Here is a 72089-nt window from a genome sequence, read left to right on the forward strand (position 1 = left end):
TAGTTGATAGTATCTTTCGAAAGAAACCATAGCACGAGACTTTCCTGGAGCTGAACTTCATCAATGTATTGATTAGCACAAAATTTATATATATTTTCCCTTTTAAAGAGGAGCTCTGGCCAGCAGTTGAAGATGAACTTACACTTCAAGAAAGTCAAAGCCAACATAAAAATGACATTGAGAAGCGCTGTTAATCCAAATAAAGCTGCAACTGATAACCAGTAAAAGGAGCTATCAAAGTTCAATCCACGACTTTCTAGAGTTTCTTGTCCAGCGCTTGTGTTTCCGGACTTAACCTATAAGCAAAATTAAACAAGTTAAGAACCAATATATGACTTTTGCCTAATGAATGAATCATTGATGGGGGCTCCAATGGATCAGAATTACTAAAGATAAGAAGCAGACAAAAATGAAAATCACATTGGTTCTTTGCATGCTAACACTAGTTTCTCTTGTTCTCAGCTTCTGGCCAAGGCCAAACAAAGATTTAAGATGATGACAATATGCCAAATCCTTTGGTTCATCCATATTCATAATGCATCAAAGTGCCCACTGCAACCACTGCAATTTATTGAGTAGTGAGTTTTACCTTTTCCCACCGAGGAGCAAGAAGTTCATTCAATGCCATGCCTATCTCCCCATATGATACAGGATTTAGCCAAAAACCCCAGTTTAACCAAGAAGGCATAGATGCTGCAACCATATAAGGTGCAAAAATTGTAAAGAAAAGCACTTGGCATTTATCTAAGCAAATGAATTTCAAATCAGATGGTGGAGAGCAGCTAATGACATTACGTTGTGTCACGATGAAGCCACCGAAGGATGACATAATCACTAGTGCAAGAGTGCCAGCGGTTGTAGAAGCAACTATAGTTTGGGACACCGAGGAAATTAAACGGAACATGGACATTCCTGCTACGTGCAGACCAAAGCTTACAAGGAACTGCCGAAAGAACCTAATAGGAGCATATATAATATACTTCAGATGAGATACACAAACACACACACATATATCAATCACAATCAAAACTTCTAAAAATTTAGTACTTTGAAGAGTGAACTGTTAGACTTGATTTCATCCATATGTTTTCCCTAACCAACTTAAAGCTATTTTATAAAGTTACATTTTAGAGTCCATGCCAGTAAGGTTTATAGATCCTATGTGAATTGAAACATGTATTGCTCTATTCATGCCTGTATGTCTCCAATATTACAAAATCAGATTAATCCTTATCTTTTCATCTGCATTAGTATTCATTTTTTTTGTAATGTACCCCTTCTGAATTGATGCATATACTAGTAAGTACTAATAGTCATGTCTAAGGGATAATTAAGCCACTCATGTATAATAAGTAACATACATTTGACACTTCAACTTAATCCCCAAAAACATAGAACTAAAGTTTCCATATGTGCAGATCTTACCTTCCAACCTCAGGGCTGTAACCAATGGTATAATAAGTGAGAGAGATCAATAAAAATGACTCTAAGAATGAAAGCGGGATTTTTAGGATTGCTGCAGGAATTGCATAAGCCCACGCAGGATAGAAGCATAACTCTCGCTGTTTGTAGAAAACTTCGAGTCTCGATACGGTTAAGCTCAATTCTGGAAATGCATCAACAATGATTAACATGAGAGTAAAAAATAGAGCACCCAAATAATAATTCGCATGGATGATGTCAACAGCCATTCGAGTGCGTAGGAAAACAGTCATAGTCATTGATGCACCCATGAGAAGCTGCAGAGAAAAATAATCCAACAATAATGCTCTCAGCTATAAAGGCTAAATATGAAAGTTGATCAGATGATGAAACGCGATGTCAATTACCTGTAAAGTCTTGAACACATACAGAAACGAGTTCCTCTTCATCAAAAGGAATTCCCTCCTTGAGCAAGCCTTAAACAGTTCCCATTTACTTAGCGAGTACCTTTTAAAGGAAAGAGAATCTCTGCGGCTTTGAGTCTTTTCAAGTGGATCCGAGAGCTCCTTCTCTAAACTTACGCCGGTTTTACATTCTTTGAACTTTTGGATGAATTGATTAACAGAAACATATCTGTAAGGCTGTTCCTTATGGTACCAGTACTGTGCTTGATCTTTTCTTGAGATTACCTGGAGCAGATAAAAAAGTATAATCATTTAAGAGACCGATGAGGACATGGAGACAATGACGTTCACAAGTATGAGCCTCACAATCACAGGTATACCTCCTGAATGAAGTCAGCAATTCCTTTTCTTTCCAGGCACCTAAACCCGCAATTCTTGAAGAATTTGCGAATATAAGTGCGAGGGCCATGATACACAACTTTCCCTTCTGCCATCAGAATAACATCATCGAAGAGATCAAAGATCTCTGGTGCAGGTTGAAGAAGAGATATCAATGCAGTAGCATCAGTATGATGCACCAAATGCTGAATGCAGGAAACAACCTGGAAACTAGTAGAACTATCAAGGCCATTCGATATTTCGTCCATGAATAAAACTTTTGTTGGACCTACAATCATCTCCCCTGCACTTAAAAGAAAATCCAGTCCTATTCAACCCAATCCCTAGACGTTTTAAGTTTATTGCACTACATTCTGCTAACCAAATGACACATATTAGCAAGTCTACCCTCAAACATACACTACCTGTAGTCAATCTCTTCTTTTCACCACCTGAGATACCTCTTCTTATGGCATCACCAACCATTGTGTCAGCACAGTTGTCAAGTCCAAGAATCTGAAAAAAAAAACATGAGTTCATGTTTCGAGAAGGTATTCTTCCCTGTAAAAGAAAACCAGTGATTACCTTCAGAATATAATCTGTTTGAAGGGTACTTTCCGTACCTTCAACTGATATTGCCTGAAAGGAACGATAATAGTTTAGTCCATATAACATTGTGCAAAAGAACGGACGTTATGCATCATATATAAAAGTTATCTGTATTCTATGTGCATGTCTTATATCAAAATGGAAGAGCACTTTGATTAATTCGAGCACTGAAAATAAAATAGAAAGCTGAACAGAAACCTTCATGTAAGCATCTACATCAGGATCCGGAACTATCCCTGCCTGCTTCTCTCTTTGGCTGACTTCCTTAATGATTTCTTTATAAGCACACAAAAGATTAGGAAATACCAAAGAAAAGGAAGTAGCTTAATATCAAAATCAACATATAAATTGAGCACTTACCAGCTCTGCTTCCTACACCCTGAAAGCGTGCAGAAAAAGCAAGTGTCTCCCTTACTGTCATCTCTGGAGTATGCAGATCATATTGGCTAACATAAGTTGACGTTTTCCGAGGATTAAACTCATCAAGTCCATAACCATTGTAAGTTATTTCCCCTGAAACCTTTTGCAGAAGGAAAAAGATAATAAGCATGCCATAGCTTAGCAATTACTAAATCAAGCAGCACTAGGTTGTGGAATGCAGCTTCATATGGTGTTATTATAAACTTGTACTTTGACCCAAAACAGCATCAATGGTTGTGTTAACATTGAAACATTTCGGGAGAAATATATTTCGAATTAGTTAACAATGTCACCTCGAGAGTTTGGCTTAATTTCCCAGCAAGTGCCAGCAAAAATGTAGTTTTGCCACATCCTGGAGGGCCAAGCAATAAAGTCATCCTAGATGGAACCATATCCAAACAGAAGTTTAGTCAACCTAGTCCCCAATATGTATATAAATATAGAAGGTTTTATTCTCTTCTCTTGTTTAACGTAGAAGTATTTCCATTGGTGTACCTTCCGGGTTTTATGATGCCGTTGACATCTTTTAGGATGCTTATCTTGGCCTCTTGTTTTGAACCTAATAAATTAGATATACCCTGTCACAAAGGTAGAAACTAGAAAACATTACTAAATTAATCACCAAGTAGCAAACTGAAAACAAATACATACAAGAAATACTGTCATATTTGAGAAAAGACAAGTGAAATACCCAAGGTTTGATCATAACTTACAACTTAAGTATATTATGAATGAATGCATGAGCCATCTCAGCTCAAGATTTACTTATAGAATTACAAAAGTGATATCAACAAAATGGTGATCTACTCGCTGGTACTTACAGAAAAGACGCCTTTGGTGGCATTCCAGAGTGTGGGAAGAGGTTTGCCATGAACCACCTGGCACTCGGCTTGGACACTTAGATTTTTATACCTCACTTCCACAGAAGGCAACTGTACTCCAGCCCTGTAAAATTTAAAACATGCTCTTAACACGAACGGATTAGAGAATGCATCAATGCTGCTATACATGATGAGAGTGAGAGTTACCTGTCAATTCTGTGCCTAAGTTTTTCCAACAAACTCAGGTTATCATTTTGAACATGTTTTATGAGCTTGTCTATGAAACAATGCCGCTCATCAGGTCCAAGTTTGGTGACATTAACAAGTCGTTTTCTTCCAACTTTGTCATCGAAAAGAGCCGTAGTAATGCGTTCAAACAATGGTAGTCTCTCAACTGCAGCCCATTGGGACTCGTATTCATCATCATCATCATCATAACAATAATCATCATCATCATCATCATCATCATCATCAAAAGAAGTCAGAGTACGTAAAGTCTGCACCTCCTCAGTTGAGACACTCCTTCCAATATTTGATAACTGGATTCTCACGGATTCCATCTCATCTGAACCATCCTGTTGGGCCATCATACTGTATTGGGATGATGAACCAAAGGGTTGAAAACATGCAGAGTTAAGATGCTGTGAGAGGTAAATATGTAGCAGGGAAACGTGGAAAGTAAACGATACGTTAAATTCAAAGACAGTTAAAGCCAAAGCGAAGCGATGCGCCTTATGAAAATGGAGTCGAAAGGGTAGAAACAAACAATAAATAAACAAGCATATTACAAGCATAACTCGAGGTGACATTAATTAATGGGCTATTTTTAGTTGTATTGTTTTGGAACCTTGTAAGGAGGACGAACAATGAACAAATCAATGTATTATTATATTTGATTAAATACTATGTTAAAATATGCTACAGTATCTCCTATTTTGTTTCAAGAATCTATTTTTAATTAAAAATACAAATCTTATTGTTAACATTCTTTCATTAAATTCAGGTTTTTATTACATGAGTAATTTTTTTTATTTCAAAATATTACACCAATAAATTTTTTAAAAAAATTAACTGAAATTAATAATTGAATTTAAATTTTGACTAAATTCAAAAAAATACTTAACAATTTTAATTTTTTTGCTTCAAATGAGAGATTAGGGTAATTTAGATAGCACGGTGATGATTGTGGCAAAGCTCTATGTTTATGTATACATTTGAGTATTTGGCTCTACTCCTCAATGGTTGGGTGCTTGACATTTAACCTTGAAAAGGTTCGAAAGCTTGTAAGCAAAATAAATCAACGAAAACATGTTTTTATAACTTAATATTACAAAGTCATTTGGATTATTAGATTGTAAACTACACAATTTCGATTGAGAAAAATTTGAATTCCTATAACCTAATCTCTAGCTATACCACTCCATTCCAACAATTTATTAGCTTATCCAAAAAATATCATTTTCATTTTTCGATTTTTTTAGTCTTTAAATTTACGTTTTTTGTTAAATCACTTCAAAATGAATAAAAAATTTATTTTTTTTAACTTCGCTGATGTAGCATACATATGGATGTGGATGACACGTCGACATTTAATTAATTTTTTTAAAATTTTAAAATTTTTAAAAATATAAGAACTATTTTTTAAAAATTAAAAATCATTAAAATTATTAAAAATTATAAAAATATTTTTTAAATTTAAAAAATTAAATAATTGCTTACATGTCATCCACATGGCAATTCATGTATATGCCACATCATCATAGTTAATAAACCTCAACTTTTTTATTCATTTTAGGGTGATTTAACAAAAAAATGTAAGTTCAAGGGCTAAAAGAGACGAAAAATTAAATGAATAACTTAAATGACATTTTCTTTATAAAGCGGAAAGGCCAAATAAGTCATTATACCTTGTTATATATTTATAATATTAGATTTCTACTTTACCCTTAGATGTATGCACTTAAAGTCCAACCTACGTTAATTATTTTAGTTGTCTTTTCTTCGTATTGTTAGTATAGATAGATTGGTTCAATTAGGTGAAATTCATTTCATTGAGAGATTTAAGAGTATATGGAATAAGCTTGTCGACTTGGGTATAAGCCCTCTATTTTCACTTTGTTTTGCTTTCCAATCCTTCTTATTATTAATGAATCTATTTTTATTTTTAAAAAAAGTATGTTGGTCATATACAATGCTTAATCAAACTGGACTCGAATTAGAATTGTCAAACAGTGGCATACAAATTGGAATTATCCTTTTCAATTACCTGCAAGTTTCAAAAGTTTGCTGCCACCAGCAAGTGCACCTCAATGGATTCTAATCTCAAACTTCACACATGGAGTATTGGTATTTACTCTGGTATCTGCTTTGCAAAGCACACTTCTTTATATGTGAGGTTTTAGGATTGAATCAATTGAGGCATGACAAAATCTTGATATCTACTTCGTAAAGTAGATTCTTTTGTATGTGAGATTTTAGGTTTGAATTTATTGAGATGCACCTGTACATTGCAAAATCTTAAAGAGTTCTGTGAGTGCCTAAAAGGTTTCATATTGTGTATGAAGTGTCTCAAGTTTTGTTAACCTCACACGCAAAAGGTTCTTTACAAAATGCACTTCTTTGTACAAAAGATTCTAGGTTTGAACAGAGGACAATTTCTGATAGAGTATCACAACATAACCCGAAGGGTCAGGTTGTGATAGAAAGTATGGTTCGGTCGTGGGTCGTGACAGAGAGTGCAAATAAATATTAGATGAATCTATTCCATCACAATAACCTGATAAAAACCATCTATCTATAGCCTTTTGGATTCCAGAACCCATAAATTCTAATCACTCACAAAAGTAGATAACCGATGAAGACCCTCTTCCCACTGTCAATAAAAAGAAGAAATTACATCTTTGAAATTCCACTGGCATCTTTAGGTAACTGAACTATTCCCCTACATTCAACAACTTTGTACATAAAATGAAGTACCCGCAAGCTTCCATCCAAACATCAATGAACCCCCAAAGATATCAGTCACAGCAAATCTAAGAGGATAGGCAGTGATCAACCATCCATTCTAGAAAGCAAATGCAGCAGCTGATCTATCAGTGACTCGATTCATTAAGATCGCAAGCGCATTCAAGGAAAAGCTATGCTTCTCCGATTCGGTTGTGGGAGAAATACAGCAGCACTGTCATTGGTTTCACTCAAATGTTCTACTGAGATGGTAGACAACCATTATTAAGCAACTCCTGTTGTAGTTGCTCCAAATAGTAGATCTTGTCATTCATGCCTTCCTTTCTGTACGCATCCACCATGATGGAGAAGGTTAACTCATTAGGTGGGCATTGCTTGTCTTTCATTCGATTAAAAACTCTCTCCATTTCCATCAAATCCTCTGCCTTTGCACAAGCAAATATTACAGCATTGTAAAATGAGGTATTTTCAGGTATCTCAAACTTGGCAGCCAACTGAGCGGTGCTAATAACTTTATGAAAGAGACCAGCATTAGCATAGCCATTGATAAGGCAGCAAAAGGTCTTGGTGTCTGCCTTCATCCCTTCAGCACGCATTTGATCAAACGTGTATTCCATGTGTTTCACATCCCCGACATCAGCAAATGCCTCAATGACATTGTTGTAAGTAGAGGTTGTCCACGGAAATTGAAGCTTCCGCATGTATTCCATCACGGATGACATCTTATCATACATTCTTTTCTTCCCATAAGCACCGATCAAGATATTGAAAGAGCGTGTTTCCGGCTCAATGCCAAAATTTCGGAATTTCTCATACCATCTCTCCATCATATCAATCTGCCCTTTGTTACCAAACACACTGAGGATGGTGTTCATTGTCCACACATCAGGTTTGCATGCTGAGCTCTCCAACATGCCAGATAGGACTTTCTCCATCTGATCAAACTTCCCCGCCTTACCATATCCACTTAACACTATGTTCTGGGTAACTGTATTCGGAGTTATCAACCGCTCATCCATTTCCTCATACAGAGACTCAACCAAGTCGAATCGCGAGGCATCAACACACGCCTTAATCAAGGTACTGTAGGTGAAGACATCAGGCTGACAACGAGGAAGTGTTTTCATTTGGTTAAGCGTTGAGAAAGCATCGTCAATGAGATTGTTTCGACAATAAGCAGCGAGCAATGCCGTGTAAAGCTCTGGAGTTGGTTCACATCCTTCTTCAACCATTTCATCGAACAGCTGGCGGGCATGGTGGGGTTGCCCGGATTTCCCAAGAAGAACAAGTAGTTTCATGTACGTGCCTTCTTTTGGTTGATAAAAGGGTTGTTCCCTAAGCATCTCAAATACCTGAATATTAAAAATTGGCTACCTTATCATCAGAATAAAGAATCCCACGACTGCTAAAAGGAGAGGAGAAGTAGAGAGTGAACCTGGAGAGCTTGAAGCCACTGCTTCTTTAGGATGCAATCGGACAAGGTTTCGGTGACGGTGGAGACCCAGGCCTTGGCGGCGTTCTTGCGGTCGAGTTTCTTCTTGAGATTCTTGAGGGGGGTTTTCTTGGAAGACCCAGGAATGGAATGGTGCGACAGGCCAGGGTACTCTCCTTCCTTCCAGTGCCTCTTCTTATCGGAAACAGCACCGGCGACGGCAGATGGAACAATGAAGGAGTTTGGGGGATGGGGCTTGGACTTGGGCATGGGTTCTGGGCGTAGCAGAGCAGAGGAGAGCAGAGAAGAAGAGAAGGAAAGGGACATTGAGGATGCCATAGGATTAAAGTGTGGATCTTTGGGAGCAATTCAACTAACAAGCAGCAGTTGAGCTTGAGTTCTCTCTCTATTGCCGCTGTTTAGTATAGGAAAGGATAATAATAAAATAGTCCAGGAATATGGTAAAATTATATTGTGGCCCCCTTTCATTCAAAAATAATAAAATAGTCCTTATATGTTTAAAAAGAAAATTATTTTTTATTAAAAAATCTCATACAAACTGGCGAAATAATCAAATAACTCCACATAGCATGTCACATATACCTTATGTTAATATATATTGACTGATTTAGAACAATACAAATAGATGAAATTTTTAAGAGGATCGATTTGCTATTTAATTTAACGCACGAGGCTTAATTTGTCTATTTCTTTAGTAGAGAAAGTAAAATACAATTTAAATTTTAGTATAAAGAGCTTCATAATACTTTTACCACAGAGATATTTTAAAAAATAAAATTAGTATTAATATTATTTTATAAAAATTTAAGTCTTCCATTTGTAAAGGTTGAGTTCTTGGAGTTTTAAATATTCGACTCCCACATATGTGTAATTGCATAGGTATGGGACTATGGTTCTAAATTGTTTTCCCTTTATCTATTTATATGTTGTAATGATATTATTTTATTTTAAAAATTAAGAGAAAAAAGTGATAAAATAATTAGAACTAAAGTCACAAAAGAGAAAATCGTTTGGGTCTAATTTGTTTTTATGGGTAAATTAATGAAATATGTTGATTTTTTTTAATATTTAAGTAAATAGGTTGTCTTTTTTTTATATATTTATCGGTTATGTTCTTTTTGGAGAGAAAAATGAAAATAAGTTTTCACTTTGTTAAATTTTTTTTTTACAGTTGGAAATTAAAAATTTATAAATTTATTTTTGTTTGTGTTTGAGACAGATATAGTCATAGTTTTAAATTGTGTTGGTGACCTAAACATTTCACCTTCCATATGAGGATGGAGTCATCACTTGAGAAGTCGATATTGCATTGCAACTCAAGGTCCCAATCGGCGTTGATTATACGGTCACGATTTGAAGTGTATCTAGGACTTCAAATTTACAAAAGTTATACTGTCAAGGGATGAAGTATAACTGGGGCCTCAATTAACAGTGTTTATGCGGGCACCGAAACGAATAAAACCCATACAGAAGTCTAAGATCATAGTCATATCGAAAAGCACAGCAAGCAGGGTACCGGTTGTTTGTTGACAACATGTGCTTTTTGCTATGAGCTCTAATTCTCAAGTTAGTGGTTTTGTTTAGAGATAATGAATAAAGGTTGGAGATAATGAACAGTAAATCTATCCAAAGACCTTTTTATGTTTACCTCTTGCGTGATAATCTTCTCAATCTTGGAGCTTGAGATGCCTCAGAATTGATTCGTCCTTCTGCTTCGTTTGTTTGCTCTTTTAATCCCGTTATGATCGTCTTAATCATTTGCAACATTAAAATTCTTTTGCTCTCTCACCATTCCACGACTCCCTTTTATCTTCTTCATACTAAACATGTATTAAATTTAATACCCTTTATGAGTATGACATAATAATAACATAACATATTACCAAGAATGTGCTCCAATTGAGTGGTCATCCACAAGGCCGTGGTGGCCATGTTATCTGCAGGTACTTCAATTCTATACTCCTCAATCCCTCACCACTCTCTCTGCTTTTCTGTTCTTTTTTTGCTTTACAATTTCCTTTTCCACTTTGGGTATTCCATATTCATATAAAGAAACAACGAAAAAGATTTGAGAAAAGTAGTACCACAAACCAAATAAAATAAGAATGTTAACTAAATAACTATTGTCTCCGACGAAAGTAATCGAGAGAGTTTTCGTCGATCATTATCAGGTCAAGACTAGCTCCAATGGTGGAGTTGGAAAATTTTTTTTGGTGGCTAAAATTAAATTGTATATTTTTATGATAATAAAAATATAATTTTATCATTTTAATAGCCTAAATCTTTATAATTTTTAAAGAAATAAATCAAAATTTTATCATTTTTAGGGGACCAAAATGTAATTTTACTATTATTAATTTAAAATTTTATAAATTATAAAGAACCTAAATTAAAATTTTACCATTTTAAGAGGCCAGGTCTCTACTGAACTCCGCTACTCACTAACTTGTAATAAACACTATATTAATGTTCTTGTCCTATAAATAAAATTAGTTTAATTCCATCACAAGTCCACAAAACTATTGTCTAGATTTTAAGTTAGTTACTAAATTTCAAATCTTTCTAATTGAAATTTTAAAATATTAGTATTAAGGTTAATATTTGGTACATTAATAGTGTATTTTTTTATATATTTCACAAGTAGTTTTAAAAATTTGTTGTTGTCGAAACCTTTTTTTGAAATCGACTTTTTATTTTAAAAACGAAAATGGAGTCGCCACTAATCTTTTTTAATTAGATGTGATCGGATCACATCAAGGCTTTGTCATTTTAATAAAATGTTAGATTTATTAAAATTACTTTCGGTCTACAAAAATTCAAGAAATGGGTTCAGGAGTCGGTTACGTATGAGGAAGAATTAGCACCCTCATAACGCCCAAAGTTGGTATCAAATTGATTACTTGATGTCTTAGTGTCGAAAGTTGAAAATTCGAAAAGTAATTAAAATACGATCCCTCTTTGCATGATGTTTTTTTTAATTAAAATCACTTAGTTAAATTAAAACTTACGCAAAAGACCTTCTTATCTCAAGATAACCAAAACGAAAATGTCGTGTCCCGTAAGTTAAGGCACACATCTCAAATCCTCGAAAATAAAATTGCTTATTATTTAATTGTTATTTAAATCTCGTGTGTTTTTAGTTTTAAAAAGGATGTTTAGTTATTTAGATTTAAAGAGAAAGTCGAACCTTGTAAGTTAGGGCTGTAACACCCCTTACCCGAGACCGTTTCCGGAGTCGAGCACGAGGCATTACTTAGCTTATCTTACCAATTCGGAGCATAAAAACTAGGTTTGAAAATTTATTTCATTATTCGCAGCAAATCTGTCCAATCGCGCAGCAGTTACTAAATTAATTATAACTTGAGCTACAGAACTCGAAATTTAATTCCGTAAATTTTCCCTGAAACTAGACTCATATATATACTCACCATAAAATTTTTAGAATTTTTGGTTCAGCAAATTAGTACAGTTTATTAGTTAAAGTCTCCCCTGTTTCACCACCTGACTGCCCCGACCTCTAGTCACTAAAAATAAGTTTTCTCACTGTAGGATTTTCATATGAAATTCTTACTTGTTTCTACAGAAAATAGACTCATTAATGAATCTAAGCATGTAAATTTCAACTCATAACCATTTTTTTTACAATTTGCAATTATTTTCTAAACTCAGAACAGGGGACTCCAAAAACAGTTCTGACCCTATCTTACTAAAATTCACATATCTTAAAATATAAATTTCCTTTTTCTACACCGTTATTTTTCCATGAAAATAGACTCAACAAGCTTTAATTCCATATATCATTCACCCTCTAATTCATTTTATACTATCTTGGGTGATTTTTCAAATTCACGTCACTGTGCTGCCTGAATTCTGTTTCTTTGCAAAATTTTATCCTTTCATGATTTCCATGCATAATTTATCACCTAATCTTTCATAACAAAAAACACCTTCATCCTTAACCATTTTAATAACCATACATCATCAAATACTTACACATCACTCATTAGCAAAATCATCATTACAAACATACAAAATAACTAAATCCCTATACATGCCATAACTTAAACGTGTTTCGATATAAAATACCGAGCAGTTGTAGTTGATAGTGTGGACGATCTCCGACTTCTTTAGGATCCTTGAAGTAGCTTTGCAATACTATAAGAGAAAGAGAAATAAAAGAAGTAAGCATAAAGCTTAGTAAGTTTACTAGCAAATAAATAACAATATTTAACTTAAATAATTAAACTCAATGTCTATATCTCTAGTTTACTCTTTAGTTAATCTTATACTAGTTCTCTTACTTGTTTACTTAGAATACTTGTGTGCATAACTTACTCAATCCTTGCTGCATCGTTGAACATCAATTGATAGTATAATAAGTTCTTAAGTCTTACAACTTACCTGAGCTTGCCATTTATGCTTTAAACTGAACTTTCATGAACATGATTCGTTTACAAGCCCGTTGAGCTACATTGGAATAATAAGGATACTCGGGTCTCTTCTGATAATAACATGCCAAAGCCATGTCCCAGACATGGTCTTACATGGGATGTTCTCGTGATGGTGCCCATGCCATGTCCCAGACATGGTCTTATAGGGGACCTCTCATCTCGGTGCCAACGCCATGTCCCAGACATGGTCTTACATGGGACCTCTCGTCTCGGTGCCCATGCCATGTCCCAGACATGGTCTTACAGGGGACCTCTCATGATCTTAAGGATGCCAATGCCATGTCCCAGACATGGTCTTACATGGGATCTCTTTACCCAAATGTCATGACATTCGTATCCAGTACCATCCTTATGTATCAACGGGACTTTTAAATTTTAATTTTCTATCATTTCATGCTTGGATCATCATCAAATAAATTCATAAAATAAATTCATAATTGCTGGAAATTAACAGCATTAATAATAAATATTGAAATATTGCATTTATTTACCGTAAACTTACCTCGGTACCAATTATAGCCAAATTCACCAACTTAGTCTTCAACTTTATTCTTCCCTTTGTCTAACCTCGAGTTTCGTACTTCTTGATCTAAAATAGTAAATTTAACTTATTTAATAATCACATTCATCAAAACAGCCCTCGACTCTAACTTTTTCAAAATTACAATTTTGCCCCTAAACTTTTACATAATTACATTTTTGCCCCAAGGCTCGGAAATTAAACTTCATCTCTTATTCTTATGTTTTATAACATTCTGAACATTTTTCCCTTCTATGGCAACATCAAATTCCCACTCTAACATGTACTTATGAACATTAGGTATTTTTACCGATTATGTCGTTTTACTCGTTTTCACTTAAAATCGCTTAGCAAAAGTTGTTTAACATAATTTCTAGCTTCATATTCTATCATAAAACATCAAAATAAACACTTTTCACCTATGGGTATTTTTCCAAATATAAACCCTAGGTTAAATTATTGCTAAAATAAGCTAAATTAAGCTACCGGGATCTCAAAAACGTAAAGAACATTAAAAACGGGGCTTGGAATCACTTACTATGGAGCTTGGAAGCTTGAAAACCCTAACTATGGCTTCCCCCCTTGCTGATTTCGTTCATATGAAGAAGCTGATGATTTTTGCCATCTTTTTCCCTTTTAATTCATTTTAATTACTAGATTACCAAATTGCCCCTAACTTAAAAATTTTCTATTTCACTTATCTCATGTCCATTTTTGTCTACCAAGTTACCAATGGTATAATTACCATATAAGTACCTCCAATTTAAAGTTTCATAACAATTGGACACCTCTAACATGTAGAACTCAACTTTTGCACTTTTTACAATTTAGTCCTTTTGACTAAATTGAGTGCCCAAACGTCGAAATTTTCGAACGAAATTTTCAAAAAATCATTTTGTGAAATTGTAGACCATATAAATATAAGAAAAATAAAATTTTTCTCATCAGATTTGTGGTCCCGAAACCACTGTTCCGATAACCTCAAATTTGGGCCATTACAAGGGCACAACTTCTCGAACCTCTAAATAAAGAACGTTGCCTAAGTTTTAAAATTTTCCTTTTTATGCATCGAGTAAAGATGAATATAACATTTAAAGCGATGTGCATTTAATTTATTTGGGCATAGTATGAAAATGGACAAATATATTTAAACATGATACATGAGATGGAGATAGCAAAATAATATAAAATAACCATATAGATAAAACATCTATATTAGAATGATAAATAATAAATAAATAAATACCATAATAATAATGTAACTATAATAATAAAAATAGCAATAGCAATAGTCATATCACTATCATAATACCAAAGTAAATAAATAAATAAAAATATGTAATAACCACCTAAAAATGCCCTAAAAGGAATATAAACAACATAAATTTTAAATGTTAAAATAAAAAAATAGTAATTAAAGGGATAAAATTAAATAAATGAATGATTAAATTGAAATTTAAATGGAATTTAAAGTATGAATTATATAAAATAAATAAAGCAAAATAAGGGACTAAAATAGAACATGCTAAAAGGAATAGAGACCAAATGGGTAATTATTTCAAACCCAGTACACGTGCTATTTCCAGGAGTGACTAATGGTCAGAGGACCAAAATGAAAATAAAATAAAATTAATGGTAAATTTAAAAGAGAAAAGAAAATTTTAAATCAGGACTATATCAAAACATGCTCAAAAGCGGGAGGACCTGGGCAACAATTATCCCATCCCTTTAAAAACACACGGATCTAAAGGATTTCGGGTCGGGCATTCGGTTTGTGTCTTAAAACGATGCCGTTTTGGGGCCTCTAGAACTTGGCCAAAACGACGTCGTATCATGGTCCCTATATATATATAAAATTTAAAATCATTTCTAAGCTTAGTTTAAAAAAAAAACTTTAAAACCCCTCTTTTTTTTTCTCTCGTCCCTTCCTTATTCGGCCTTGGTTCCGGCGAGTCTCCGCCGTGGCCACCAATCATCAGCAGCGAAGACCGCCGCCTCCGGTGGCCAAACACCCCAAAAACTTCCCTTTTTTATCCTTATTTTTTGGGGAAAATCAGATCTTGGGTCAAAATCCCTAGAATCCAGTCAATACTCAACAACAAAAAAGGAGACTTTTTGGCTTTTATCCCTTTTCGGCGCGGCCGTAGGTGAATCCTGAGGGATTCGGCAGCCTTTGAGGCCAAAAAAACCACCGACAATGGCGGCACAGGTGAAAGCTTAAATCTTTTGTATTTTTTTATATATATGCTTCGAAATAAAAAAAATGAAAATACCTTCTTCTTTTTAAGCACTTGTAGTTTTTTTGCTTTCTTGTATTCTATTTTTGATTCTCTGTCCATAAAAATACCATCTATTCCTTAGGCTTTTATAGCCGATTACATATATATAAACATTTCTTTTCCTTTTCTCTATTTCTGCTATCTCTGTCCTCTATCTCGTTTCTTTTGATTTTTTTTTTGCATGTATTCGTGGCAAGGTCAACGGCGCTGGGGAGCCACGCCTTGCCATTTCGGTGAAAGGAGGAGGAAAGGCCCCGGGCGGCGCATTCACTGATGTGGCGAGGGAGTGGCGTCAAATCTGCTAGGGTTTCTGTTAGTGTTTTTTGGGTTTTGGACTTGGGTTGATGTAGTATTGGGCTTTTAGGGTTTTGTTAGATTGGGTAATATATTTGGGCCTCGATTTGGGCTTAGTATGATGGACTGGACTTTTGTTATTATTATTTTGTTTTGTTTATTGGATCGGACGAATTTGGACCTTTACAACTGTCTCTTTTTTTTTTACAAATATTTTACTATACCCTTCCACTTGTCAACTTTTTAGTCCACTTATAAAGTCTAAAAACTTCACTGCAGAATACCAATTAGGTCTCTTCTAAATCTCGGTGTCAATTTTAGGCATTAACTTTCAATTCAAACTTGAAGTATAACATATTTAAAAAACATTGACGAAGCTGTAAACACATATATACCCATGACGTGTAAAAAAAAGTATAAATAAAATTTAGAAGGATTATTTTTTAATTTGATTTATATGTTTTAAATATGCAATAAGTTTATACGCATTTATAATTTGATTTATATGTTTTAAATATGTTCCAAGCCATATTTGAACGTCCATTTAATATTCGAGCTAATTTAGATTGACAGAAGAACTTGATGTAAACAATCTTTAAGACTCAATTAAAACACTTTAAAGCTTAAGAATTAATTTAGAATCAAGCCATAACTTAAGGATATTTTATGGAATTAACCCTTAAAAAGTTATAAACGGTTCAAAAAGGTTTTTTTTGTTTGTGTTAGAGATTGACCTGATTAAGCAAGTAACAAGTAAAAATAGCAAAAGAAATTGAGAAATTGAACACACAAATTTAACGTGGAAAAACTCATCCAACGAGGATAAAAAACCACGGGCAAAGATAATTTTACTATAATGACAAAAGAAACGAAGAGTACAAAAAGATAGAGATAAAAACTAAACCCCGAAAACCCGAAAATAAAGAACTCTCAAAACGTAAATACAAAATTCTCTAAATGTGTTATGAGTTTTAATATCTAATGGTTATATTTTCTAAGGTTGTAAAATTTATAAGCTAAATTCATATGTCAAATAAAAATAAAATAATCTAAACTAATCAGTGTTTGATTGAAATAAATAAACAGAGTTTAACTAGAAGATTATTTCTTAAATTTGACTGAAATATGAGTCATACTTAACAAATCTCCACCTTGACTCATATTTCTACAACGCCATCTTTGCCAAAACCCGCCACGAGCCTATCTTGAACTATGCAGGAAATTAACCGAGTCAAATCTGTGCTTAGAAACTGGAAGACTTCTAGCCTTTGACTTGTACACTGCCAAATCAAAACTAAACCGGGTCTGATTTTCATGAACACAGTGCCCTAACTTTTCAAAACTTGGAACCAAAATAGAACCTCTCTTCAACGAAACGATCATACATTTTTCCCTTCTATGACCAAGTTGTCTCTGCTCCAAACGAGTTGGCTTTGACTCTATAACGGACGAGGGACATCCGATTTCACCAGTCACTGTAGAACCTTTCAGAATATAAAGACTGCCAGTTCTTTTACTTTTTAACAAAGCAGGAGCTCCACAAGATACTTTAATGCCGCTCGACTCGATGTTGATTTTGCATCCTTTCAAGTCTAAAATACTTAAGGAGATGAGATTCTTTCGTAAATTAGGTACATACCTGACATCTAAGAGTGTCTTAATCGTCCCATGTGTATCCTAATTTTAACAGTACCAATACTAATTACCTTACTAGATGAATCGTTTCCCATGCGCACAACTCCACCTTCAACCGAACTGTATGTGAAGAACCATTCTTTATTGGGACACATGTGGAATGAACATCCCGAATCTAGGATCCACTCGGACGTGAGCTTGTAGTTTTCGCTCGTTGACACTAACAAGAAATAATCACCGCTTTCATCGGCCAAATTAGCATCAGCTACATCTTCCTCGTTACTCTCAGCAACTCTTTTATTTCGCAGTTTATAGCAATCTGCTTTGATGTGACATAACTTTTTAAAATAGCGACACCTTTTGTCTCGTTTCTTTGATGCTATCAAAATAGAAGCTTGCGTATCTGCCTTACTATCCAAATGAAGCTCATTGTCGAGTTTGTCTCTATTCAACAAATGACCTTTCACATCTTCGAACTAGAGTTTATCTCTGCCATAAATCAGGGTCTCCCTGAAAGACTTGTATGAAGGGGGTAAAGAGCACAATAATAGTATAGCTTGATCTTTATCATCAATATGAGCCTCAACGTTCTTTAAATCATTTAAAAGAGTAATGAATTGACTGATGTGATCTCTAATAAGCTCACCTTCGTTCATGCGAAACGTAAATAGATGTTGTTTCAACACTAAACGATTAGCTAGAGACTTAGTCGCATAAAGAGTTTCTAACATTTTCCATAAGGTGGATGAGGTCTTCTCCATCAATACCTCCTGTAATACCGTATTTGCGAGGCATAACTGGATTGCAGACAAAGCCTTTTCATCAAGCTCTTCTCATTCTGTTTTATTTAGATTCTCAGGCTTTTTCCTGGTAACAACTTTTTTCAAACCGGATTGAACTAGAATTGCCATCATCCGGGCTTGCCACAGATTGAAATTTGTCTCACCATCGAACTTCTCAATTTCAAACCTTATTACTGTCATATCTGAATGGGTTGATTTATGAAAATTAAACTAACTCTGATACCACTTGTTAGAGATTGACCCGATTAAGTAAGGAATAAGTAAAAATAGCAAAAGAAATTGAGAAATTGAACACACAAATTTAATGTGGAAAAACTCCTCCAAAGAGGATAAAAAACTACGAAAAAAGATAATTTTACTATAATGGCAAAAGAAACGAAGAGTACAAAAAGATAGAGATAAAAACTAAACCCTGAAAACCTGAAAGCAAAGAACTCTCAAAACGTAAACACAAAATTCTCTAAATGTGTTATGAGTTCTAATATCTAATGGGTGCATTTTCTTAGGTTGTAAAAGAGCCTATTTATAGGCCAAATTCATATGTCAAATAATAATAAAGCAATCTAAACTAATCAGTGTTTGATTGAAATAATTAAACAGAATTTAACTAGAAGATTATTTCTCAAATTTGACTTGAAAGACGGTTTAGTAACAATAAATGATGTTAACATGGAATCACAAATTAACGTTCATATACTTAAAAAAGTGCCAAAAAAATCATAATTACTTGAATTAATAAATATTTCCTTATATTATCAAATATTAATGGTTTTTTTATTGATATTTAATCTCTTTACAACAATAATAGATAATGGACCCTTAAAAAACCGGCTTTGCGAACTAATATGCAGATATATATATATATGTATATATGCACTTTTCTCGTCTCCAATATATATATGCATGCATTTTTTTTGTTAATCGAAATAACCAAAAAAAAGAAAAAACAAAAAGAAGATAAATTGATTGAGCCATCATTTTACCAAAGGAATAGAGGTTTTCAGTTTTCAGCAGGGTCTGATAATTGCCCTTTTTTTGTTTTGTGTTTGATGCTTTAAAATCACAGTTAAAATTCTGGGGAAAGAATATACTATGATGGTCATGGGTTTTCAATGGCGTCTGCAATCGTAAAACCCAGTTTTCCATGGCTTTTTCCTTTTGTCATTTTCTTTTCTCTGTCTCTCTCTCTCTTTCGGTTTTAGTAATTATATTAGACGTTACATTATTGTCCAACTAAAATTCAGTTAGTGTTAAGGCTTCTCCTTGTTTTGGGTGTTGTTTTTGTTTCTCTTATTTATTTGGATAATCTTGAGCATTTTCCCTAGTAAAAGTTTCTGGCACTTGCATGGTGGGTTTCCTGGATGAATTATAATCGTTACAGCTAGGGGAGGTGGTGTGATGGCGGCCAAGAAGGCGTGTGAGTCTTTTTCCAAGAGCTTAATTGAGGATGTGCATAAATGGGGTTGCATGAAGCAGACAGGGGTGAGCTTGAGGCACATGATGGAGTTTGGGTCCAAACCCACTGACCGGAACTTGTTGATTTCGGGTCAGTTCCTCCACAAGGAGCTCCCCATTAGGATTGCTCGTAGAGCCATTGAGCTTGATACCCTCCCTTATGGCCTTTCTGAAAAGCCTGCTACTTTGAAGGTCTCTTCTTTTTCTTCTTCTTTCTCCTTTATTAAATTTCCATGTCTTGGATGGCTTGTTGCTTCACTTTTTTGGCCAAAAAAAAGGATCTTCAATCTTCAACTTCCACTTAGCCTTTAAATACCTGATTTTGCATAGTGGTTAGTAGATCTTAACCTTCAATTTCATGATTAGTAGTAATTCCTTCTTACTCTATTGTGTAGATTCTTCTTCATGTGGTCTGCCTTGTGATTTCAAGTTATTTGTTGCTCTTTCCTTACATTTTGATGCATGCAGTCCCTGCTGAGTTTTTTAGGGCCTCTAAATCTAATATAGACATAGAATTTCACTTAAAAATCCAAGAAATTGTTTGCTTTTTTCATAAAATTTTACCTATTGTGTCAATTTCAGTCCTTAATGGTTTAGCTTTGGAAATGGGGAGAGATATAACTTATTTACTTGAACTTGTGATTCATAGGTCCGAGACTGGTACTTGGATTCCTTCCGTGACCTAAGGTCTTTCCCTGAGATCAAAGATATAAATGATGAGAAGGAATTTACACAAATGATCAAGGCTATCAAGGTGCGACACAACAACGTCGTCCCTACAATGGCTTTGGGGGTTCAACAGTTGAAGAAAGGAATGGATCCCAAGATTGTTTATGAGGATCTTGATGAGATTCATCAGTTTCTCGATCGGTTTTACTTGTCACGGATCGGAATCCGCATGCTTATTGGTTAGTTTCGACTTCATTAGTTTTGGTGTGATGAATCTGTTGTTTTCTTGATGCAACACTTGCTGCTAAATGTTTTCCATTACCACATTTGCAACTGTATATTCAAGCTCGGTCTAAACACTCTGCATGGTTTAAATTTTGGTGAAACCAGGGCAGCACGTCAAGTTGCATAAACCGAATCCTTCTCCACATGTTGTGGGTTATATACATACAAAAATGTCTCCAGTGGAGGTGGCAAAAAATGCTAGCGAGGCTGCACGTGCTATTTGTTTGCGCGAATATGGGAGTGCACCTGATATTAACATCTACGGCGATCCTAGTTTTACATTCCCGTAAGTTGCTTTATCTCACGTTTGTCACATTTGATCCATTTAGTTTCCATCCTGGAGCCATTCTTTATCTTTAGTTCAGTCATACGTATGGTTAACCAATGATCTTGTGCTTCCCGTCCTGCATATTATCTGTTTTCTTGCGTGACAGTTACGTTCCAACACACTTGCAACTTATGGTATTCGAGTTGGTAAAAAATTCCCTGCGTGCTGTCCAAGAGCGCTTTATGTATTCGGATAAAGTTGCACCACCTGTTCGAATAATAGTTGCCGAGGGAATCGAGGATGTAACTATAAAGGTAGTTTTATCATGCTTAATGTTTGTCCATACAATTTTCATTTAAATATGCAATTTCACTTGTTGTCTAACAACACTAATTGGTCTAACTGGCAATCCAGATCTCAGATGAGGGGGGTGGCATAAAAAGAAGTGGTCTTCCCAAAATTTTCACTTACCTTTATAGCACTGCCAAAAACCCCTTGGATGAGTATACAGATCTTGGGACAGATGATAGAATAACAATGGCAGGATACGGTTATGGAATACCTATAAGCCGCTTGTACGCAAAGTATTTCGGAGGGGATCTTCAAGTTATCTCCATGGAAGGATATGGTGAGTGCATTTGCTACGATTTGATTGCTTAACAATCGAATGTTGATAGACAGTCATACTGTTTTGCTTTGTAAGCAAGCATATTTGGTTGAAATCATATGTATCTTTGCATATACATGAACATATAGTTGCATTATATATTGTTTAGGTGGCACTGGCACTGGCATCTCAAGGTAGATTTTAAGTAGAAAGCAACAGCCAAAAGGATTGTTCATATTATAGAAGCAGATAACTAACATATCTTTTGGGTTGTGATTGACAGGGACTGATGCATATCTTCATTTGTCTCGCTTGGGAGACTCACAAGAGCCATTGCCATGATTCTCTTTCTCTACTTGGTCTGCACCGCCAGGAGGGAAATATAGCGATGAACAAGGGGGCGGGGGGGGGATTTTAATGTATCAAAGTGTTTGTATTAAAATAAATATTGTATAATCCAAGTACAATCACCTCACCTCCTGCATAGTTTTCTTATTTCCAGCTGGTGGAACATTGTTTTCAATGTCGAAACATGGAACCAAATAGTGTTTTTCAAGGCCAACAGTCTTGATTCAAACATGTAACTTGGTATGCTTCGATGCTATCCAGCATCTACGAAACAAATGACTTTAAGAAGTAAAGAGATTGAGGTCATACCTTTTCAGTTGCAATTGCAAAGGGAGTCCACTATGGCTCATGGGAGTGCCATGGGACATTGGTCAAAGGCCCAAGGAGAAAAAGCAAAATGAAACATGCTCTTTTATTATTACCACTCATGCAAGGAAAAACATAATTTAACAACAAATTCAATAAAAGAATCGGTCTTTCCATTTCTTTTTAACGTGAAATGTACCTTATCGTCACTGTAATATTCTAGCAGATATGCCTAATTTGGAAGGACTAAAATAATAGAAGTGCAAATGAAGAAAAAGGGGGAAATACGGTTCAATGCTTCCTTTACTCTATTTTTCCTCATCAGAAAAGCAAAATTCTTGGACAATCTTCTCATGGGACAATCTTTTCATTCCATATGTGATGAATGTACACGTGAATGGCTTCCCTTTTATACTGAAACTAGCTAAAATAGTGCTATTCTCAATATTGCCCTTAGTCTATACAAATATTAATCCCGTACCATTAGCAATCCTCATTGTAGTCGGCTCATCAAACACTAAAAATTAATGTTGTTCTCATGGATGAACCTGTATTCCACAATCAAGCATAAGGATGATGAACTGGTAATGGAATATTGAATTATAAAATGAAAGTTTAAAGAGATATATACCTGATGTAACCTTTCTTCCTTAAAGCTTACGGTTCTAAGCTTCAATTCTCCTCTGTGCGTTGTCATTTCATCTAATATCTCAGCATCAGAAAAGTTGTCTTCAGACCCTTCATTGTGAGAAACAAATGATTCCCTTCCCTGTTTAAACATTACCATGCTTGCGATCAATGTGCATATGAAAAGAAGTATAAATTCATTTAAATCAAAGGAACATTTATAACTTAAACTGCGCTAGAGCATAGAAAGAAAAACTGTATCATAGATGCTAAGATTTTCAGTTATGGAGAGGAAACCCTTCCCATAAGTTCGTTCCACAGGTCGAAACGCCAAACAATTTAGTGTAATTACTACTACCATACGCAAATATTAGTGTAATTACTACTAGCATATGCAAATATTGCTCTGGATCTAAAACAACAAATTATAAGAAAGGACCAAAAAGGATGTACCTTGAATGATAAACTTAAGTTTCTGCGTGGCGTGCCAAGAATTTCTTCATATTCAGCTGCATCAAGTTCCCGCAGATGTTCAGGAGCAAAAAACTTTGGAAGGATGTGCTGTCTGATGCTGATGAGGAGGAAGAATGGCAGTGGAAACAGTATTCCAGCTATAGGTATCCATGTCACCCCGAAACATACCAGGAAGTATACCAACTGGAAGAGTGTAAACATCAAAATGGACTTGAAAGGTACTGACTCCACAAATGATGCATGAACACCTTCAAGGACTCTGTTCAAAGATATAAGATGCAAAACCATATCAACCATCACATTCAGTTTCTTATCAGAGTTGTGCTACTGCTTCTATACAATATATCTTTGTATAAATCATCAAATATGTTTTCATAAAATGCCTGTTTTTTATGTAAGTTTATTCTTAAGGTACAATGACTTACTTGTAACGTCTGCTAGGGGTGATAAACAGTAGCAACATCCTTTCCCAGAACTGGTTCCCTGGGAGGCTGTCAATCGCCATGTAGGCAAAGTATCCCCACAGTACCGAGGTAGGTATCATTTTTACCACAGGCAGAGCACACAATGAAAGTCCAACAAGGAAGGACTGCAACAAGTTGCTCATTCTTTGCTCATTAACTCTAACTGGCAAATGAGCATCAATGTGTTTCTCAGGATCAAAATTTTCTTTTCCATTCTCCCTACCATCACGTTTCATTACTGCCTCTTTTAAGTTCTTCAACTCTTTATCTACTGAAGTAGGCTGCAATCCAAATTATGTTCTAATGAGACTTTCAGCCAATTAAATATTTTGCAAGCATGCATTACATATAAAGTAGTATATGCAGTATTACAAGCCTATAGTACTTACAGCAGGAGATTCGTCCATTTCTATGAACACAGCTTGCATCCTCCCATAGATTTCTGAGTTGCTTGCTAGTTGCGATATGCCCTCCTTGGCACTTTGTACCATTTTTTTCCGAATAAGCTGCAATTGATTGATTATATAGTCTAAGAATCTAGATTGATGGGAATCATATGAATCAGGCAATTAGAGGAATGGTTCCCAAAAGTACGATGTCTTACCTGCCTCTTGAGAACTGCAAGGCTTTTAGTGTGCATGGGAGATTGTGGAAGTACCCCATTTGAAGGAGGGAGTCCCAGCAACCCACAAATCAAAGTCTGAAATGACAAGAAGCGTTTAAGCCTGATATTAGTATGAAATATATATATATTTGAAAAATATAAATTGTAAAAAAAAAGGGGGTGGTGGGAACTATGGAGAGAGAATAGGTCGGAAGATAAGTACCATAATTCCTAGCAATAAGATATCATAATGGTAAGCAGAAGGATTTTTGAGGTTGAACTCCTTTTGTTGTGCCAACTGTGAAGCAACACTGTGATCGAAGAAGTATAGACCTGCTATCATTACTGCTGGTATAAAGGCAGCAAAGATGTACATTATTGGTACCTTTCCCATATCCTGTAACAAGAGTTGAATATAAAATTATTGCGGCTTTCATCTGATTAGAAAAACCAGGTATGCACCAAACAAACATTCCAATGTTTCCTAGATTGTAGCTTAAGGTTATGAATTTTAGAGACAGTTCAATTATAAGATATCAATAACATAAGATCCCTGGAAAGGGAACAAATAAAGTAATGGATTCATAACTTACCTTTATCACTGTCCAATGATGTAATGATTCAGATTCCCAAAGAAGTGGACAGAACAGCCTCCTGGGGACTCCAGAACTAACTTGTCCAGGTATCATGTAAGACAATGCTGTCCAACACAAGATCACAAGGGGAACCCCATAATCTGCAAGAAAACCTCGAATCCAACCTGAAAGAAAAGCCATTAAAAACAAGATTTAAAAAAAAAAAAAAGCCCCACAAATAATATCAAGTGAAACTGTCAAATCAGTAAATGTCAGTTAGTGAGTTGATGTACCTGTTCCATAACGCCACAATCTTGCCTTACGAGTCTTTAGGGAAGTGAATAGAACCCCAAATGAGAAAATGACTGCAAGCAACCCATTTGTATATAGCCAGGGGAACTGATATTTCTCCAACTTAGGATTTTCACCTTTGGGAACATTGAACTCACTGATCACTCCCTATGATCCAAACATTATACTTATCAAGGTTAAACCACAGAACTTTGTCATCATAAACATCACAATTCCTTTGTTGCATAAGACATTCAATACCTTAACAGCCTCTTGAAGGAAAAGAACAGTTATCAACATGCCGAAAAGCTCTCCAGCAACTCTTGTAAATCTGTTGATTATGGTGCATGCATTGAATATAGCAAGAAAAATGAGCAGCATAGCTGTCCATACACACACCCTGGGAAAAGAGAACAAAAGAAATGAAATTAAGCAATGAGAACATTTCTGCTGAATCAAGAAGCTCGAAAAATATTAAATAATAATTTTAAAATTACAATCAGGGAAAAGAAAGAAGAAGGAATGACATTCATTACCATGCAGCCCAAGCCAAAAAGAGCTCCTGGCCCAACTCAGGCCTTCGTTTGCAGAAATTGTACAAATAAGTGTACATTATAATTGTTGGCTCTGCAACACCTACTATTAACAAAGGTTGCCCACCTAAAATGGAGTGAATGATTCCACAAATAGCTGTGGAAGCCAATGTTTCCACTGTGCTGAGGGCACCGTCTGAAACAAGAAAAACAAAAACAATCGTATGGTTTATTCATGAAAAGCCATAAACTCGACAAAAATAGGATAAATAAGTTTTCAGCACTAATATCCAGCATTAATAATCTTAGAGATAAGATGATTTGCATTGAAGTAACCTCATCCTTGATCATGCTAGCTTTTGAACATTCTCATTTTAAGGAGAAAGCAAATGCACTACCTGTATCTCGACTCAATTGCTCTCCAAAGGCAATAACAGGAAGAGCAGAAGCAAAGAAGATATAGAAAGTAGGAGCAAATATCCTGTTAGAAATAAAAAAAAAAAATGAAATAGAATCAAAATCGAAAATATCTTCATCAGAGGAACAAAATGTAGTGCCAGAAACATCAAAACGAAGAACATGAACATACCGAAAGCCTGAGCAAAGTCCATTGACCCAATCTTGCTTGTAGCACACGCTTCTTCCCTTGATGTCTTTGGTTATCCCCTTGAATGGACTTTTCATGTTTCCCATAACTGATTCAACAAGGGCAATTAAAATTTAAAAAAAAAAAAAAAAGCTTTTACATAAATCTATTTTCTACAATGATAGAAACACATATATCCAAACATCCTCTTAATCACATAGGCAAAACAGTGCAAAGAATAAAATATCTCTAAGAAGTTGGCAAAGCACATCACTAAAGAGAACATGTATATATCATGTATGCATGTGGATTTTGTGAACACCAGTGGTAATCATGATACAATTGCCTTAATAAAGAGAAAATCAATTACCAACATTACTGGGATACATGTGATTTGTAATTTACTATTAACGACATCATAGAATATAGCAGAACCATCCAAAATAAAGCTAATATAAAAACCATCTGATCTGCTGTTACTGACACAGTTCATAGAAATCTCATAAAACAATACATATGACAACCGTTCAGATGAATGGTCTGTGGCAGGCTGAATCTAGGGGGGGGAAACCAATAATGTGTAAAAGAAGATGAATTTCTGAAAGAACCAAGAATACTACCCGAAAAAATCAGCATAATGCAAACTACAAAACATAGTAATTTTACTCACATTTTTCTTTTTTTAAGACAAAAAAAAAAGGTTGATATTCAAGATTCAACTAGAGAACAGTGGAACATTTCCATTTCTACTATAAAACAAGCAGGGGAAAACCCCACATTTTCTACATTGGGAAAAAAATCAAAATCTCCAAGGAAAAAAACAATAGAGAAGTTACTCACATTTAGAGTTGTTTTTTTTCTTTTTCATTGTTTTGATTCTATGTTTGAAAGCCCATGCACGTAAAATCCAACAAAAAAAGAAAGAAAGAGCATGTAACATCACTGAAATGAAAATTGGAAAAGAAAAATGGCGACGGACCTCGAAACTCCGGCGCCGGAGACAGTTTTCAAGTTAGATTTTACTTCTGCTTCTTCTTTTTCTCTCTCTCCTATGCCTCCTTTAAAATGGAAATGGAAACCAAACTGTCTAAAATCTTCTTCCCTGTTTGCAGTTTACACAGAGAAGAGAGGCTGAGAAGGTGAGGGAGGGGTTCCATGCCACTGACCCTTTATACTATACCAACCTATATTTTCATCATTTTTCTCATAGCTTTATATATATTTATCCGGTCCCTGTACTTTTTGGACTTATAAAATTTACTCCCTCTATTTTTATTTTAAATTTAGTCCTCAAATTGATACTACTGTCAATCAATTTTCGTTACATTTTATTATGTGATAACAGATTCAAATTTAACAAGAGTCAGTTAACATTGTTATGAATTAGATTTTGATATTTAAATCAGACTAAAACTAAAGTTGAAAATTCTGAAGAATACAGGGACTGGAGCATAATTATACCTTTGTCATATGTTGTATGTTTTTTTCGCTCGTTTATTTCATTTTTTATTTGGCAGTGTAGGAGAAGTCCAAGATGTTGCCAGCTAATCATATTGTCAAAAACATTGTACTAGGGAAATACAAACAACATTCTTTTCCTTTGGGTTAAATGCTTTCACACGTCAATGGTTTTGTTTTAGTAATACAAATAATATATGATTATTGTAGTTTATGATCAAATATCAACATCAATTTTAGTAATAGAAATAATTATTCATAACAATTTATTTCTTCCTTTAATTTTATTTATATATATTAAAAATTAAAATCATTAAAATTAATAAAAAAATTTAAAAGATATTTTTAAATTTTAAAAAAAAATCATAATTAAATATTGACGTGTCATTTATGTGGTAATCCACGTGAATGCCACATCGGCAAAGTTAACAAACGATAACTTTTCTATCCATTTGAGATAATTTGACAAAAAAATATAAGTTCAAAGGCTAGAGAGACAAAAAAAATGAAGGGTTAAATTTTTTTTTTGTAAAGTTGGAGGGCTAAAAAATTCATGATGTCTAATAATTATATTAATCCTTTTTTTTATTATTTCTCAAGGTATCTACCGGAGCGAGCACAGTAACTAATCATTCGTATTCTGTAGGCCCATTAAGGGGGTAGATGTTGGCCACGAGTTTTAAATATGATTATATTAGTCTTTAACTAAATATGAAGTTAAGGTACGAGAGACTTTTTATTCATTGATCCAACATGCAGGGGCGAAATCAGAAAATTCTTTTAGGGGGCCGAAATTAAATTGTAATTTTTACGATAGTAAAAATGTAATTTTTAAACGATTAAATTAAAAAAATTTATTTTTAAAGAGGCCAAAGTGCAATTTTACCTTTACTAAAAATGACTAAAAATGGAAAATTTTTCATTTTAAGAGAAGCCGGGCCCTGCTAGCCCCCCTAAATTTGCCTCTGCCAACATGTATTAATAATGATAATTATATTTAAGGGAGAGATCCATTTACATTGTAGTTTTACACAACTTTTATAACATTTTCTATAATCAATATTTTAGCAATTCAACCATTAAATTTATTAATATAGTTGTATTCTTGATTTATATAAGTTTTCAAATTGATCTGATATCTCTACCATATCGACCCAAAATATTGTCTTTATTAATATATATTTAAAGACAGTTGGATTATTAAAATATTAATCCTTATTCTCTTTTCAATAGAAGGATGACAAATCAGATTTTTTTCTTGAGTTTTAGCAATTTTAATTGGATTTTAATTTTTTCAAGAGAAAAAAGTTGAAAATCAGGAGGATAAATCTGATTTGTCATTCTCCTATTAGAAAGAGATAAAAGACGATATATAATCAAAATTTTATACAATCCCAATTAAATTGAAAACCATTAAATTTTTATTTTGAAAATTAAGTGTGTAAAATATACTAAAAAAATCATAGGTTTTAAAAAGGTAATAATTTAACAAACTTTATTTTAATTTTAAATTTGAATTGACATTGTTATAGTTTCATCAATTAGAGAAATTTGTCAGAAATCAATGAAGAATCCATCCGGCTTAAGAAGTCTCCGCGTGAGGAATTTGTTGCATTGGGCGGGCAGACGAAGGACACCAGCCAAAACCGCGTAGACCCCACCCCAGTCATGAACCTTTTCTTGTTTTTTTTTTTCCTATTCAATCTAATAATTTTAGAATTAATAAATAATATTAATACGAAACAATTAAATAATTAAAATATATGTCAAAAAACCCTTAAAAATGTAAAAAATTAATTCAACTTCTGTATTAAATTCGCATGATTAAGTTCTCAACGTTAATTAAAATAATTAGTTAAGCTTCTGTGTTAATAATTTTCATCATTGACCATATTGATGGTCAAAATAAATTGACGGATCAATCAAATAGTGACATGTGGAGCTTCTCATTGAATCTAATATTTTCTCATAAAAAATTATAAAAAAATAAAATAAAATTATAAAAATATTAAAATTGATATAAAATTATTAAAATTATTAAAATTATAAATTATTATAATTATTATAAAAATATAAAAAATCTAATAAATTATAAAATTAATAAAAAATTATTTAAAATATTTTGAATTAAAAAAGTATTAAAATACTTAAAAAACAATAAAAATTGTTAAAAATTATAAAAATATTAAAATTGATTAAATTTATAAAAATTTATAATAAAAAAAACATAAAAACTTGTACTAAACTGGTTAGCCTGAAATCGGAAAGAGTTCATTAGACCAGTTAACTTGGGAATCGAGCGGTTGAACTGATTTTTTATTTTTTAAAATTTTTTATCAAATTAAAATTTCATTATCCAACTATTAGCATATGTAGAATGAAATATTTTGGCCAAGATTTTCAAAATCGGACCGATGGTCGAACTGGTCAGGCCACCGGTTTGCCAATTCAATTGATCCGTTCATTTCAATTAAATAAAATAAAATATTAAAATATTAAAAAAATTGGTTCAAACATTCAATTTCCAAGTCAATTGATTTAATGGCTTTCTCCAAATCGATACCCTTGTCGACTTTGATCTAATCAGTCCAATCGGCTGATCTGGTCTAGTACAAGTTTTTATGATTTTTTTATAATTTTTATAAGTTCATATCAATTTTAATACTATTTATGATTTTAATAGAATTTTAATATGTTTTTATAAATTTTTAAATATGTTTTATTACTTTTATAAATTTTATAGAATTTTTATGTTTTTGATAATATTTATAAGTTTATATCAATTTTCATATATTTTTAATATTTATATTTTTTATAAATATTTTCTGTTATTGATATTATTTTTATGGGAAAAAAGTATTAGATTAAATCAAAAGTTGTCACGTGTCACAATTTGATTGGTCTGTCAATTTATTTTTACAGTCAATGTGGTCAATGATGGAAACCGTTAACGGATGGACTTAATTGATTATTTTAGTTAATGGTAGGGGGCTTAATTGAATGTGAATTTAATATAGGGGCTTAATTGATTTTTTTGCATTTTTCTTAAGGACTTTTATATATATAAGCCATTTATATACCGTAAATTACTAATATTAAAATTAATTTTGATATAAAATATATATGAGGCAGTTGGAAATTGTGATTAATTTGTTAGCGAGTGACGACAAGTGAACACTGACAAAATTCAATAACGACGTTCACATGATTTGCAGTTAGGCTATAAGGCTATAATTTAATGGGAAAAGTACTTGGTTAAATTTTGATGTTAGTCCCCATACTTTACGAAAGTTGTGGATTTAGTTCATGTACTTTAATTTAATCAATAATAGTCTCTTTATTTTCCGAACTGGTCAATTTTAGTCCTTACACTGTTCAAAATTAAAATTTTAGTCTTGACCCAAATAGTAACAGTTAAATTTAGTTGGTTCACTTTAATTACTAGTCATGCACTATGCATATAATTGTAGACTTCATCCATATTCTTCAATTATATCATTCTAAGTCCCTACACTTTTCCAATTTTGAAATTTCAGTATTGATACAAATGACAGTCGTTAATCCATTAATTGGAATTTTAGTGAGTAATATGTGGAAATAACAAACTGACTTGGTATTATACATATTATAATATGTTTGCCATATCATATTTTGGAAACTAACATTATTTAACTTACTGAATTTAATAGTTATCATTTGGTGAGGATTGAAACTATAAAAATTAAAAAATAAAAGGACTAAAAATGACCAAATTAAAATATAGAGATTAAATGTATAACTTTCGCAAGTATAGGGGCTATTAGAAAATTTTAACCAAATTTCATATCCGAAATGCTTAGGTTGACTATTGCAATTGAAATCAAATGTCATTATGACATTTAAGAATAAACCAACTGTCAGAATATATGTGATTATATACCATTTATAATAATATCTTTATATAGAAGTTCCCTAAAAACCCTATATATAAAAGTCCTCCCAATGCATGGGATAGGTTAACTCAACAAGGGTATTTATAGTATTTAAGAAAAAATATTGAGAATTAATTAAGGTATCGATTTTATTATTTTTACATGTATTTTAATTATTTTAAATTTAGTACATTGAGTCTTAGCTCGATTGATATGAATATTATTGTCAATGTAAAAGGATGTGGGATCGAGTGCATTGAAACATATTATCCTGCTATTTATGGGTTAAGGAGGGGCTATAAGTAGTTTTAGGCATTGTGTCAAAAATAGCAGATATGACAACAACTTATAATAAAATTGTTAAAAAAAGTATTTTAAATTTAATTAACTTTTAAATGGTACTATTTAATTATATATATGCATTCATATATTTATATTATATTTATGTTATTTTTCGAGTTTTTACACGTTTTTATTTATTTAATTTTTTTGTATATTTTTATGCATTTGTGAATTTGGTGTTGTGTTAATGTTATTTGTTTTAATTATTTTAAATTGTTTAAGTCATGTATTAATTCATCTCACATTTAGTATAGCTTTTTCGGGTTGATTAAAAAAGTATATAATCTTATCGATAAATTTTGAGTATAGTAGCAAAACATGTTGCACTCTAAAGGAGAGAATTTATGTTCAAACTTTAGAGCAACATGGTTGGAAAGAGTAACCATGAACCCAAAATGATTAGTTTTCATAAACCGTAAAATGAACATGAAAGATACCTTACTCATACTCCCAAATATATATATAATTTTCATACATTAAAAATTGATTATATGTATGTTTTTAGGGGTGTTCAAATAGTCTGAATTACTCAAAATGTAAAAATCTTTAACCGTTAACCGAATTGAATTTTTTCAAATACATTAACTGAACCGAAATGTTTTGGTTAATTCGATTGGTTAACTGAACTAATCGAAATTTATATGTTTTTGTCTTTTAGTTAAAATAAGTATAAAACATATAAAAAATATATTGCTAATGTTCATTTTTTTAATAGTTAAAAAATATATCATATATAACATATTATTTATTTCGATTAATATAAAAAATAATAGTTCAAAAAATACATTACTAATAAAAAATATATTATATATAATATATTATTTATTTCGGTTAATTTGGCCGGTTCAAAATTGGGTAATTAACCGAATTAATTGATAACCAAAATTTCAAAAAATCATTAACCGACCTTTGACCGAACTAAATTTGGCCACCAATCCATTAATCGAATTAGATCGGTTTGGTCGATTAATTCAGTTTTAATCGAACTATGAACACCCCTATATATTTTAACACATTATGTATGTGTGTCATGTTTACGTTACTTTGATAATATAATATATTTTATATAACTTTTTCATAATTATTCAATTTAAAGAAATAATTACATGTTAATAATTTGTTTATTTAGATTTTAATGCGTTTGATATTTATGTCATGTACATCTAGTTTTGATGACGCCAAGACTACTCTTTTTTATATAATGCCTAAAATTACCTATAGTCTCTCACTAACCCTTAAATGGGAGTATAATGCGCTTCAGCGCAGTTGAACCCACATCCTTCTACACTAATAACAATATCGATATCAATCGAACTAAGACTCAATCGACTATTATATCTTAAATAATTTCATATTTCTTCTAATTTTCATAATAATTTAAATTTAAAGTTATTTACTTAAAAATTCCATCAACACTTACCACCATAATATTATATTCAAAAGTTTAATTTATTTTCCGAAGCGAAGGTGTATATTATAATTATATAAAAGTTAGTACCATGAATGAGCTTTGCCGATTTGAAACTTAGAATCATCAAAATTTGACGAATAACACCTATCTTACATCATAATGTTGTGGGGCTAGGGCTATTTTAGGCATAAAAGTGTATTGTACGAGGTTGAGATATTTATTTGATGCGAGTTTAAATCATGTTATTTCATTTTTATTTTCGATATTGTATAAAAGTTTAATTTTAAATTTAATATTTTATGTTAATTAAGATATTTAGTCAATGCATAACAGTAATAAAGATGGTTTAGAGTGTAAGATTATTTAGTACACTATCAGGTATATTGATCTATTTAGTTGGAGGGTAAAATTTTACTGTTTGATTGATGGAATGTAAAATTATTTAGTACACTATCGGGTATGTAATATTATCTTATTTGATCTATTTAGTTGGAGGGTAAAATTTTACTGTTTGATTGATGGAATGTAAAATTATTTAGTACACTATTGGGTATGTAATATTATCTTATTTGATTCATTTAGTTGGAGGGTAAAATTTTACTATTTGATTGATGGAATGTAAGATTATTTATTTAGTACACCATCGGGTATGTAATATTATCTTATTTGTTTCATTTAGCTGGAGGGTAAAATTTTTGATAAAATGTAAGATTATTTGAAAACACATTTTACTGAATTGTCAATCTAACATTTGTTTTCCTTTTTATTGTTTCCTACACAAAAGTTGAAGCTTATAATATTTTATTGGCATAATGATAAATTTAGCACTCAACGTTTACATTTTCTGTCAATTTGGTCATTAATCTATTTTTGAGCTAAACTTAGCCCTTAACCTTTCAAAAAAGAGTCAATTCGTTTTCTTTTTAATGAAAATGATGACTAAAACATTAATTTTTAACTTTGTTGGTGTGGCAACTTGCATGGGAATTCATGTGCACATCGTGCTAATATAACATCATTTGTCTTATATGTCACATCAACAAATAATTCAAATATTATAAAAATTAAAAATATATAAAAATAAGTTTATAAAAATTTAAAAAATTTAGCATGGAGCACACGTGGATTGTCATGCAGGTTATCATGTTTAAAAAATTAACATTTTAGTTAGTATTATATGATTAAAAAAATATCATTTCGACTCTTAGTCAAAAAGGTTTATGGTCAAATTTGATTTTTTTTTTAAATTGAGGCCAAATTTAACTAAAAAAAGAATAATGATAAAATTGACTAAAGATATAAACATTGAGAACTAAATGGCATTATGTCTATTTTATTTTACTATTAAATGAATATATTTATTTAATAAACTAATTTCATATCTCTTTTTTCAAATAAATAAATTAAAGTTGAGGAAAAGTGATAAGCTGCTAAGGCTTTTCTTTTAATCAAAGTGACAAAGGAAAAAAAAAAGAAAAAATATTTTATTATTATTATTACATGTTGGGACTTAAATATTAATTTTCCTCAACTTATAATAATAAATAAATATGATTGAAATATTACTTGAAGAATATATTAAATAATTAAAAATTTTGATTAATTGATTATTGTTATTTCGTATTGGTTTAGAAAAAATGAATCAATGTTATTGATAATAAGGATAAAATTGTCACTAATGTCACATTACCAAGGGAATATAAGATTACAAAAGGAAGTTATGGGGTAAATGTATCATGGAGATCATATACTAAGAGTCAGATTATATTTTGCCCTATTTACTAAAAAAATGAGCAAATTAGTCCTTATACGTTAGATCAAAGAACATACAAATTGTTTCTGTTAAAAATTTCATCGATTTCTACTATTAAAAATTGGTGTGACTAACAAAATAACTAGACAGTTACACATGGCGCGCCTCGTGTACCTCATTCTTGTTGGAACATTTTCAAATATTTATAGTATCCCAATAACTATAAATAAATGAGTGTAATTAATCAAAAGATAAAACTTTTGGTCATTGGTCAAAAGTTATATCATTTGATTTTTTAAAAAAAAAGAATTATAACTATTCAAAAAATATTATTTGAATAGTTACAAAATTAAATGAATAATTATTATTATTTATTTATTCATAAAGATACCTATTGAAAGACGTCTCTATGAAGAGACATGAAAATTCCTATAAATAGGAATGAGATTTCATTTTGAAATCATATCAACAAATTCTAATATTTTTTCTTTCCTTCCTTCATTTTCTAATATTATTAGATTATTCTATAAAGTATTACTGCATAAATCCTTTGTAGAAATTGAGTTTTTTGTTATACATTGCTCAGTGCATAGTGGACTATTCTCGTCAGTGCAAAATGCAAATAGTCATTGGCTTCATTATATCCTCGAGGTTAATTTTCTTGGAACTCATTTGCACACCGAAGGTAGGTGGGGGCGAATATAACCTTAAAGATAGTGGCTTGATACACGCATTGGAGCCTATCCTAGTTCTTCTTTTTCTGTTCGAGTTTCGATCGTGTGTTCGAGATTTTCCTTACCGGAGTTTTGAACTAACAATTTTAAGGTTATATTTCACTATGACTACCACAACACATGAAAGTGGAACACTAAGGGAGTTGGCTTCCAACTTTGTTAAACTTGATCGGTTTGATGGTGGCAATTTTTGACAATGGCAGAAAAAGATGCACTTCTTATTATCAACTTTGAAGATTGCTTATGTTGTGGATACTCCAAAACATGAAGAGAATGAAAATGAATCTGTTGCTGCAACCCGAGAAAGACAAAAATGGACAATGCTGACTACATGTGCATGGGCCATATATTGAATGGTTTATCTGATGGTTTGTTCGACACCTACCAAAATGAGGTCACCGCTAAAGAATTATGGAACAAATTGGAGGCAAGATACATGACCAAAGATGTTACAAGTAAGAAATTTCTTGCCAGTCGTTTCAATAATTATCAAATGGTTGATGGTCGTTCTGTTATGGAACAATTTCATGATATTGAAAAGATGCTGAATCAATTTAAGCAATATGATATGAAAATGGATGAAATGATTGTGGTATCCTCCATAATAGACAAACTTCCTCCATCTTGGAAAGACTTTAAAAGAAGTCTAAAACATAAGAAAGAGGAAATATCTCTTGAGGCTTTGGCAAATCATCTTCGTATTGAAGAAGAGTATCAAAAACAAGATCAGAACCTAAATTCTGAAAATGCCAAAGTACATGTTACGGAGGAAGTACAGACTACTAAACCATTCAAGAGAAAGTTCAAACAGACTGATAGAGCACCTAAGTTCAAAAAGAAACAAAAGGACTCATGCTATCATTGTGGAAAGCCGGGACATTTCAAGAATGAATGTCGATTTTTAAAGAAGAAATCATCTTCTAAGGTTGATAATAACGAAAAGTTCGTTGCAATGATATCTGAAATTAATATGGTACAAGATGATAATACATGGTGGATTGATACCGGAGCAACCAAACATGTGTGCAAAGACAAAAGCATGTTCACAAAGTTCACACAATGTGAAAATGACAATGTCTTGTACATGGGAAATTCTTCCACCGCAGCAATCAAAGGCAAAGGGTCTGTTGAACTACAATTCACTTCTGGAAAAGTTTTAACCTTAAATGATGTATATTATGTACCAGAAGTTAGGAAGAATTTAGTGTCTGGAAGTCTGTTGAATAAGTTAAGTTTCAAACTTGTTTTTGAGGCAGATAAGTTATTTTGTCTAAGGGAGGAATTTTTGTGGGGAAAGGTATATGTATGAGAGCTTGTTCAAACTCAATATTATTAATAAGAATAAAAATACTATTTCTGCTTATATGATTGAATCTTTTTGTTTGTGGCATTATAGATTAGGTCATTTGAATTATAGAAAATTGAATGACATGTATAAATTAGATTTAATTCCTATTTTTAATAATAATATTGAAAAATGCAATACATGTATGTTGACTAAAATTACAAGAAACCCTTTCCCTAAGGTTAAAAGGAAAACAAAATTGCTTGATTTGATACATAGTGATTTATGTGACATGCATAATACTCCTACATTAGGTGGAAAGAAATATTTTGTTACTTTTATTGATGATTGTTCTAAATATTGTTATGTATATTTATTGCATTCAAAAGATGAAGCGCTTGATAAATTTAAATTTTATAAATCTGAAGTTGAACTTCAGTGTGAATCATTTATCAAGTGCTTAAGATCGGATAGAGGTGGAGAATACTATAATCCAAGTTATTTTGAACTCACTGGAATTGTCCATCAAGTTTCAACCCCTTACACACCACAACAAAATGGTGTAGCTGAAAGAAAAAATAGAGTCTTGACTGAAATGGTAAATTCAATGTTATCATATTCAGGTCTTGGACAAGGTTTTTGGGGAGAAGCTGTTCTAACAGCTTGTCATATATTGAATAGAGTTCCTAATAAGGAAGCTAAAATAACCCCCTATGAACAATGGAAGAAAAGGAAACCAAACCTTAATTATTTGAAGGTTTGGGGTTGTAGAGTTATTGTAAAAGTTCCAACACCAAAACGTAAAAAGTTAGGTGAAAGAGGAATTGAATGCATATTTATAGGTTATGCACATAATAGCAAGGCATATAGGTTCATGGTAATTGAACCAAATGATTCAATTTCAATTAATACTGTTATTGAATCAAGAGATGCTATTTTTGATGAAAATAGATTTAATTCTATATCAAGACAATTACAGCCACAACAATTGATTCATTCTTCAAATGAGAATGAGATTCCATTGAAACAATTTGATAATAATGATAAATCTTGTCAAGAATTAAGAAGAAGTAAGAGGATTAAAAAGGTCAAAGATTTTGGACCAGATTTCATTATGTTTCTTGTAGAAGGAAAAGGTGAAAGTATATGCAATAAGGTACCTTATTGTTATAATACTGAATCAGATCCTATTACATTTGAAGAGGCAGTGAAATCTCAAGACTCTACTTTTTAGAAAGAAGCAATAAATGATGAAATGGATTCAATAATGGGAAATCAAACTTGGATCTTAGTTGATCTTCCACCAGGTTCCAAACCAATAGGTTGTAAATGGATCTTCAAAAAGAAAATGAAGGTCGATGGAACTATTGATAAATTTAAAGTAAGGTTGGTAGCAAAAGGTTTTACACAAAGATAAGGTATTGATTACTTTGATACCTATGCTCTAGTAGCAAGAATTGCTACAATTAGACTTTTAATATCACTTACCTCTATATATAATTTGGTTGTTCACCAAATGGATGTTAAAACTGCATTTTTAAATGATGAATTGGAAGAGGAAGTGTACATGGAGCAACCGGAAGGATTTGTTGTTCCAGGACAAGAGCATAAGGTATGTAAGCTTGTTAAATCTTTATATGGGCTTAAACAAGCACCAAAACAATGGCACCAAAAGTTTGACAAGGTTGTTTTAGCTAATGGCTATAAAATAAATGAATCTGTGCATATATAGCAAATTTGAAAATGGAAAAGGTGTCATAATTTGCTTATATGTAGACGACATGCTCATTTTTGGCACGGATTTGGAACAAATAGAAAACATAAAGAAATTCTTGTCAAACAACTTTGCTATGAAGGATATGGGTGTAGCAGATGTTATTCTTGAGATTAAAATAACCTGAGATGAAAGCACTATAGCTTTATCACAATCACATTACATTGAAAATGTGCTTAAAAAGTTTGATCTTTTCAACTGTATACCAGCATCTACACCCATGGATCCTCAATTAAAATTAGTATCTAACGCTGGTAGGAAAATTGATCAATTGAAATATGCAAGTCTAATTGGTTGTCTTATGTACATAATGACTTGTACAAGACCAGATATTGCATATGTTGCTGGAAAATTGAGTAGGTACACAAGTAATCCAAGTAGTTTGCATTGACAAGCTTTGAATAGAGTACTTAGGTACTTAAAGAAAACTATTAACTATGGATTGTGTTATAATGGATATCCTCCAGTTTTAGAAGGGTATTCGGATGCTAGTTGGATTACAAGTTTGGAAGATCATGCATCTACTAGTGGATGGATCTTCATTCTTGGTGGAGGAGTCATTTCTTGGGGTTCCAAGAAACAAACATGTATTACTGATTCCACCATGGCAGCAGAATTTATTGCATTAGCCGCTGCATCTAAAGAAGCAGAATGGTTAAGAACTTTTCTTTATGATGTACCTTTATGGCCTAAGCCAATTTCACCTATTTCTATCTGTTGTGATAGTGAGACTACTCTAGCAAAAGGATATAGCCAAGTATATAATGGAAGGTCTAGACACATTGGATTAAGACATAGTTATGTCCGACAATTAATCTCTGATGAAGTGATCACTATTAATTATGTGAGGTCAAGTGAAAATTTGGCAGATCCTTTGACAAAAAGTCTTGCTAGAGATGCAGTAAAAAGGACCTCAAAAGGGATGTGACTCAAGCCTATTAATTAGAGTCACCAAAATGGAAACTCGACTCAACGCTTGGTGTAATGTCAAGTCTTGAGTTCAATGAGACAAAGTACATCATTAGTATGTGACTGTTAGCACTATAAATAAATCCATCCTAAGATTAAAGTGCTAGGTACCCGTAATGATAAGGGAAGGATGAGTAATGTATTCTTAATGGACCCATAACATAAATATGTTAGAGTGTTATAATTACGGGAACACTTTTGATGGGATCCACCTATGTGAATGGAAGTGTGGCCGCTTCTAGGAGCTCAAGGGCTTGGCTCTGACAACACTCATGAAAAGAGGACATAGACACATGGCCATAATAGTATCCCTAGATATTATGCATTGACCGATGTTGAAATCATTGTGTGAGATGTGTTCAGTTAATCAAATGGAATAGTTGGTTCAAAGCTTAGCCTACCATGCAATTTTGATTAACTTTAACATGTTTTCACTAAGTGAAAGTTCAATCGTAAGACGCCTTTATTTATGCAAATTGATTTCCAAGAATATCAAAATCTAAATATTTTGAAAATGGGGGGAGATTGTTGGAACATTTTCAAATATTTATAGTATCCCAATAACTATAAATGAATGGGTGTAATTAATCAAAAGATAAAACTTTTGGTCATTGGTCAAAAGTTATATCATTTGATTTTTTTTAAAAAAGAATTGTAACTATTCAAAAAATATTATTTGAATAGTTACAAAATTAAATGAATAATTATTATTATTTATTTATTCATAAAGACACCTATTGAAAGATGTCTCTATGAAGAGACATGAAGATTCCTATAAATAGGAATGAGATTTCATTTGGAAATCATATCAACAAATTCTAATATTCTTTCTTTCCTTCCTTCATTTTCTAATATTATTAGATTATTCTATAAAGTATTACTGCAGAAATCCTTTGTAGAAATTGAGTTTTTTGTTATACATTGCTCAGTGCATAGTGGACTATTCTCGTCAGTGCAAAACGCAAATAGTCATTGGCTTCATTGTATCCTTGAGGTTAATTTTCTTGGAACTCATTTGCACACCGAAGGTAGGTGGGGGCGAATATAACCTTAAAGATAGTGGCTTGATACACGCCTTGGAGCCTATCCTATTTCTTCTTTTTCTGTTCGAGTTTCGATCGTGTGTTCGAGATTTTCCTTACCGGAGTTTTGAACTAACAATCCTGACGTACATGGATCAATTTTTAATAGTAGAAATGGATGGAATTTTCAATAGAAGGACAAGTGTACCCATTGATCTAATTTATAGGGAGTAATTTGCCCATTTTTTAATAGAGGGAGCAAAGTGCAATATGATTCTTATTAAAGAGACCTCCATGGTATTTTTACTAAAGTTGTGGTATTGAGATTGCCCCCTATATTCCCAAATATTGGCACTATTGAGAATGTGAAATTATCAACCTAAGGTAATTATTAAAATCTAAATATGGGAATTCTATATCGAAATCCAACATTACCCTTAGGAATGTTGCTGTTAAGGCATATAAGGTCTTGGTGGATGGTTCGATCCTCTGTAGATGCAATATGCATAATGAATATTTCTAACAATATTGACACCTCTTCCATGAGCTTGCAGGTCGTATCTACAGTAACTATTGACTGAGGTGGTACCCCGAATGGGAGACAAAACTTCTGAATGGGTAAATACCTTTCGTTAAGGATCCAAGACCTAACTCCCCTCAATAGTTGCAATCCTTAAATCAAATGCACCCTAAGAATGTAAGATTACCTCTACCAATAAAGTTACTGGAATGAAAAATTACTTAACACATTTTAAAATATAAGATTTTGGTTTTTAGTTGATAGAATCCAATATTACCTAAAATCACATTTTACTAAATTATCCTTATTGTTTTTGTTTTAATAACAACTTCAGTTCCTTTAATATTTTTCAATATCAATTTTTTCATGCAATTATGATAATTTATGAAATTCATTTTTATTACACCTTGGTTTAACATTTGAATTCAATCAAATAACGATTGAATTTTTTTTCGAACAATTGAACCTAATTATGATAGTTTTTATATCATTTATCACTTGTATAGTTTTTATAGGGAAATGAAATCAAATTCTTCACAAAAAATGATTAATATACACATATCTCTATTAAGATTTGCAATGTCCTCTAATAAATACTAATAATTTTTTAATAGAATTATATTAAGAAAATTAATTATCTTTTGGCTTGATGCAAATGGATTGCACTAACTCATTTACTAGCATCTAAGAAAAAGAACAAATTTCTTTTTGTTTAACTAGACTTATATTTTTTGGTGTTATATATTACTAAGGAAAATCATAAAAAATTCTCTCTTTTTCTCCAAGCTGTTTGTTTCATATTTTCTGTTTTGCCTAATAACAGTGTCAGCCTTCGAGCTGGTTATTTTTCTTATTTATTATACATGTCTTCTCTCTTTTCAGTTTACAGATCTATTTTATGAGTATTTTTGTTGTCTTCACAAGTTGTAATAGACAGATGACAATGCTTGTCGTTCGCTAACACTCCACCGGCTACCAGTAGTTTTTCTTGGAAAGTAGGTGACTTTTCGTAAACTTCTTAATCTATTTGAGAGTATTTCAAAATAATAAATGATTTCAAAAGTTTATTTAAACTTGTGTTATCTTAAGTTTTTTATATGTTTTTTGTTTGTTTTTTCTATTGTTTAATAAGTCTTCAGTTTTAGAAGATTTTGTCTGCTCTTGTAGCATGTTTTTTTGGTCTTGCTTATGCATGTAATCTTAGTTCTACAAGTGATTTTAGGGATGATTTTGTTGTCGTCCTCTCTAGTTTGGTGAATGCTCGATTCTTTTGTCAATTTTCACTCGCCACTTTGGACCATCCAGGGTTGATTTCCTTATCGTATTAGGTGCTTGCAATCACTCCAGATATGTCGTGCTTGAGTTGTGACAAAGCCAATTGTTAACGTGTCATAATGTTTTATTGATGCTGAGGCTAAATCCTTTTGGTGTGTTGATAAAGCTTGTCCTTCACCATCTACAACGAGTATTTGTTATTTTTTTCCCTGAATTGTATGGTTCCATTCATTGAATGAATTAATGAATTTATCTTTCAAAAAAAAAAACTAGACTTATATTTTATTAGCATAAAAGGGATGAAATTTATTAAAACAATAAAAACAAAGGATGAAATTGTTCAAAATTTTAGATTCCATCCGGAATGTGAGATAACTAAAAGAAGAGGTGGTATTGAACTTATTTTCTATATTTCGTAATTTTTGACAACATTTAGTATGTAAGATTAACGCTTCAAAGGAATGCTTGAAATCCAAACATGGTAATCATATTCTAAAATCTTACATTACCATCAAGAATGTAAGATTTTGCAAACCAAACAACCCCTTAAAGTAATATATATTATACTAGTTATCATTCGTTTTATGTAAGTTTCACCATGTTTATGTGTCGTGTTCATGTTATTTTTCATTTCATGTCATGCTTTATATATTTTTCATGGTGATTAAGTTTAGAGTATAATGTGTTCATTAATGTCATGTTCATGTTGTGTTTTAATTCGAAACATATAGTGCGTAATCAGTCATTGAAATTCAATTTAGAGAAAGATTATTTGTTTATATTGTATTCTCATTATCGTTTATCATACAAAGTATTATATAATCTTTTACACGTTAATAATTGATTTTATATAGAATTTTTTTCGAATTTCTTTTTATAGATTTTGATATATTCACGTATATATTTTCATATTCATTTTATTTTTCTAGAACATGTTTTTTTTTTGGAAGAAAAATAATATTATGAAAAAAAGAAAAAAATAATATCAATGTAACAAGCTAACGAGAGAAACGCAACTCAAGCCAACAAGCTTCCCTAATACATCCAGACCTAACTCTCTTGAAGGTCATATTATCATAACGCTCGTAATAAGGCAGGGTTGGCAAGACAATGAGTAATCGTATTTGCATCCCGACATATCCAATGGAAGGATAACGCTTGAAAATGCTTCAATTTATTATATTTGTTATTTGTAGTACGAGTTTCCGTTTATTGAATCATAATTACATCCAAGGAAAACAAACCAGAGTTGCAGCCATAATTTTAGAGAAAAATGCCCAAGGAGAAATTGCAAAGGGAATCCACCATGGCTCATGGGCATGCCATGGGACATCGTTCAAAAGGCCAAAGGAGAAAAAGCAAAATGAAACAGGCTCTTTTATTATTATTACTCATGTAAGGAAGAACATATTTTAACAATAAGACCAATAAAAGAAATTGGCCTTTCAATTTGTCAAAAACTATGAAGAAAAAAGGGAAAATACTGTGTTGAATCTATACAAAAGGCAACATTCTTGGACATTCTTTCCATAGGATCATGATTGTTTCTTCAATCAACCACAGGATGACGGTTATCGTTGCCGGTTCACCGGACACTAAAGTTTAATGTTGCTCTCATGGACGAACCCGTATCCCATATTCAAGCATAAGGATGATGAGCTATATAATCTGGTAATGGAATATCATATTGCAAAATGTAGATTTAAATATATAACATATAAATATATACCTTATGTAACTTTTCTTCCTTTCTAAACTTCAACTCTCCTCTGTGGGTTGTCATTTCATCCAATATCTCAGCATCACAAATGCTGTCTTTAGTCCCTTCACTTGTAGATTCTCTTTCTGGTCTAAACACTACCTTGTCTATGCTTTTGCATGGTTTGCCTACAATTTCTTCGTACTCGGCAGCATCAAGTTCCCGAAGACATTCAGGAGTGAAAAGCTTTGGAAGGATGTACTGTCTGATGCTGATGAGGAGGAAGAACGGCATCGGGAACAGTATTCCAGCTGTCGGGAACTATGTCACCCCGTAACATGCCACAAAATATACCAATTGGAACAATGTAAACATCAAAATGGACTTGAAAGGTAGTCTCCAAATACGGTGCATGAACACCTTCCAAGACTCTGCTCAATGATTCAAGAAACAAAACCATGTCAACCCTCCCATTCAGTTTCATAAAACGTCTGTTTTAAGGTACAATGACTTACTTGTAACGCCAGCTGGGGTGATGAACAGTAGCAACAACCTTCCCCAGAACTGGTTCCCTGGGAGGCTGTCAGGCAAAGTATCCCCACAGTATCGAGGTCGGAATCTTTTTTACGATAGGCAGAGCAGACAATGAAAGTCCAACAAGCAATGACTGCAACAAGTTGCTCATCCTTTGCTCATTAACTCTTAATGGCAAATAAGCATCGATATATTTCTCAGGATCGGAATTTTCTTTCGCAATTGCCTTCCCGTCACGTTTCATTACAGCCTCTTTCAAGTTCTTCAACTCTTATCTACTGAAGTAGATTGCAATCCAAAAATTATTATTTAGTGAGTCTTGTGGCCAATCAAATATGCTTGCAAGCATGTCTATAGTACCTACAGTAACAGATTCGTCCATTTCTATGAACACAGCTTTCATCCTTCCTTAAATTTCTGAGTTGCTTTCTAGTTGTGATATGCCCTCCTTGGCACTTTTTACCCTTTTTTTTTCTGAATAATAGAGGAATGGCCTCTAAAAAAGTACAATGTCATACCTGCTTTTTGAGAACTGCAAGGCTCTTAATGTGCATGGGAGATTGTGGAAGGACCCCATATGAAGGAGGGAGTCCCAACAACCCACAAATCAAAGTATGGAACCATGATTGACAACAAGCATTTAAGCCTCATATATTATGAAATACGTATATAATGAAAATATAACTTGTAAGAGGAGTTTAAGTACCATAACTCCTAGCAGTAAGATATCATAATGGTAAGCAGAGGGAATTTTAAGGTTAAACTCCTTTTGTTGTGCCATCTGTGAAGCAACACTGTGATCAAAGAAGTATAAACCTGCTATCATTACTGCTGGTATAATGGCAACAAAGATGTACATAATTGGCACCTTTCCCATATCCTGTAACAAGGAAAAAAAAACATTTTAGATCTTCAACACATGCTCATTTTAGAGACAGTTCAATAGTAAGTATATCAAATAATGGATTCTTAACATACCTTTATCACAGTCCAATGATAGAATGTTTCAGGGTCCCAAAGCTGTGGACAGAACAGCCTCCTAGGAACTCCAGAACTAACTTGTCCGGGTATCGTGTAAGACAATGCTGTCCAACACAAGATCATAAGGGGAACCCCATAATCTGCAACAAAACCTCGAAGCCAACCTGAAAGAAGAGCCGACAGAAACATGACTTTTAAAGACCGGTGAAACTATCAAATCAGTAAAATCCCAATTAGTGAGTTAATGTAGGTACCTGTTCCACAACGCCACAATCTTGCCTTAAGTGTCTTTAAGGAAGTTAATAGAACCCCAAATGAGAAAATGATTGCAAGCAACCCATTTGTGTAAAGCCAGGGGAACTGATATTTCTCTAACTTGGGATTTTCACCTTTGGGAACATGGAACTCACTGATCACTCCCTATCATCCAAACATTATTATTATGGAGGTTAAAAGTTAAAACCACAAGAATCTGTCATCATAAACATCATAATTTCTTTGTTGTTTAAGTCATTCAATACCTTAATAGCCTCTTGAAGGAAAAGAACAGTTATCAACATGCCCAAACCCTCTCCTGCAATTCTTGTAAATCTTGTGATTATGGTGCATGCATTGAATATAGCAAGAAGAATGAGCAGCATAGCTGTCCATACGCACACCCTGGTAAAAGAAAGCAAATAAGAACATTTCTGTGGAATCAAGAAGCTAGAAAAAATATTAAAATCCATTACCATGCAGTCCAAGCTAAGAAGAGTTCCCGGCCCAAGTCTGGTCTTTGTTTGCAGAAATGGTACAAATAAGTATACATTATAATTGTTGTCTCTGCAACACCTACTATCAACAAAGGCTGTCCACCTAGAATGGAGTGAATGATTCCACAACTAGTTGCCGAAGTCAATGTTTCCACCGCGCCGAAGGCATCATCTGAAACAAGAAAAGAACAAAAACAATATAAGGTTTATGAGTTTTCAGCACTAATAACAATTTAACATTCTAGTTTTTAAGGTGATAAACAAATGGAGTACCTGTGTCTCGACTCAATTGCTCTCCAAAGGCAATTACAGGCAGTGCAGAAGCAAAGAAGATGTAGAAAGTTGGAGCTAATATCCTGGTAGAAATAACAATTGAAATATGAATCAAAATCGGAAATGTCTTTGAAGGAACATAACGTAGTGCCAAAAACATCAAAAATACCGAAAGCCAGAGCGAAGTGCATTGGTCCAATCTTGCTTGTAGAAAGCGCTTCTACCCTTGATGTCTTTGATCATCCCTTCGAATGCAGTTCTCATGTTTCCCATAGCTGATTCAATAGAAGTAGAAAAAAATTGGTTTTACATGAATCTTATATTCTACAATGACAGCAACACATGTATCCAAAAACATCCTCTTAATCACATAGGCAAAACAGTGCAGTGTATAAAATGCATGTGTGTGGATTTTATGAAGACCAATGATAGTCGTTACTACTCATAGAGTTGTCAATGGTCCGGGCCGGGTGCTAGACCCGATTGATAGGCTCAAGTCTAGCCTAAAAAACGGGTTTAAAATTTTGTTTAAGTCTTGTTTGAATAAAAATGTTAAAATTCGGGCTCAACTTGGCCTGTCTATATTAATTTTTCTTTTTATATATATATGAAAATATAATACATCAAAAATATTAAAATAAATATTTCTCAACAAATTGAAAATAAATTTAAAAAAATTTTACACTTAAATAACACTAAGATATGTGCAACTTAACAAGCAAATGTCTCTAAAATAGTAGCAAAATTAACAATAAAACAAACTTTTACAATATCCTAACAATAACAATATAATAGTTAAATGACAATAAAACAATGAAAAAATAACAACAAAGTAGAAGCAAAATAGTAGGATTTTTTTTTGAAAATTTGGATCGGGCCGAGCGAAAAGAACTTATTCAAGGCCCAATCCATTTAAAAAACAGGTCTCTTTTTTTTTTTTTGGTCAAGCTCATTTTTCAAGATTATAATTTTGCCCAAATCATTCTACTTTTATCATGATTCAATTCATGAATAAGTCTAAACTATTAGATAATAAAAGAGAGAATCAATTACCAAAATAAACACGACTTAATTTATCAGAATTTAAAATAATGGATCAAACCTATTTTTAAAGTATAAGTCAGCCGAACCGAACTTAACATTGGTCGGATCAATCACACGTCCCGGTGAAATAAAATTCCTTTATTATTATTTTTTTTTATGTGACAGCGGAGGTTTTTCATTTCACTGTATTGAATAATTAACCATTTTAAAATAAATATATTATAAATACAATTAAAATAATGAAAATATAAATGTATTTAATTTACTTAATCCACTTATATATAAATATATTTAAAAATATTAACTATTATGGATATAATTAAACAAACGGAGCTATTTAACCACCAAAACTGCTAAAATCGAAATCCACCTAACATAATTCATCAGTTAAGTCAGATAAGATGTTTAATCCACTTATGCTCGTACAAATTTTTACGTACCACCACTAAAATGAAAATGGGGAGAAAAATGGAGTTGGACCTCGATTCTCCGGCGTTGGACACTGCTTTCAAGTCAGATTTTATTTCTTCTCTTCAACTTTTGCCTCCCCTTTAAAATGAAAAATATGTCACTACACCAGAATAGGCTTTTAGCGGCATATTTTGTGGCGTTTTGATAAAAAACGCCGCTAAAAATCGAGCATTAGCGACGCAAAGAATAAAACGCCACTAAAGATCTAGCATTAGTGGCGATTCTTATAAAACGCCGCTAAAGAACATCATTAGCGGCGTTTACCACACAGCGCCGCAAAATCTCAAGACCAACACGCAGCGTTCTGGTGTTGATGTATATTGGCATTAGTGGCGCTTACGAACAAACGCCGGCAATGTATAGTATTAGCGGCGCTTAGTGGAAGTGCTGCAAAAGATGTTAGCCAAAACGCAGAGTTTGGTCTTGATGTATATTTCAATTAGTGGCGCTTATAAATAAAACGCCGCTAATGTATAGTATTAGCGGCGCAGAGCCTTAAACGCCGCAAGACATCTTAATCAAAACGCAGCGTGTTGGTCTTGATGTATAATATAATTAGTGGCGTTTAAGGAAAACACCAGCAAAGGATAGTTATAGCAGCGTTTGGTGGTAAGCGCCTCAAAATATCTTAACCAAAACGCAGAGTTTGGTCTTGAGGTGTATTAGAATTAGTGGCGCTTGATGAAAAACGCCGCTAAAGTATATCATTAGCGGCGTTTGTGGAACGCGCCGCAAAGTATCTTAACCAAAACACAGCGTTTAGTTCTTGATGTATACTGGAATTAGTGGCGCAAATGGGAAAACGCCACTGAAGCATAGTATTAGCGGCGCTTTTACCGAAACGCCACAAAAAATCTAAGCCAGACGGCATCGTTTCGGAACTTTTTAGTGCTTTAGTGGCATTTTTCCTTAAAGCGCCACAAAATCATTTTATATGTTTTTTATATTTAATTTGTTTATTTATATTAATTAAAATTCAATTTATTTTTAATTGAATATTTGTTAAAAATAGAAAAATTGAAATAGTATTATTTAAAATAATTTTAAAAAATTTTAGGTACATGACTGATTGATTTGTAATTTATATATTAAATAATTTCATATATAATTATAAAAGATACGATAGTATTAATTTTAAAATATTTAATTATTTATCATTATAGTTTAGGGGTTAATATATATGCGATTTAGGGTATACGGTTAATTTAGGATTTAAGGTCGGTTTAAGAGTTACAATTTTAACGTTTATATAGATTATGGAATTATGGATTCTGGTTAATTTAAGGGTTGTAATTTAGGGGTTATAGATTAAGAGTCAGGGATTTAAGGTTTATGGATTCAGTGTCAGGTTAGGCTTTAGGGTTTAGATTACTTAATGTGTTTTAATTTTTATAAAATATGGTTTAAGGGTTAGGGGTTAAGGATTTGAGTTAGGATTTAGGGTTTTGATTAATTAATATTTTTTAATTTATGTATTAAATAAGGTTTAGGGTTAGTACAAGTTAGGGCCAGGATTAGTGGTTTAAGGGTTAGAAGATAAGAGTTAGTGATTTAGAGTTTAAAAATTCAGGGTTAGGTTAGGCCTATTGGGAACTTTAATGGCGCTGCAAAATTTTTATTTTATTTAAGGGTTTACTTTATAGAATATATGATTTAATGTCCATGGTTTAGAGTTTTAGGGATTACAGTTTAATGTTTATTATTTTGGGTTAATAGTTTATGTGTTAGAGTTTGTGTTTAGGGTTTAAGGATACTGTTTAAAAATTGAAGAACATTTAGATTTTACTAAAGATTCATGCAATTTAATATATGAAAATAAAAAATATATGCTCTGTACAGTAACATTGGCCACGCAATTACCTTAAAATATGGTTTAGGAAAATTACGGTTTGGGACTTTTGGTTTTGACTTTTACTGTTTGGGGTTTTAAGGTTTAGGGTTTAGGGTTTGGGGTTTGGGGTTTGGGGTTTGAGGTTTAAGGTTTACAAATTATAATTTAAGCAGGTTTAAAACGCGAATTTATTTTTTTTAAATGTATTACTCTCTCATTTTTTTATTATTAATTTTTCCATTTTATAACTCTGGTTTTAATTTTGGATCAATTTAACTTCAATCTTGGATGACACTATTTTGACAACTCACGTGCTAGTATATTTGTATTCTATTCTTAGCGTATATATAATTTAAAATAAATTATAAATATTTTTAAATTTTGTAGAAATTTTAAATTTTTTTTAATTATGAAAGCCGTTAGAGGCGTTTATCTCAAAACGCCGGAAAGAGTATTTAACGTTAAGTAAAACTGCATCGTTTCCTGTCACTGGGAAGGGGAACAGCACCGTTTTGTTCATTTGTATTAGCAGCGCTTCAAAAAACGCCGCCAAGTTGGATTAGGAGTTAATGAAACTGCGCCATTTTACGTTGCTATTAGTGGCGCTTTCCATAAAACGCCGTAAAATTTTAATTATGTTTATTGAAATGTTGTCGTTTTTGTCTATTGTATTAGTGGCGTTTTTCGGAAACGCCACAACATTGGGTAAACTGTTGGGGAAACGGCTTCGTTTTGAGTTATAGTTAGTGGCGCTTTCCATAAAACGCCGCAAAATTTTAATTATGTTTATTGAAATGTTGTTGTTTTTGTCTATTGTATTAGTGGCGTTTTTCGGAAACGCCACAACATTGGGTAAACTGTTGGGGAAACGACTTCGTTTTGAGTAATAGTTAGTGGCGCTTTACTTGAAACGCCGCAAAATTGTTCAAACATTTGTTGAAACGTTGCCGTTTTGTAAATGTTATTAGTGGCGTTTTACCGAAAATGCCATGGGTTTGAGGTAAGTGTTGATGAAGCGACCGCGTTTTGAGTTATAGTTAGTGGCGCTTAGTTTAAAACGCCGTAAATTTTTGACCTATATTTTGTGGCGCTTTGCTTAAAACGCCGCAAAAATGTTTTTCAATGTTTGATACGATGCCGTTTATCTATATTATTAGTGGCGTTTATTGGGAAACGCCACATGTTTCAGCTGTTTGTTGATGAAACGACCGCGTTTCAGTTAAATTTAGTGGCGCTTTGATGTAAACGCCGCAAATGGATATTTTTTTAGATGAGAACGGCGTCGTATTTTTTCCATCAGTCTGACCAAATTAGACCCGACATTTCTCCATCAGTTCTCCCCCAAATACTCATTCTCCCCCAAATCCCTAAAATTTCCCCTAATCCCTAACAGCCCCCCAAACCCGATCACCTGCTACTCTGCCGTCTCCTGTGCTGTATCACTCCGTCCGTCCGTTTCCGGCGCCGCAACCATCAGTAAGTTCGAGTACTTCCTTCTTGGTTCCTTTTAAACATGTTCGCAATGTCTCTCTGTTGCTTCTTCATTGCTGTTGTTTTGACTCCTTCCTCGTAGCAACCCACGCTTTCAATCTTCCAACTTCCCCAGAAGCTCCAAGGCTGAAACCGAGGAGAAGACGCCGCAATTAGTAATTTCGGACTCCATCTTCAGTTTTGGGCAATACCCTTTCCAAGGTATAAAGCTCTCGGTATTATTTTCATCATTTAAAATTACTGGCTTTGGGTCCTTAGTTCTGATATGGTTACTTTTATTGGACTCCTTCATGCTCAAAAATCGGTCCTTTATGAGTGAATTAGTCGATGCTTTTGATTAGTTCGATAGTGGGTTTAGGGTACGACGTGTTTCTTTTATGTGAAATGCCTTTAGTCTGCTACTTAGAGAGTTATGGCGTGGAAAAGTTATTGGCATTTGTTATATCTAATGAAGTTGTTTTAAAAACTTTTCAATGGGAAACTTTTTTGTTAAAGAAAAACCATTCTTCTGTTTGATTATAATGAATATATATAGGCTTCCTTTTATCATTTCTGATTTGGTTTGATTTTGTTGTAACTTGTTATAACCAAACTGAAATCCGAATTCAATTGCTATAGGTGCCTAACTGTTATTTTGCAGTAATGGATTTAGAGTTAAAGTGTTTTATTTTTTTCCTGTTTATTTGGGTGTAATTTACATATGTTTTCCTTTTTTTTTTTGCAGTATTTACTCCTATTTTAAATTTATTTTGCATGCATTCCAATTTTAGATGAAGTGGTTGTATGTTTGATATCGAAGTCAATATTTACTTTCATATTTCTTTCATGCCATTCCCATAAATCATTTCAGCAGTAGGCATGAATTCAAAATTGTTCAGGTATCCTGCAAATGGCATTGTTGATAAGGATGCAAAATTTGTTTTCTGATGTTAATATAGCCTTGATTTTTCTCATGTATAGTTGTTAGTTGTTATGGGTAAATTTTAAATAATTTTAAATAATTTTATTTAATTTTATAATTATTCGAATATATATTCATAATTATACTATATTTATAATTATAGATTTGCAATTTTATCGATTTACAATTTTATTTCAATTAATAAATATTTAATAATCTATGATGATTCAATAAATTGATCGATTAATTGATTGAATGTCAATGAATTATCAATTTTGGTTAGTTAATTGATTGAATGTTTAATAAATTCATTATATAATGAATTCTGAAAAAATTATTACTTGATTGCATGTTTAATATAAATAACTTATTAATATATATATTTTTAAGTTAATATATAATGTCAATATTTATTATATTTTTAAATATATTTTTACAATTTAATTTAACTTATTGATAATATATATATTGTTAAGTAATAATTTTTTAAAATTGATATCTTACATTACTTAAATATATATTTTTAAGTATATTCTACATGACTTACATATTACTTACTAAAAAATATTTTTTACTAAAATTTACTTTAATATATTACTTGAATATATTACTTAAATAATTTACTTAAATACATTACTTACTAAAATTTGTTTAAATTTTAAATACATTACTTAAATATATATTACTTACTAAAATTTAAGTATATATTACATTACTTACATAACTTGTTAAAATATATTATAATTTCAATATTTATTATAAATAAGATACATAAAAGTGACTAACTATTAATATTTACTTACATAATCAAATTTTGTATTTACAAGAACTTACATAACTTATTAATATTCAATAAACTTATATAACTATCACACATACACTTATTAAACTTACATAATACATAACTTACATGTTAACTTACATAATACATGACTTATATAAAATTCTCAAATAAACTTACATAATACATTAGTTACATAATAACTTATATAAACTTACATAATACACATTACTTACATAGCATACATAACTTACACAACTTAAATAATACAAAACTTACATAACCTACATAACCTACATAATACATAATAACTTACAACTTACATAACATACATTACTTTGATAACTCACATAACTTACATAATACATAACTTAAATAGCTTACTTAATACATAACTTACATAACTTATACACGTACATAACTTACATAATTGACTTAATACATAAATATATATCATATGATATATATTTCAAAAAACTCATTTGTAGTTACCACTGAACAACTTACCCTTGTAATTTCTGGTGAAAATCAGACATCAAGAAATAAGAAATGGACCGGTCTTGGATGAATTTGTCAAGGGTAAGCGACGGTTATCGAAATGGAGTACAGACTTTTCTAAATTTTGCATTTCAATATGCAAGCCAGGAGAACATGATTCTTTGCCTGTGTAAGAAGTGTGTCAACATAAACTGGCATTATCGTGAAGTTGTATACGAGCATCTAATTGTTGATGGGTTTGTTCGGGGTTATAAACAATGGCTTTTTCATGGAGAATGCCCGCCTAGTACTTCCTCTTCAAGGATGGATGTATCTTATGACAGTACTACTTACCACCAATCTGATAGAGGGGATGACATGGAAGGTATGTTGCGGGATGCATTTAATATGCACAATCATGGTGTCCAGTCGTTCCCAGCAGACTTTGTGGCTTCTGATAATTGTAATATTGGGAGAAATGCTTTTACCGAACCGGGAAGTAGTGTACGTCATGAAGAGCCGAACGAAGAAGCGGCGAAGTTCTACGCGCTACTTAATGACATGAACGTCGAACTGTATGAGGGATCAAAATTTTCAAAAATGTCTTTTTGTGTTCGTCTTTTTCAATTAAAATGTTTGGGAGGATGGACCGAAAACTCTTTGACAATGCTGTTAGAGTTCTTGAGAGAAATGTTTCCTTTTGCAAAAATCCCTCAGTCATGCAAAGATATGAAGAAATTGATAAAAGATTTAGGCCTTGGGTACAACAAAATCTATAGTTGCCCAAACGACTGCATGTTGTATTGGGGCGATCGGAGAAATCAACAGTGCTGTCATGTATGCGGCCACTCCCGTTGGATAAGTAAAAACGCAGAAGGTGGGAACGACGATGAAAATGATGCACAGTAAAAAAAGAAGCCAGTCAAGATTTTACGGTATTTTCTGCTAATACCGAGGCTTCAAAGGCTTTTCATGTCGTCGAAGACTGCGGAGTCTATGACGTGGCACCATGATGGACGAACTGATGATGGATTATTAAGGCATCCGGCAGACTCTTTAGCTTGGAAATCATTTGACAATAAATTTCCAGGCTTTGTAAGCGATCCTAAGAGTGTGAGGCTTGGGCTAGCATCTGATGGATTTAATCCTTTCAAGATCATGAGCACTGCGTACAGTACTTGGCCAGTAGTGCTTGTTCCTTACAATCTGCCTCCGTGGATTTGCATGAAGCAATCTTCCCTTATCTTATCTATGATTATCCCTGGAGAGAAAGGGTCCGGGAATGATATCGACATTTATTTACAGCCACTTATTGAAGAGTTAAAACAATTGTGGGCTGGTGTCGAGACATACGATGTGCTGAGAAAGGAGAACTTTAATTTACGTGCAGCTTTGATGTGGACCGTTAATGACTTTCCCGCTTATGCCAATTTATCCGGTTGGGGTACCAAGGGTCGTTATACGTGTCCTTGTTGTGCTGCACAAACATGTTCGCAATGGTTGTACAATGGGAAGAAGTTCTCTTACATGGGGCATCGTCGGTGGTTACCGGAAAATCATAGATTTAGATTTCAGAGTTCTGTATTTGATGGTACTGAAGAGTTTAGAGAAGCTCCTTCGCAGACCAGTGGCTCTGAAATCTTATTCATGTTGGAAGATATGAATTTCATGTATGGGAAGATGAACCAACCGCCAAACACGCAAAGAAATAGAAGATCAAATGATGAAGCTAATGATGACTCTGATGAAGAGGACGATCCTAATGAGGCGGACTTGTGGAAAAAAAGAAGTATTTTTTAAGTTACCTTATTGGGAGCATCACCTTTTACGACACAATCTTGATGTTATGCACATTGAGAAAAATGTCTGGGAGAACATTGTGGGTACAATTTTTAATGTCGACGGAAAATCAAAAGACAATTGTTGACACTAGTTTTTGATTGAAAAACAGGGTCGACTTGGGTTTTGAAAATGAAAAAGGGAGTCGCCACCAATCCTTTTTGAGGTGTGATTGGGTCACCTTGGAAAGAGGTTGTTTTTAATAAATAATTTGATTTTATTAAAACAACGGTTTTGGTCTACGAAATCTAGAAAACGGGTTCGGGAGTCGGTTACGTACGAGGAAGGATTAGCACCCTCGTAACGCCCAGAAATTGGTACCTAGTTGAATATCTAATGTCTTGATGTCGAAAATTGAGAACTTGAAAGAATTAAAAATACAATCCTTGTATTAAAATGAAAATTTTTGGAAAAAGAAGTATATTTTACGTTAATCGAGAAAGAGAATCTTATCCAGTAAGTTAGAATACAATATCTCAAATTCCCGATACGCGAATGAAAAATGCTTATTTAAAAGATATTTTAGCCATCTCGAATTTAAAAATGAGATCACGACCAGTAAGTTAGGACGTGATTTTTTTAATCCCGAGGTCATTTAAAATTTGAGTTTAAAAAGATTCGTGCATTTAGATTTATCGTGAAAATCGAAACCCAGTAAGTTAGGGTACAATCTTCTTGAATCTAAACACGAAATGTTGCTTATTTGAAAGTCGAAACTTATGCATCGAAATAAATTAACGGTAGAAATAAAACACGAGGTTAATATGTATAGAAAGCGATATTGAATGCGATAGTAAAATAATACGAGTAATCAAAATGAATAGATAAAAGAGACAATTGCAAAATAGCAAGTATAAACAAATAAAATTGCAATATTCTTTTAAAATAAAAGTAAATAAACAAATAAAATAAAATTCATAGGAATATGAAGCACATATATATATGCGTGTTAAAATTATGAAGTATAAAATATGTATGTGGATATATATATATACGTATATCAATTATAAAACCTATAAAAATATGTATGTATATACAAGACATAAAAACTATGTATGCAAAAAAAAGGGTATATCTTAAAATGTAAAGAATATATGTATAGATGTATATATATTTACGGAAGTAACATGTATGTAGATATGGGCATGTACAAATTATAAAGTAATATAAAAGATATAAATATATGTATATCAGGAACGTGTATTGGAATAAAAGTTTATTACAATTTATATAGATATAGACAGTATTGAAGTAATATAAAATCATAGATTAATATATTATGGAATATAATATATAATAAAAGAGTTTAAATAATAGCACATAATAAAATAAAATAATATATGAAAACGATAAACAAATATAAAAATTAATATGATAATAATAATAATAGTAATGATAATAATAAGAAAAGTTTGAAAGTATAAAAAAAAACTTGAAATAAATAATAAATGATCAAAATTATATATACATATAAAATAAACAAATGAAATAAATATGTTAACTCATGAAATAATAAGATAATGAATACATAAATGGAAAGAAAATAAAACTAACAATAACAAGCAATAATACTAATAATAATATGTTAAAATGATCAATTTAACGATAAATAACTAAAATATCCAGCAGAGGATTAAATTGAAACTAATCGAAACCTTAAGGCTGAAATCGAAATTGGAAACAAAGAAAATGATCAAATTGTGACGCGCGCAAAGGGTGGGGGACCAGAACAGTAAATATCCCTCCCTCCAAAACGCATCACTTTGAGCGGGACTAAAATGGAACAAAAGTAAAGTTATACGGCTAAATTAAAAAACAAAAAGGGACCAGATTGCACTGGGCGCAAAAGAGGAAGGATCTCGCGCACAAATATCCCCTCACCGCAGAAACACGCGGATCCTAGGCGGTCTGGGTCGGGTCGGTCAGATGGCCCCGAAACGACGTCGTTTTGGGACTCTTCTGAACCCTCCCAAAACGGTACCGTTTTGATACCCTATAAATAGAAAAAACCCTAAAAAACACTTCCCCTTTATTTTTTACAAAAATTTCAGAAGGCTCTCCCTCCTCCTCTCTGCCTTCTCCGAAAGCTGTCCAAAATCCGGCGAGAGACCGTCACCGGCCTCGCCATGGACGGTGGCCGGAGTCACTCAAAAGTCGGGTTTTAAAGCCCCATTCTCGATCCTTAAAAAAATGTCCTTTAGACCCAATAAGCCGAAAAAAGGAGGGATTTTTCGTACCCTCTTTGGTCCGATTCCAACACCGAGAAGATCTCTGGCGACGGGCTTTCGAAACCGGAAGGTACTCTCCCCTTTTGTTTTTCGTTCTTTTCCTAGTTTTTGTTTGAAAAGAGTAATGAAAACAACAGAGAAAGAAAAAAAATAAAAATAAAAAATAAAAAATAAAAAAACGAATAGAAAAAGAATTGGAATCAGCCCATTTTCTTAGATTTTTAGATCTGCTTTTGTCCGATGATCCCCTTTTCTTTCCGTTTCTACTTTTGCATGTAAATAATGAACACAAAAAAAATAAAATAGATTAAAAAGGAGTGTAAATGGATAAATCTAAACCTTTTGATTTCTGTTTTCTTGTTCACAAATATTCCAGAGGGAAAAAAACCTCCTTTGAATTACATTAGGTTCGGATTTTATAGCCGATTACGTTGTTTTTTCTTTTTACTGTGTTCTACTGCTCTTCTGTCCCTGCTTTCTTCTATCATTTTGTCATATTTGCAGGTTTTGGGCAAGGTCAACGGGTGTTGGAAGGATAACCCAGACCATTTTGGTGCAAAACCGGTCGTGCTTCGGGCGTCGAGTGCGCTGTGAAGGCACGAGGAGATGTACGGCACACTGAGGCTGCTGGTCGTGGTGCTGAATTGGGCTAGGGTTTTGCCATTTTGGGCCTCTGTTGTGTTTTTATTTGGGCCATGGATTTTGTTTTAATTTTGTTTATTATTTTGTGTTTTGAGTTCAAGGCCTGGGTAAAATTGAGACCGTACAACAATCTTCAGAGTCGACTTGATTTAGTCCAAATGGGAATCTGACCTGATCTTCATCCCAATCCACTTCTGAATGGGAAATATCGGTTGCCGCCTTCTATTTTTCCAATGTCGAAGACGGAAAAAGAAGTGTTCTACACGGTGTTGAAGGATATAAAGGTTCCAGATGCGTATGCATCAAATATATCTCGATGTGTTAGTGTTAAAGATCGAAGATTATATTCGCTAAAATCACATGACTATCACATCTTGATGCAAGATTTACTGCCAGTGGCTCTACGATGTTGTATGTCCAAGAAGGTGACGTCTTGTATAATTGAACTATCCAACATAATGAAAGCCATTTGTGGCAAAGTTTTGGATGTTCAAGAATTTCAGAAGGTACAGGATTGAGCCGCTTTGACTTTATTCAACATGGAGAAAATCTTCCCACCTTCCTTCTTCACCATTATGGTTCACTTGATAATCCATCTCCTGCACGAAGCAATTCTTGGCGGACCCATTTTCTATCGATGGATGTATCCCATAGAAAGGTGTTAATTAAAATTTTTAAAATTTTCCTTCATTCACCTCTATGGCTTTAGTTTCAATAATTAAGAAATGTTGTATATTGTGTTTAGGTTCCTATCCAAATTAAAGTCTTATTGCCGCAACAAGCGATATCCAGAAGGATCGATTGCTGAAGGCTACTTAGCAGAGGAATGTATGACCTTCTGCTCAAGATATTTGGAAGATGTTGAAACAAGGTTAAACAGACCAAATAGGAATGCTGGACTCACGGACCATAACTTAGCCGATACTTATTTGTTCCAAAGTTTTGGAGAACTAATCGGCAAAGTTGAAATTGCAGAATTAGATCATTTATCGTGGGTACAAGCACATCGATATGTTCTGTTTCACCACGAATCATTGGAACCTTTACGGAAGTAAGTTCTACAAATTTGATAAATATTTATCAAACTAATAACTATTTATCTTCTAACAAGGTGAACATTTTTTTAACATAGTGAGTACAAACAAATATTGAGATCTCGTTAGCGCTCCCGAAGAACACAACATCGAGATATCAATAAGATGTTTACAGAATATTTTTATGAATGGTTAAGCCAAACGGTATGCAGTTGGAGCTTCCGCTTACAAATAATAATGTTTTCTCATAACATTTTTAATTACTCAAACTTTCCGTTCAATAGGTTTGGAGTGGGAAGAACGTAAACAACGAAGTTAAATGGCTCTCTCAAGGTCCAAATCGAGTGGTTAAAAGATATAGTGCGTTCCTCATCAACGGATTCAGATTTCATACACAATATCGCTAGAGGTTGAGGAGAACACAAAATTGTGGAATAGTTGTCAATTCTACAATTACAAGTTATGCTAGTGCTAGGGACAATAATCTTGTCGAGGGAAATGTGGAATATTTCGGACATCTTACTGACATAATTGAGTTGGATTACTACGACAAATGGAAAGTTGTCTTATTTCGAGGTGATTGGGCCGATGTTAATACAGCTCGTGGAATTAAGCAAGATCAATTTGGTTTTACAATGGTGAATTTTGACCGATTGATTCACACAGGACAACAACTGATAGATGAGTCGTATGTATTCTCATAACAAGTCAAACAAGTTTTTTACTCAAAAGATCCAACTGATGAGGGCTGGTACGTTGTACTCCGTAACATCCCTAGAGACTTGTTTGACATGGGCAGTGGAAGTAGACATAACATCGACGACAGATCAAAAACTTTGCCCTTTCCAAAACAAAACTTAAACGACAATATCCCTAGTACTAGTGCACAATTTCAATGGGTTCGTCAGGATACCGATGAAGATATTTACGAATAATGATGTATTAAGATTTTACGATTGTTTATTTCTATGTAATATATTATAATTTAAATCTTGGTCTTATTATATATTTCAACTGTTTTATATGTGCTGATATTGTTGTAATTAGTTATTAAGTTGTCAACTATTTTATGTGTATTGCAGATAAAATGCCTAGAAGAAAAATTCTAAGGGGAAGCATTACGAGGAATGATCCTAACTCGACAGAGACAAATAGTACTGAACAACAGACAACAATTGGATCTTCGAATGTTCCGATTACAGCTGAGGATCCTACAGAAGTTCAAAGTAATTTTACGTTTAATTTACATGCATGTGTTTCTGTTATAGTTGATTTATTTTTCAAATTCTTATATTATAACATACCATTTGTAGCTGAAAATGGTAGGACGCGCAGAGGTCGAGGACGTACGCTACTTAGAGAGTTATACGAGTTAGATCAAGTCGAGCGTGTCAAAGTTGGACGAAACAGTTTTGGTCAGCCTGTTGGATTAGAAGCTCGACTTTTAGCAGGATACATGGGCATTTTAGCACGAAATCCAAATATGTTGCCTATCAACTACGAGTCATGGCATGAAATGCCCGAAAGCAACAAAAACCAAGCCCTCGATAATATTAAGGTAACAAAATGTTAATGCCATCTGTAATGCTTGGAAATAGTTTCATTTATATTTACTTTATTAACTTGTGTTTTTTGTTTTTTGTAGGCGAGGTTTGCTTTAGAGGTCTCGGATGCTTACGTAAAGAAGGCATTGGGAAAAAGATGGAGAGACAATAAAAGTACTTTGAAGAAAAATTATTATAAAACAAAAACAACCCTAGATGAGAAATTGAAAAATGTCCCGCCGGGTATGTTGAGGTACCAATGGGAAGATGCGGTTAGATTTTGGCATTCGAAGAAAGGTGAGGTATGACGTACTTCCAAACTATTGTAATTATTTTGGTTTATAGTATTTTCTATTTACGTACTAAAAATTTCATAACGTAGGATCGTGAAAAGTTGGAAAAAGCAGCAGGCAGAAACAAAAATTCACCCACACAGCCGGGTCGAGAAGTTTTGCATGTGTAGCTCAGGCGGAGGTATTTTTAATTTTTTTAATATTGTCGAATATGTATAACTTTCTGTTAGATAATATTTATACTACCATATTGTAGGAACTGTCGTCCTGTCAAAAAGTTGGACGCCTTCAACTTTTTGAAATTACACATAGGAAGAAAGATGGATCTCCCATGACTCCTGAAGCTGGTGAAATAATGGTACGTTTACTTAATAAGATTTGACTTATTTTAGTTATTTTTAGTGTTTATTTTCTAATGGTTTAATTCATTGCTTGTAATGCGACTATTGTTATGTTGCATATGTTTTTTAATATATAATATTGCGTTCCTAACTATGTGATTTATTTATTAGGAAAAACTAAAGGATAAAAAGGAGGAGTACGAAGTGATTGCTTCTAGTGATAGTTCTATTCATCTTGAAGACATTGATAACCGGATTATTACTGAAGTTTTGGGTCCTGAAAGGTATGGTCGGGTTCGATTTCAAGGATCTTTTGTTAGCCCAACGCAATATTTTGGATCCAGCTCCCACCAATACATGGCTTCGGGGAGTCAGGCTCAAGCTGAAATTCAGAGGTTGAAAGACCAGATGGCTGAAATGCAAGCGACCACAGTTGAGGTTCAAGGAAATATGAAGAAGTCCAGCTACAACTTAAAGCAGAGGCGGCAGCAAGGGAAGCAGAAGCTGCAGCGAGAGAAGCAGAGCAGGCCAAAAAGTACGATGAACTCCAGCAACTTCCGCCTTCATAGTGTATGACATAAATATTTTTATCATTTTAACATTTAACATTTTTGCAAAAATACTATGAATTCACTTTTATTTATTAATATTAATATTATTTTATTCGTTTAATTTGAAATATTATATAAATTTATTGCTTTTGGCTGGTTTAAATCTGGTTGCTTTTGATTTGTTGCTACAGGAGGGCTGAAAAAATAAAAATTTTAATATAAAAAAAATCCCAAAAATAGTGGTGTTTTTGTATAAAAGCGCCGCTAAAGAACATGTTCTTTAGTGGGGTTTAAAAAAAACGCCACTATTTTTCATGTTCTTTAGCGGCGCTTAAGAATAAACGCCGCTAAAGAACATGATCTTTAGCGGTGTTTTTTTCTAAGTGCCGCTAAAGTACATGGTCTTTAGCGGCGTTTTTTTCTAAGCGCCGCTAAAGAACTCAAAGCGCCGCTAAAGAACATGGTCTTTAGCGGCGTTTTTGGTTGTAAACGCTGCAAATGTTTGCAGCGTTTTCGTTTGTGGCCTTTTTTGCGGCGCTTCCTTTAATGGCGTTAAAAAGCGCCGCTAAAGGCCTAAAAAAACGCCGCTAAAAACCTGTTTTGGTGTAGTGTGTAAAAGGTCCAAATGAAGGATCAAACTTTCTAAAATCTTCTTCCCTGTTTGCAGTTTACACAGAGAAGAGAGGCTGAGAGTGTGAGGGAGAGGGAGAGGGAGAGGCTCCATGCACAGACCCTTTATACTATACCACCAATTAATTTATTTGGTATTTTATATTTGATTTAATTTACTAAACCTTGTATCTTATGCGCCAATATTTTATCATTCAAATTAATTAAATATTTTAACTTATTAAATTATTCAAATATATATTTAAAAATAAATGAAGACTAAATATGTAAATGAATATTGGTTCGAATAATCGAATTCATTATCCAATAATAAAATAGATCCCAAACTTTGATATTCGACGCTATTTGAATTAAAATAGATTTAAATGTTTTTTTTTTAATCAAGGTATCATTTATGTCTATTTTATTGTTCGTAGAGATTAACTCTTTCAAAGTTCATGATTGTCCTTCTCAACAATGTCATCTTTAGGGGGCGCGTTTGGTTCGCTGTATTGGAATAGAGGCGTAATAGCAAATCAATTATTTGGTTGAATGTAATGGAATAGAGGCATAATAGTATTCTTGTGTTTGTTTGAATGGAATGGAGGTGTAATAGCATAATGGAAAAAACTAAAATGACTAAAATACCCTTAGCATAAATTTGTTTAGGTAAATGATTATTGTTATTGTTATTAAATTTTAATAAGATTATTAATATCAATAATAAATAATTTAATCATATTTTAACATAATTATTATTAAATATATTATAATTAAAATATATAATTTAATAAAATTCTTAATAATCAATATTCTTATATGAATTTACTCAAATCATAATATATGATACTATAAAATATAATTTAACATAATTATTATTAAATATATTTTAATTAAAATATATAATTTAATAAAATTCTTAATAATCAATATTCTTATATGAATTTACTAAAATCATAATATATGATACTATAAAATATAATTTGAAATAATTATTATTAAATAAAATTTAATTAAAATATATGATTTAATAAAATTTTTAATAATCAATATTCTTATATGAATTTACTAAAATCATAATATATGATACTATAAAATATAATTTGAAATAATTATTATTAAATATATTTTAATTAAAATATATGATTTAATAAAATTTAAAATAATTATTACTAATAAATTTTCTTATATGAATTTGTATAATTTAAAATAATTATTATTAAATATAATTTAATAATATATAATTTCATAAAATTCTTGATAATAAATTTTCTTTTAGAATAATTAATATTAAATATAATTTAATAATGATATATAATTTCATAAAATTCTTGATAATTTAATCATGATATCGTTTTAATCAAAATAAAATATTTAAATTAACGAATGATATTATCAAAGTTGAAATACCAAATTATATAAAAATTAAAGTATAAAGATTAAATCTTAAATATACCAAAAGTGGAAATTCATCATTGATATATAAAAAAAACTGTTGATAGGTGTTACAATAAGGAATAGGATGGACATTACTTTTATGTAGTTTGTATACCTCTTGGATATTTAATTTGTAAATATACAAGCAAATTACAGTATAATTTAAGTTCATGCAAATAAAACTTACTATTAGATATTAAAATATATTATTAACACAGGGTATTAGAAGAAAAAGCATATCAGGGAGCAGTTTGTAATTCAAAATATCAGCTGTTTGAATCCATCTTTATAATTTAAATCCTGAATCTCCATGATTATCTACTGAAACAAGCAAGGACTTGAAACATTTTACTGACGTTCATGGGTACAGATTAAAACAGACAGATAACTTACATGAACTACTCCTTCAAAGATTTGTTGATAAGTGATTTGTGAATGTGCGGGATAACACCGCCGCCTGCTATAGTTCCTTTAATCAAGGTGTCAAGTTCTTCATCACCCCGGATAGCTAGTTGCAAATGTCTTGGTGTGATTCGCTTAACCTTCAGATCCTTGCTCGCGTTACCTGCCAGTTCTAGCACTTCTGCAGTCAAGTACTCGAGAATTGCAGCTGTGTATACAGCAGCTGTTGCTCCGACCCTTCCGTTTGCACTAACCCTTGTTTTCAGCAGTTGATGGACACGACCCACCGGGAACTATAGGAGAACATACAAAAATAAGAAAAGTAACTGATTATGATTTAGAAGAACCAACTGGCATTCTACTTGTATACAAACTATAATAAAATGTTCAGTCTATCATGTATCCTACAGAAGATGATGCTAATATGCCGTGATAGCATGCAAACAGCAAAACAATTTAGGATGCAGTGAATACACATACACTCTTAATTCAAACACGGAAAAGGAAGCTGATTTCAAGATTCCAGAAACCTATTGGCAATAACCAAGTCAAGTTCCAGATAACACAAGAACCATTGATAAGCTTGTAACTGAGGAAACCTATCCCAACTGGCTGAAGAATATAACCAACTCAACCATCATATCCACCAAAACCTACCAAATGGCAAAAGTTCAGGGTAGTAGGCTATTCCTATGGTGGCCATAATGAGCCTAAGAAGATGCAGAACCAAGATTGAGGAGGTGCAGTATGTTGACAGCATATAGGAATAGACCAACTCATGCATACCTTTCGATTCATAAATTAATGAAGCCTGCCCCCTCCCTTTTTCCTTTCTCTCTATCTCTAACACATGATGGCAAATGTTGTTGGGTGTAGACTTTATCGGACCAGAAAAAAATTGGTTTATAATTGACAATACTATGAGCCATCTTTTTAGATGAAACTAAAAGACCTGCTTTGTATATAAAAGCAACACGCATAGCATTTATCACAATCAACAAGACCTTAATAGACATCCACATCGCTTTATTCAGCAACTCAGTTATCTTCCAAATTGGTAAAGACTTTAGATAACAAAATGTCAATGTCTACTAATGACATGGCAAGTAGCTGTAGCAGGAAAATTGCAAGCAAGTCATATGCAGATAAATTTCAATTAAATTAGATTAACCAAAACAAAGAAATTGAACCGATATTTAATAATCAAAACAATTGTAAGAGATAAATACTGCTGAAGTGTCAATGCTTTATCAAATGAGCATATCCTGAAATGTTGGCATTTGACAGGGAGCAAGGTTAGTATCTAATCATTTCTCATAGACCAGATCCTCCTTCACTTTAAATTTCAACAGCTCCTTGGCATAAGGAAATTACATTCAAATCTAAGATGCTATAAAACTAATCCACTAGATGTAAAAGCCTGAACCAGAGTAATCAACAGGAGCATATTGTCCAAACTCTAATTGTGTTGCTCTGGCTCTTCATTTTTTTCAAAGTACCTATGTCGACATCCATATCAGACATCGGTATAGGGGTATGATCCTTCAAATACAAGGAAAGCTTAAAAAGATTGCTGTGCTGCACACATTTCTGTATCCAACACTTATGTCCAGTCCAAGTAACATAGAACCCTACACCCCATCATTCCCCCCTTTCTTTGCCCTACTATTGGAAATAGTAATTAATAAGGTAGAAATCTAGACCATAATTGTTCATAGAATACATAAGGTAACCAACAAAGAGCGTAAAACGTAATTGTTCCAGTATTGTCAAAAGTGCAAAGGTGCACTCATGGGTGCTGGAACCCAGTATTGTTAGGTGCAAGGCACAAAAAAAGAGAAGGAATTGTTCTAGTATATTCCTTACTGGTTCCAATGGACAGAACACAATTTCACCGATGGAGAGGAACGAAAAACGTGAGATGGAGGATGCTTTCTGATCGGTGTTCGAAGTCCAGTTGTGACACCAAAGAGAGGTAAAAAGAGAAGGAGAAGACGTCGAGGAGAGTGGAGAAGAAAGGTAGAAGGAAGAAACAGAAGACAGTGGATTTTGGGTAAGACAGAAGCGTGAATAGGAGGGTAAAACAGGGAGCAAAACTGAATCAGGACCTAATCTGAGCGCAAGGAAGGGATTAGAAATCGGTGATTTTGGGGATTACATCCGTAATGTAATAGACCCGTATTAGGCCAATACACCCAACCAAACAACGTATTGAGTGGGGCCTACGATTAGGGGTGTAATAGCTATGCCAATACACCCAACCAAACATGGTGTTAATGTTTGAACCTATGTTTTTTTCTTGAAAGTACACCTAACACTGGTTAGTAAATAAGTTTAAATGATGGTCGGAATTTGTTGGAATAATGAATCTAATATTTAGTATAAAAAATTGAATATGATCTAAATCTAAGAATAAACCATATAATACATCATTTTTGTTTTAGAATACGAGAATTTAGATATACAAAAATTAAAAAGTTAATTTATTTACTTTATTTGTCATAATTTAGCCATTATACTTTACCCAATTGAGAAGTTAATCTAGTTATTGATAATTACATGTACTTAATAACTTAAACATGGGGTTAAGTGAGATTATTAAGATTTTTCTTATCTTAACCAATTGTTGAAGGTTCGATTCTCGCTTTAGGTATGAAGCAGCTTTAAAACTTGTAGCCAACGTCTACCCCTAAATAGACCTACAGAAGGATTGCCTATAAATTATTACACTATCAAAGAGAACAAACTCTTGTAGCATTTAGAGTTTGTTTTCCTAGCACGTCTTTGTCTGTTGTGTCTAGCACGTTCTTATTTTTTAGAGTTTTAGTGTGTTTTGTGGTTTTTCCAAGGTTTTTGGGCGGTGCCGTCAAGATTAATCACTTGATTTCTTTAAATTTGAGGATGTTTTGTTTGGGTGAAATAGGGGAATGGAAAGAGGACTTGTTGCGTTATCATTGGACAACGAGGAAGAGGAAGTTGTTCAAGTGTAGAGAGGGCCGAATCCAGTTTATGAGAAGAAGGGATTATGTTTGGTAGGGTTTTTTTAACAGCAAGTATTATACACTTCCCAATGATGAGAAATACGATGCAAATCTCTGGCATCTAGTTAAATGGGTTCAAATTTCATAGGATGGATCTAGAGAGGGTTTTGAAAGGATCTCTATGGACCTTTAACAGTCATTTATTATTGGTTCATCATTTGGAGATGGTGAAGATCTGCTGAAGGTGCCTTTAATCTTTTTAAATTTCTGGGTTCAAATTCATGATGTGCCTCCGGGGTATTTCTCTGAGGCTCTGAGGAGACAAATGGGGGATTTCATTGGGAAGTTCTTAGAATATGATGGCGAAAATCTAGGTAGAGGGGTGCGAAATCATCTTCGTATCAGGATACAGATGGATGTGAGGCGTCATTTGAGAAGGAAGAAGAGGGTTTTAGCTTCATCTAGGAATTGATCGTATGTCAATTTTAAATATGAATGATTAACTTTATTCTGTTTCTTTTGTGGCTGATTAGGCCATAGCGATTCTTTTTGTCAAGTGAAGATGAATTTAGGGTTTGAAGCAGCTGAGATAGGGTGGAACTCATCACTAAGAGCTTAATCTAGACGAGCACTAACAATGAACTGTGTATGGTTGAAGGGAGAAGGAGGAGAGGCAAAATAGGGGGATAATTACGAAGAGACTAATTTGGGTAGACACAAAAGGGAGGAAGAGATTAGAGGAAGGTTGAGAGGCTGTATTAACCCCATATTGAGGATAAATTTAGAATGAGACCTTAATCAAAATTTGAGTGTGGAAGGGATTCATTTGAATTTACAAGGTTGGGTAGACATGGACCAAGATTCGATGATGTGTGTGATGGAGGGTGGTGATGGGAAGAAGGGGCCTAGAAGGGAGAGCGATAGATCTATGGAAGGGGAGGAAGTGGGGCTATTGGTCGTACAGAACATGAGGGTGTTGGAAAAAAAACCATTTTATATCGGCGGCTGCCAAGGGGCAAGTTGACTGGTCGCAATGAAAATCTTCAGTTGGAATGTCTGTGGATTGGGGAGTTCACGAGCTATTAGAAGGTTTTGGTATGTACTGAAACTGTATAATCCTCAGGTGGTCTTCATCATGGAGACTAAATTGAGCAAGTTACAAATGGAAAATGTTAGAGGAAGTGTGATTTCTAAATATGGTTGATATTACAGTGGATAGATCGAGAGGAGGTTTGTGTTTGGCATGGAAGGATAATGTCAATATTAGTTTAAAAAGTCATTCAGCCTATCACATTGATGTCGCCTTGAAGGAAAGTGATGATGGAAATGAATAGGGGTTTATCGAGTTTTATGGCTTCTCTTATGTACAGAATAGATGGGCTACTTGGGAGATGTTGAGAAACTTAAGTCGATCCCAAGGCTTACCTTGGATGGTTTGTGGAGATTTTAATGAGATTTTTTATTCCTTTAAAAAGGTGGGTTGCATACTAAGGGAAAAGAAGAGGATAGCTGCTTTTAAGGATGTTCTAGATGAGTATCAACTAATAGATGTTGGTTTCTTGGGTACTTGATTTACATGGGAGAAGGAAATTTGCTGAAGACTAATATTCGTGAAAAGCTTGATAGAGGAGTGACAAATTTGGAATGGAGGAATATGTTTCCATCAGTAGTAATCCATCATTTGCCACATTCTTTCTCTGACCATTGTCCCCTTTAGCTAAATACAAATATAGGATTGAATCTCATACCCAAAAGGATATTTAGATTTGAGGCATTGTGGGTTAAGGAGAAGACTTGTATGAATGAGGTTAGACGATTGTAGCAGGCAGGTAGAGCCGATATCTTAGAGAAATTAAAGGGTTTATAGTGTGGGCTTGGGAGATGGGCAGCTGGGCTTCGACATAATAGGGAAGGGCATAAGGAGCTGACAGAAAAAATATAGATCCTCTTGGATCAAGACAGAATTGATGAGAATATGGTTGAATTAACTGACAAGAGTTCACTATAATTTAGAGATAGATAAAGACGGGATGTATTAGGAGCAAAGGGCTTGGATAAACTGGTTGAAATTATGGGACAAAAATACGTATTTTTTCATAATTATACCTCACAAAGGAGGAAAAGGAACACTATTGGTAGCTTAAGGCACGATGATGGAAGAGTGACTAGTGATGAGGGAGAGATGGAGGAAATTGTAAGTAACTTTTCTCATCTAATGGGTGTGGGGATACTGAGCATATCCTTGCTAGGATTGAGAGGTGTGTTTTTGAATAAGAGAATTCAAAGCTGATAGCGAATTATATGAAGGAGGAAGTTGTGGCGGCTCTTAAGGAGATGGGTCCTACGAAGTCGTCGAGGGAGGATGGTTTTTCGGCTATATTCTTCCAACATTTTTGGCATATTGTGGGCGATGAGGTAACGGAATATTGCTTGAGCATTTTAAACAGAGGTATGCCTATGGACCTTTGTACTATTACTAATATTGTTCTTATTCCTAAAGTCCCTAATCCAGTGAATTTAGGAAATTTCAGACCTATTAGTTTATGCAATGTTCTTTATAAAATAATAGTATAATGATTGCGAACCAATTCAAAAGTATAATAGGCAATTACATTGATGGTGCCCAAAGTGCCTTTGTGCCGGATATATTAATTTCGGATAATGTGCTTTTTGCCTATGAGATTCTTCATACCTTTAGACAAAAAAAGATTAATTAAATCAATTTCTCATGCTCATTATCAAAAAATTTCAATTAAGTACATTATCAATGTGCGACCCAATACTTAAGCTCAAAATAATTCAAAATTTGACCTAGATAATTCTTTGTAAGCATGTTTCAAACAAAATTATTCTCTCAAAAATTCTAAAATCGATTATAAAAAGCATACCAATAGAGAAGAGCAATGACTTGAGATTATATGAAGCATATATTTTTCTAACATGCATCCTAACAACATAAATTAATGTTACAAATTCTATAAAAAATCAACATACATGTTTTAAAAATATTCATTACGACAAAGTTACAAATATCAAGAGCATATAAAAATATTACAACATCTCATCGAGTTGAGATTTCATGTAAACATGCATTGTAACAACCCAAACCCGGCCTAGACGTTATGGCAGAATCTGGAGTTGTCACAAAGAACGGTTTTGAAAACGGAGTCGTTACGATAAATCATTTCAGCTTAATAATTCATATTCGCTTTTCACTATTGTCGAAAACGTTATTTAATTGATTTATTTGCCAAAACATAATTTATAACAAAAGTTATAATAGGCGTTATTTCTTAAAATCCCATTCGTAATTTTAAAAAACTTTCGTTTTAGTAAAAACCATATTTTTATGCAATCGTCACAATTAAAGTATTAAACGAAAAATCCAAATCCCAAAAGTTAAACCAAACAGTCCGGAGAGTCCAATTAATACAAAACTCCTAGAAATATTTCTTAATTAAATAAACCTTTATTTAAAAACCAGTTCATAGACTAGTGGTCACCACGAGACTCTACTGCACTGATCTGCCTAAGTTTGTGGATTACCTGGACAGAGCAAACAAACAGAAGTGAGTTTACGTAAAATCAATATGTAACCCAACAGAGATAGACATGCTATACATACAGAAACATATACATAGTCAGATTTAGAATCAGATTCAGATTCAGATTCAGATAACAGAAACAGATATGCAAAATCCTACCCCCATCCTTTACACACCAACTCCGACCATTCCATCACACTATGTGGGGTTTAAAACACCCACCCATCCCTACACACCATATTGTGCCATTACGACACATATCAAATAATGTGCAGCCAAGCTACCAGAATATAAGCGATGATAGCCATACAGAACACTTCATTCACATATACAAATCCCACCCCAATCAGATACATATATATATTCAGAATTTTCATGCTTACATGCTCATATACAGATATCAAATATA

At 33.0% G+C, this 72089-nt stretch overlaps 5 protein-coding genes and 1 pseudogene across 5 annotated transcripts in view; 1 reads left to right on the forward strand and 5 right to left on the reverse strand.

Annotated features, from left to right (window-relative positions):
* Window positions 1-4799, reverse strand: part of LOC107915635 (pleiotropic drug resistance protein 3) — an 11932-nt gene extending 7133 nt beyond the window's left edge. Inside the window, exons 1-15 of the mRNA XM_016844771.2 lie at window positions 4262-4799; window positions 4055-4178; window positions 3729-3811; window positions 3527-3611; window positions 3174-3333; window positions 3012-3088; window positions 2790-2843; window positions 2630-2720; window positions 2207-2508; window positions 1830-2111; window positions 1426-1739; window positions 796-956; window positions 590-693; window positions 143-296; window positions 1-50 (exon numbers count right to left, since the gene is read on the reverse strand). The exon at window positions 1-50 is cut by the window's left edge and continues 91 nt beyond it. Coding sequence (XP_016700260.2) covers window positions 1-50; window positions 143-296; window positions 590-693; window positions 796-956; window positions 1426-1739; window positions 1830-2111; window positions 2207-2508; window positions 2630-2720; window positions 2790-2843; window positions 3012-3088; window positions 3174-3333; window positions 3527-3611; window positions 3729-3811; window positions 4055-4178; window positions 4262-4644 — 2424 coding nt within the window. The 5' untranslated portion in view covers window positions 4645-4799. The remainder of the gene's footprint in view (window positions 51-142; window positions 297-589; window positions 694-795; window positions 957-1425; window positions 1740-1829; window positions 2112-2206; window positions 2509-2629; window positions 2721-2789; window positions 2844-3011; window positions 3089-3173; window positions 3334-3526; window positions 3612-3728; window positions 3812-4054; window positions 4179-4261) is intronic.
* Window positions 4800-6790: 1991 nt separating this feature from the next.
* Window positions 6791-9032, reverse strand: LOC107916249 (pentatricopeptide repeat-containing protein At3g06430, chloroplastic). The gene is made up of 2 exons (XM_016845409.2): window positions 8454-9032; window positions 6791-8370 (listed from the first exon to the last, which is right to left on the reverse strand). Exons 1-2 carry the CDS (start codon window positions 8787-8789, stop codon window positions 7258-7260), a joined length of 1449 nt encoding a protein of 482 aa, XP_016700898.2. The 5' UTR covers window positions 8790-9032; the 3' UTR covers window positions 6791-7257.
* Window positions 9033-19365: 10333 nt separating this feature from the next.
* On the forward strand, window positions 19366-22378 carry LOC107916251 (pyruvate dehydrogenase (acetyl-transferring) kinase, mitochondrial). The gene is made up of 6 exons (XM_016845411.2): window positions 19366-20100; window positions 20558-20816; window positions 20968-21148; window positions 21297-21444; window positions 21545-21758; window positions 22021-22378. Exons 1-6 carry the CDS (start codon window positions 19852-19854, stop codon window positions 22077-22079), a joined length of 1110 nt encoding a protein of 369 aa, XP_016700900.1. The 5' UTR covers window positions 19366-19851; the 3' UTR covers window positions 22080-22378.
* A 164-nt stretch (window positions 22379-22542) lies between these two features.
* LOC107916250 (probable boron transporter 7) lies at window positions 22543-27722 on the reverse strand. Its single transcript, XM_016845410.2, has 14 exons — window positions 27525-27722; window positions 26549-26654; window positions 26358-26440; window positions 25963-26155; window positions 25688-25826; window positions 25429-25594; window positions 25154-25320; window positions 24784-24957; window positions 24561-24656; window positions 24346-24462; window positions 23918-24237; window positions 23472-23751; window positions 23023-23160; window positions 22543-22939 (listed from the first exon to the last, which is right to left on the reverse strand). The coding sequence occupies exons 2-14, from the start codon at window positions 26650-26652 to the stop codon at window positions 22928-22930; spliced, it is 1989 nt and encodes a 662-aa protein (XP_016700899.1). The 5' UTR covers window positions 26653-26654; window positions 27525-27722; the 3' UTR covers window positions 22543-22927.
* Window positions 27723-44658: 16936 nt separating this feature from the next.
* On the reverse strand, window positions 44659-47588 carry LOC107915636 (probable boron transporter 6; annotated as a pseudogene).
* Window positions 47589-64941: 17353 nt separating this feature from the next.
* Window positions 64942-66303, reverse strand: LOC107916252 (probable histone H2A variant 2). The gene is made up of 2 exons (XM_016845412.2): window positions 65941-66303; window positions 64942-65447 (listed from the first exon to the last, which is right to left on the reverse strand). The coding sequence occupies exons 1-2, from the start codon at window positions 65950-65952 to the stop codon at window positions 65151-65153; spliced, it is 309 nt and encodes a 102-aa protein (XP_016700901.1). The 5' UTR covers window positions 65953-66303; the 3' UTR covers window positions 64942-65150.
* Window positions 66304-72089: the final 5786 nt, after the last annotated feature.

This window comes from Gossypium hirsutum, chromosome D10 (assembly GCF_007990345.1).
Source record: "Gossypium hirsutum isolate 1008001.06 chromosome D10, Gossypium_hirsutum_v2.1, whole genome shotgun sequence".
NCBI lineage: Eukaryota > Viridiplantae > Streptophyta > Magnoliopsida > Malvales > Malvaceae > Gossypium > Gossypium hirsutum.

What these genes read in the sequence shown, in the direction of transcription:
- LOC107916249 (XM_016845409.2), bottom strand. Translation starts at nt 8,789, where the DNA reads ATGGCATCCTCAATGTCCCTTTCCTTCTCTTCTTCTCTGCTCTCCTCT. An exon ending in AGTGGCTTCAAGCTCTCCAG is followed by an intron (nt 8,371 to 8,453) that starts GTTCACTCTCTA and finishes TTTAATATTCAG; the next exon opens with GTATTTGAGATGCTTAGGGA.
- LOC107916251 (XM_016845411.2), top strand. Translation starts at nt 19,852, where the DNA reads ATGGCGGCCAAGAAGGCGTGTGAGTCTTTTTCCAAGAGCTTAATTGAG. An exon ending in CGGAATCCGCATGCTTATTG is followed by an intron (nt 20,817 to 20,967) that starts GTTAGTTTCGAC and finishes TGGTGAAACCAG; the next exon opens with GGCAGCACGTCAAGTTGCAT. An exon ending in GATCCTAGTTTTACATTCCC is followed by an intron (nt 21,149 to 21,296) that starts GTAAGTTGCTTT and finishes CTTGCGTGACAG; the next exon opens with TTACGTTCCAACACACTTGC.
- LOC107916250 (XM_016845410.2), bottom strand. Translation starts at nt 26,652, where the DNA reads ATGGGAAACATGAAAAGTCCATTCAAGGGGATAACCAAAGACATCAAG. An exon ending in ATTGTGGCGTTATGGAACAG is followed by an intron (nt 25,321 to 25,428) that starts GTACATCAACTC and finishes CTTTTCTTTCAG; the next exon opens with GTTGGATTCGAGGTTTTCTT. An exon ending in TCTTATTGCTAGGAATTATG is followed by an intron (nt 24,657 to 24,783) that starts GTACTTATCTTC and finishes TTGTCATTTCAG; the next exon opens with ACTTTGATTTGTGGGTTGCT.